The 72,089-nt window shown below is 38.0% G+C and overlaps 3 protein-coding genes across 3 annotated transcripts; 1 reads left to right on the plus strand and 2 right to left on the minus strand.

Annotated features, from left to right (window-relative positions):
- Positions 1–5,172: 5,172 nt before the first annotated feature.
- On the minus strand, positions 5,173–46,941 carry LOC117341979. The gene is made up of 4 exons (XM_033903896.1): positions 46,729–46,941; positions 10,734–11,105; positions 8,830–8,948; positions 5,173–6,726 (listed from the first exon to the last, which is right to left on the minus strand). Exons 1-4 carry the CDS (start codon positions 46,939–46,941, stop codon positions 5,238–5,240), a joined length of 2,193 nt encoding a protein of 730 aa, XP_033759787.1. The 3' UTR covers positions 5,173–5,237.
- Positions 46,942–47,222: 281 nt separating this feature from the next.
- On the plus strand, positions 47,223–51,336 carry LOC117341987. Its single transcript, XM_033903910.1, has 2 exons — positions 47,223–47,359; positions 49,695–51,336. Exons 1-2 carry the CDS (start codon positions 47,223–47,225, stop codon positions 51,307–51,309), a joined length of 1,752 nt encoding a protein of 583 aa, XP_033759801.1. The 3' UTR covers positions 51,310–51,336.
- Positions 51,337–51,692: 356 nt separating this feature from the next.
- On the minus strand, positions 51,693–60,241 carry LOC117321501. Its single transcript, XM_033875918.1, has 4 exons — positions 60,111–60,241; positions 56,711–57,058; positions 55,073–55,173; positions 51,693–53,311 (listed from the first exon to the last, which is right to left on the minus strand). Exons 1-4 carry the CDS (start codon positions 60,129–60,131, stop codon positions 51,838–51,840), a joined length of 1,944 nt encoding a protein of 647 aa, XP_033731809.1. The 5' UTR covers positions 60,132–60,241; the 3' UTR covers positions 51,693–51,837.
- Between the last annotated feature and the right edge of the window lie 11,848 nt (positions 60,242–72,089).

Below are 72,089 nucleotides of genomic sequence, written 5' to 3' on the forward strand. Positions count from 1 at the left end.
GTGGTAGTAATATCACAAATTAACAGTTACAAGGAGTGTGGTAGTAATATCACAAATTAACAGTTACAAGGAGTGTGGTAGTAATATCACAAATTAACAGTTACAAGGTGTGTGGTAGTAATATCACAAATTAACAGTTACAAGGTGTGTGGTAGTAATATCACAAATTAACAGATACAAGGAGTGTGGTAGTAATATCACAAATTAACAGTTACAAGGAGTGTGGTAGTAATATCACAAATTAACAGTTACAAGGTGTGTGGTAGTAATATCACAAATTAACAGTTACAAGGTGTGTGGTAGTAATATCACAAATTAACTGATACAATAAGTGTGATAGTGATATCACATACTAACAGTTACTGTTATTTCGTATAGTATATAATATTTTCTACCACAATACGCCGTGTTATTCAACTCTCAGACCATCAGTTAATCATCACAGCTGTTGATTAACAATCTGTTTATACCACACGTGATATAAACTCTGTACGCATTTCGATTGGCTAACACGGTGAACTTTGACCCAAGCTGCAATTGTTATTGACGTCATCAATAATCTAATGACGTCACATCACCGGATCCCGGACGTCACCGGTACACTTTATTTGCATACGCGAAATTATACTTGGCCACGTTTCCATTTGATTCAAGCCGACATTATTGTGGTAGAAACAGGTCACACGACTCGTGATTGTTGGATATAGAATTTATTTCACACGAGTAAGTTATTTTATTAAAAGTTGCAAAAAACACTCGCTAAAGCTCGTGTCTTTTGTAACTTTTAAAAAATAACTTACTCGTGTGAAATAAATTCCATATCCAACAACCACTCGTTGTGTAACCTCTATATATCTTATACAGGTGGTCTGTGGTAGTAAAACTTAACAAGTATGGCATTATATTTCATAACTGAGTTAACATTTTACATATTATATCTATAAAATTCAAAACAGTCCTAAACGTATCTATATAACTTAAAGAGTGATCACTTTCGGTAACAAATCAAAATTTGTGAAACATGTTAAATTTGTTGAAGTAAAGCTCCTACCTGTACTTTCCAATGGCATTCACTTTTATGATGATTGGTAATGTGGAGCTTCCCGATGACACTAAATCACATATGTTTACTGACTCTATACATGATGTCTGACTCACATGGAACCACAATGACCTAGCTAATACCTCCCGTCCACATATATGGGTGTTACCTTATACATCTTGATATGTAAAAGATGCAAATTATCTATAGTCAAAGTCATCTTTTTCAAAATTAATGAGCAAAACTATAAGCATATTAACAGCCTAAAAATGTTAAAGCAGCAAACCGCTACCTCAGCGCACCAAAGGAGACAGTTGTCGTCATACAAGAAAGGTATCAATTTGGTGGCTTAGAGGTACCCCCATGATCAGCCAGCGAAAGTGTCAATTTTGGTGGATTAGAGGTATACTCATGACTAGTCAACGACGGTTTCATCGTGATGTGTAAAGTACACATTGGAGACAAGTGGTAAGGTGTGTGGTTAGCTGTCCGGTGTCCCCACGTAGGTGTTACCTGGTAACTTGTTATACTTTGTCTCCCCAACTCGTCTCTCGTTAACCCACAACACGATCACCTGATAGACGCTTTGATTTAATTATTTTCTATTAGAATGCATTTCATATATGAATCTAAATGTAGACTTTCGTCGCTTTCTACACAACATAGCAATAACAGAGACTGCCAACACAACAATGGAAGGCATAGCAATGGTCACATTCTACAACGGAAGAGGAGTAATCGTTACCCAGGTTAGATATTTCCACCATTAGGGTGAGAAAGGAGTATTCAAAAGGCTTTCTGGGTGTTCAGAAGCTTCAGAACCCTGGGTTGTATCTAATACCCAGACAATTTCAATCGAAAACGTTGATATGACACGATTGAATTATCGACTTGCCATTAATGTATTGTTGACGTGACGTCATTGTACTGTTGCCGCGAAGTGATACAATTGTTAAGAACGTGCAAAGAGTACGTGTAGCTCGTCTCAACTGAAGGGAGGGATAATAAAATCACACACTTGTTAAATTGTGAATAAATATAATCTTTCAGCCCATTCAACCAGAGAGGGAGATTTTTAAGTTGCCCAACACTGGGCATGGCGAGTGTTGTCCTATTCTCTTTTGTCCTATCCTGTCTGTTGTATCGTGTTGTCCTATTCTCTTTTGTCCTATCCTGTCTGTTGTATCGTGTTGTCCTATTATGTTCTGTTTTTATGTGTCGTATTGTCCTATCCTCTTCTGTTGTGTCGTGTTGTCCTATCCTGTCTGTTTTGTCGTATTGTTCTATCTTGCTATGTTGCGTCGTATTGTCCTATTCTGATTTGATGTGTCGTGTTGTCCTATCATGTTCTGTTGTATCGTATTGTCCTATTCAGTTTTGTTGCGTCAATGTGTCCTATCCAGTTCTGATATGCCGTATAGTCCTACCTTGTTTTGGTATGTCGTATCCTGTTGGCCTGTCCTTACCTTTTCTGTTCTCTGCTTGTTGTCCGATCCTAAATAAGTGTCAGATTGTGGATCCTATGCATGTTTTTTGCGGACTAATTCTAGGATTGCCATTTCTATTTAGTCGTATAAGACAATCCTAAGTATGTGTCGCATTATGCTATTATACGATTGACAGTTTTATTGTGTCCCCATGGGCTATCCTAAGTATGTGTCGTATAATGTTATTATAAGATTGTCAGTTCTATTGTGTCCTGTGTGGCTATCCTTAGTATGTGTTCTATTGTTTCGTATTCGCTTGTGTCTTGAATAACAGTTATATTGTTTCGTGACGGGCTATCTAAAACATGGCTATTGTTTTGCCTCCTGTTACTCTTTCCTAAAATTGTCTATTGTATTGTTTCTTTTAGTCCATATTTAAGTTCGTCTGAGCTGACCTTTTCTTTCATTAAGTTTATCTGCCCTATTGTTAAGTGTGTATGTCATTTTGTTTAGTATGTCTGTGATATTGTTTAGTTTATCTGTTATATTGTTTGGTTTGTCCGTCATATTGTTTAGTTTATCCGGCCTGACCTATTATTACGTTTAATTTGTCTGTGATATTGTTAAGCTTGTCTCTCAAATTGTATGGTTTGCATGTAATATTATTTACTTTTTCTGTCCTATTGTTCAGTTTGTATGTCATATTGTAAAGTATGTATGCCATATTGTAAAGTTTGTATGTCATATTGTAAAGTTTGTATGTCATATTGTTTACTTTATATGTCATATTGCTTACTTTGTATGTCATATTGTTTACTTTGTATGTCTTATTTTTTACTTTGTATGTCTTATTGTTTACTTTGTAAAGCTTGTATGTCATATTGTAAAGTTTGTATGTCCTATTGTAAAGTTTGTATGTCATATTGCAAAGTTTGTATGTCATAAAGTTTAGTTTGTCTGTCCTATTGTTAAGTTTGTCCGTCAAATTGTTTAGCTTGTCTATCATATTGTTAAGTTTGTGTGTAATATAGCTTAGTTTTTCCGTCATACAGTTTAGTTTGTCTGACCTAACCTTTTGTTTCGTTTAGTTTGTTCGTCATATTGTAAAGCTTGTATGTCATATTGTTTAGTTTGTATGTCATATTGTTTAGTTTGTCTGACCTGACCTTTTGTTTCGTTTAGTTTGTTCGTCATATTGTAAAGCTTGTATGTCATATTGTTTAGTTTGTATGTCATATTGTTTAGTTTGTCTGACCTGACCTTTTGTTTCGTTTAGTTCTGTTCGTCATATTGTAAAGCTTGTATGTCATATTGTTTAGTTTGTATGTCATATTGTTTAGTTTGTCTGGACCTGACCTTTGTTTCGTTTAGTTTGTTCGTCATATTGTAAAGCTTGTATGTCATATTGTTTAGTTTGTATGTCATATTGTTTAGTTTGTCTGACCTGACCTTTTGTTTCGTTTAGTTTGTTCGTCATATTGTAAAGCTTGTATGTCATATTGTTTAGTTTGTATGTCATATTGTTTAGTTTGTCTGACCTGACCTTTTGTTTCGTTTAGTTTGTTCGTCATATTGTAAAGCTTGTATGTCATATTGTTTAGTTTGTATGTCATATTGTTAGTTTGTCTGACCTGACCTTTTGTTTCGTTTAGTTTGTTCGTCATATTGTAAAGCTTGTATGTCATATTGTTTAGTTTGTATGTCATATTGTTTAGTTTGTCTGACCTGACCTTTTGTTTCGTTTAGTTTGTTCGTCATATTGTAAAGCTTGTATGTCATATTGTTTAGTTTGTATATCATATTGTTTAGTTTGTCTGACCTGACCTTTTGTTTCGTTTAGTTTGTTCGTCATATTGTAAAGCTTGTATGTCATATTGTTTAGTTTGTATGTCATATTGTTTAGTTTGTCTGACCTGACCTTTTGTTTCGTTTAGTTTGTTCGTCATATTGTAAAGCTTGTATGTCATATTGTTTAGTTTGTATGTCATATTGTTTAGTTTGTCTGACCTGACCTTTTGTTTCGTTTAGTTTGTTCGTCATATTGTAAAGCTTGTATGTCATATTGTTTAGTTTGTATGTCATATTGTTTAGTTTGTCTGACCTGACCTTTTGTTTCGTTTAGTTTGTTCGTCATATTGTAAAGCTTGTATGTCATATTGTTTAGTTTGTATGTCATATTGTTTAGTTTGTCTGACCTGACCTTTTGTTTCGTTTAGTTTGTTCGTCATATTGTAAAGCGTGTATGTCATATTGTTTAGTTTGTATGTCATATTGTTTAGTTTGTCTGGCCTGACCTTTTGTTTCGTTTAGTTTGTTCGTCATATTGTAAAGCTTGTATGTCATATTGTTTAGTTTGTATATCATATTGTTTAGTTTGTCTGACCTGACCTTTTGTTTCGTTTAGTTTGTTCGTCATATTGTAAAGCTTGTATGTCATATTGTTTAGTTTGTATGTCATATTGTATAGTTTGTCTGACCTGACCTTTTGTTTCGTTTAGTTTGTTCGTCATATTGTAAAGCTTGTATGTCATATTGTTTAGTTTGTATATCATATTGCTTGTGTTGGTCTATCCTAAATGTCCTATTTAAACTATTGATTTAGAACGGTGTTTGATATAATAGACCACTGGTTTTTTTTTTTATAAAAGGCGAATTCCAGGTTAAAAATCTAAGTAAAGAATTACAACCAAAATATTGAGTACCAAAGAAGTATTTTACTGAATACATTTACTATATACCAGCACCATATAACACGATAGGCTTGTTGCCTAATCGCGATCCCCCATGCGTTGCCATGGGAATTTTGTTGATGAATCACAAACAAACTTCAGGAATATTTGACCTTGTTCTTTCTCTTCAGGACAGATGTATTCGTCATCATGGACATCGTGAAATGACCAGTACTCGGCCATCGCATCAGCAACAGTCTTCCCGTACCGTCTTGGATATTGGTTGTCGACTCGAATACATCCGCTGCACGGTACGTACACTGGAGGGTTGGACCCTTTGACGAGACAGGTTGGTAGACAAATCCTCCCACATTCGTCGTAAGCCATCAAGCAGACTTCGCTTGCCTCTTTGGCAGGATCTTTTACCGGAATGAAGGCTTTTTGTACCATGATAGGATATCTCTCGTCAACAATGGCATATTCCATTGAATTGCCGCTGTAACTGATACCGTCGGCCCTGACATACACTTTGGTTGCTCCTGTGCCGCTCACTCTACAAGAGTCATATGTTCTAGCTTGTCCAGTGTACAGATTTTTCTTCAGCTTATAACTGCGGGAAGGATCAAATATATCCATGATGTCGATTTTGTTTTCAAATGTATCGTATGTGTGGAATACTAGTCCTGATGACCTCTCGTATAAAACCTTCACCGGAATGTAGACCCATGAGGAAGGGTCGACCTTGTCATTTATAGCATATGTGTTCTGTACGCTAGCTTCCTGATATGGACAGGTATCTTTGTTACATAGTTGGACTTTGGTATGTGATGTTTTGCCCGTTTTATATGTTGAACGTCGTCTTCTTGCTCCATCCTGGTTGTTGCTTCTTGGTAGTGATACACATTGCCTCCCGAAGTCATCGGTCGTACGACATCCGATCCAGCGGTCTCTACGTGGCCCTTTCCTACAGTTCTTCGTACGGTCGCAATTAAACGAGGGCTTATATTGTGCAATTCTGTCGTTCCAGTCATTAAGATATCCTTCCCAGTTTTCCCAGTCCGGAAAGCCTTCCATTGTATTATCAGGGGCGTGTCGCGGATTATTAAATTGTGGGTATATCTCAGGATCAATACCTCGATCTATCAGACTTTGTCGAAATAGCTCCCACACGTAGTCAATGAAAGTATGTAAAAGGAAGAACAGCGGATCCCGGGGAGCAAGGCTTATGTCGAGTAGAAATCCACCTAGAAATACGTGTATACGGTTATGGTAAAACTCTAAGTTGTATCGCCGTTGAGCGAATGGAACGGATATCTCTTCATGACTGGTCCTTGACAAGACTAAGTCAATTTCGTCACGACCAAATAACAGACCTCCAAAGGCAATATTTCTCACCAGCCCCCACTCCCGGAAAGCACCCGTAACGACTGCACCATCCGCATTTCCAGCGAATTCATCAGAAAATATGACAGAGTTTGCACTGTCGCCCCTCCTGATCTGGTCGCTGTAGTACTCTGCTGTACAATCCCAGTAAGGCAGGGTTACTCTACGACATCTTCGGTCAACTGATCGCAATGCATTTTCCAACCTGAAATGTGAAATCGGAACTGTTACCCTTATTATGATATGCTTCATGTTTCACACTTTTTATAATTAAGTACTGATTATTAAACTCGGGATCAAACTTGAGAATAACATATAAAATTTGACTGTAACCAGGGTATAAAATAAAACACGAGACGCTGTTATTGTGAAATGCCGTGTCAGCGATGATTGTAACAAGAGACTTCTATAAAACACGAACTTATGTAGACATGACGAATAAAATATGTCTTTAAACTGGGAATGATACATTGAACTGGTTGTAACTATATAATGATATTAAACACTTTTTTAAACACATTTTACTAGGGACTCGTATATCTAGTTTGGCTTTAATGACTTTCAAGTTATGCAAAAAAAGTCTAGTTCATTAAAGGACGACCACCCCATGCACGCGAGGAGAATATGCGTGTTATGATATTGGCGCTTATATGTTTATTGGGAGGCTGTGGTATGTTTGTGTAAGCCTCCTTGTGATAAAGCGTGACCGTGGCCGACTTCACTCACTGAGGTACACTTTTAAAGGCCGCCTTAAGACGCCACATCCGCCATAATACTGACAACTGGAAAACCAGCCGCCCAATTCCACAAATGCTGAACGTTAATAGAGTTATAGATTCTGATACGTTCTGCTTAGAGGCATGGCCGAAAGCCTTCCTGACGTGGGCGAATGCTCCAGTAAAGGAGAAACAAGAAAATATCTCTAAGTCATTAATACCCCTGCTCCTTCGAAAGGAACTCGGTGTTGTGGAAATGAACAAATATGAACCACATCTGCTGATGGGTTCTCAAGGTTAAACAATGAAGTTAGGAAAAAGACAAAACGCATTGTGTCCATCCAGAAGGGTCAAACCTAACTTGGCCTTGACCGAGAACTACCAGAATATGATCAGATATAGGATTTGATATTATGATACAACGGAACAAATATCAAGCAATTATTTTTAATGGTATTTAGATATAAAATTGATTATGTATCAAAAATATTTTGTACGGCCGACCGTTTTGCTAAGTATAGCATTCGACTTGTTTCTTTTTTCGTTTGGCTATACTGACCGGACCTCATTTAACTAGAGCAGAGCAGTCAGCAGCATGTATTGGTATTAGTACTACGGTAAGTTTGTGGGGTTTTTTCACGCTGGTACGATATCCATACATTATAAAGGGTCTAGTAGATTTATGCACCCATACAAAACAACATAAAAGTGATACTGGTGCTTCCTGTCATCAGCAACGCAATCTCCAATGCTGTTGACATTTAATACAGGAACGATAACTCTAAGAGACAATGGTGCTGTATAGTGATGCGAGTCAAAATAGCCCCAACTGATAAACCATATACACCACTCCATATATAATAATTTCGTATTTATGTGTGCAATGTATTAGGCTTAGTCTTTTTTTATCATTTAGACATTGACAGTCGTGTAAATGACTGTAAAACACGACAATTCCTGTTAGTGAGATACATGTACAGATCAAACTCGTTACCATACGTCTTTTTGTTGATGTAAATTTAAAGTATGGGGTTTCCTCAAAACAAAAAAGAAAGAAACATTAATTCTCCATGTTTTTTGTCATTTGTTGGAAATTTCAGACATCACTGATGACTGAAGTCAACAAACAAAGTCATTAACTAACGTTTGTTTCAGCTCGAGGAGTAACCAGAACGACAAGCCTGTGTGCTTAATGTAAGATCGTCAGCTCCAACGTCCGCGGAAACTCAAATATGACGTTCACCATGCCCTCAATGAGGATTGAATCATGGCTAGATGTTTGGCAAGAATCTAAGATTGTTAAGTCAAAAGCTGTACTGTCAACCTAATTAATATTCCTTAAAGTTGAGCACATGTTATACAGAATTGGACAAAGGTACTCGACCTAACCTCGAATGTACGTGGGTGACAGATTTAGACGGTTGAAACGGTATTGCTATTATAACCAAATGTCAATTTTCAAATAACTACGGACGCAAATTTTGGACGAGAGAGCATCGGAGTTAGTCAACCTAGAATATCACCCCTTGTTATTGGATTTCTCTATCACACCCCCAAGGCAGGGGAAGATTCTATTAATCAAATTTACTCACGTGTAGATGTATACCCGATGCCAGCTAAGAAAATTGACACCACCATGCGCAGAGCCAGCCACTTGGGAATTGTGCATCGCTGCAATTGCGTCGTACCTGGATATACTACTACCTGGAACCTGAAGTAAACAATTAAAGTAAGATTAACTTTAATTCATTTATTGACTTGTATGTCTTCATAACAAAGACGCAATGAACACAATGGTATTCCTTTGTTACGTGAAGGATACGCTGAACAAGAGGATACCGACGTGTAATATATTCATGTTAACTCAAAATTGATAAGGCCGAGGCAAAATAAGAATAAGATGCATATTTTTACAGAAGAATGAGACGAGGTGTTTTCAAAAGAAGTAAGATACTTCTGCCTCTGGTCTGATCCACAAAGATCCGATAAAGAAAGATCATATATCTATGGCAAGATTTACTGATCGGCAACATCTTTGATGCGTTCCATGATCAGCTCGTCCAAGAGACTTTCGGCACAGATGGGCATAAACCGTATACATTTGTTGGTTGACTAATTTTAATACGAGTATATCGAAGAACTTATTTAATTAGGCAATAAAGACCTTGCAAAGTCATTCAACGCCTAAAGGTATACTAATGATGTATCATCTTTGAATAATTCAGTCTTTATTGACCAAGTGGATCGAATATACCCTGCAGAATTTGAAATCTTGGACGTCACAGAATCTTCAACATCAGCCATTCACCTCGATCTTTACTTACAACCTAACCAGCAAGGGCAGCTTGTAAATGAGCTGTACGACAAGCATGATGATTTCAATATTAATGTCGATTGCTGACAGAAAAAAATAACAACACAAAGTTTTGAGAGATGCAGGTTCATGAAGGCCGGATAAATGTTTTATGAAATCCACATCATGATATCGTTTAGGAATACTCCATTTTCTGGCGCGATATAAAGTTCGATCTGTTCGATACTTGTTTAAATGCCCACCGTATAATATAATATAGCACCGTTGTCATGATCTTAGTTCCCCTTTGGGTATGTGACGTAACCCTAATTTAACATGATTTGCATGACTTGTGTCGTCGATGAAGTTACTGTTCCGAAACACCTGGTCTTACTCTTCTGTTTTATCAATTTTGAGTAAGATTTAAGGTTTCGTTATTATGCCGTTTTCTCTGATGTTTTCAAACTTAAACTATAACCATGACGATAGAGTTACTGTTGTCGGTTTGAGCTGGATTTCACCATTATCCTGAGGATATTATTTTGGTTTGTCCTTGAATCCACTAGTTATGACGTTAATCTTTTTCCTGTGAAAGAGTAACAATTTTATGACGACGATATCATTTACGCCGTGAAATGGATTCAAGCCTCATTTATGACGTTTGATTTTAATTATTGGATTTTATGTGCAGGAGTGAATTATATATAACAGGTTAATTCGATTTGTTCGTGAATATAAATATTGTCATACCTTGTGTTATTGTGATAAGTTGTACAAACTGAATCTGAATCCGACCTGTGTAAGCTGGGATACAATATTATGACGAAGTTATTATCTACTACGAGTAATGCTATTCTTTATCATTTTAATCATTTTTGTTAATCTGGAAATAAAACGTTAATACCAATCAAGCTCAATTGCATAACAGTTATATCAAATTGGCTTTGTTTTTAAAGTGCAACGGGCAATCATACAAATTAAATCACATTATGTTTGTATTCACATGGGTGATAAGTAACTTCCATGCGTTTACTATATTTTAAAGTTATCCAGTGAATAATCTTTTAGTGCAAGTCCGTTTACACTATGCAAAGTGTTAGTTATACCTCGTTCGGACTGAAGGAGTTATATAGCATAGTCAATTCTAATATAAAATAAAGAAAAAAATTATTGAAATAAAAAAATAATATTGCAATTCCTTACCGGGGTATTTTTCAGAAGGTTTAGGCACATATGGAATCGGTCCCGAGCTTTGTTTGTAAGAAGCCTATATTCTTTACGTTGCCTTGGTTTCCCTCTCCTTGGAAAGGTTCCTCGTTTGACCCGTTCGTGTCTGGGATTACCTGACATCTGATGGATGTAGTCCTTCTCGGGTTTGGAAGGTAGGTACGGATGTACCTTGGCCTTGTTATTCCAGGCGTATGTTGACATACATGTACTAGCTATACTCTCCCCTGTACAAAGAGAGGCATCAAGGTTTTCCTCCGTCTTCAAACATTCCTTTACCTCCTTTGGATATGGGATGGGCGTGATTTCAGCGGCTATTACCGGAATCATCAACAGCAACACAAGTTCCTGATGAATGACAAAGATATACTGCACTGTTAAGGTGAGTAAGTAGACATCGTGCAATTATCTTTAAAAAGGGGGAATGAGGAACACTTCAAGTATCTGTTTAAATGAGGAATGATTAAAAGTACAAGCTTCAGTTAAAATTAGGATTCATAAACAACACATACTTATATGGAAATGAGGCAATTCACAATTTAAATCAAAGTGCTCCAAAAGAAGAAACTAATGTCAGTTATTACACAAGGGTAAATGTACTAGTTGAATAAGCTCTTGGGTTTCGAAGGTCGCATATCTATTTCCCCACTTTTCGTGTAATTGATTTTGCATTGTTTGTACGCAGAAGGCGGCTTTCTGATATGAAAACAAAATCCGAAAATGGCGCGAAAACTGTGACGCCACAATATGGCAACTGACGTTGCGTATTGTTATGAGAAAAAAGAATCCCTTATAAGTTAAATCGTACATAAAATATGTTTTGATTTTTAAATCAATTTCAAAAATCAATTATGAGTCAATTATTTTTCAGTTTCATAGCGGTATGAAAAAAAATGTGGTTGCAAACTTTTGTAAGAATCCGCTGATTCATTCAATTTGCAAACAAAACTTTTTTTCTTACCACAATGAAACTAAAAAAACAAATGTTTATCAATGCTTAAAAAAACGTATGAAGAGGAAGATTGTTAGAAGGATAATAGTATATTTCATACGAATTTATCTGTATTTACATTTTTTAACCTGTAGTTAGCTGTGCTACCTATGCAATCTCAGGTAATGACAAAATTACAAAAATGTGTTAAATGATATATATCTTAATGACGATATCACGTGATAACCAATACCAATAATTGTAATTGCTGGGGAACTACCCACGGTTAACTTGGAGGTCCCACTCTCTATATGTAAATAAGCCGCGAAAAAAATGACATGGACGCATAATTTGTTTTGAAGAATGGGAAACAACTGGAAACTAAAGCCACACACTAGAAGCCCAAAGTCGATCCGCGTACTGGATGCTGCCGCGAAGCCAAAGGAAAGGATTGGATTAACCCACATCATCATCTACGACTTACAGAGTCAACATGAGTAAGTCAGACTAGAAATAGATAGGTTAAACAAGAAAATCCATCATCAATTGATAGTGAAACTACTCGGCATTTGATCACCGAGGGATTTAACTCGGTGTGTACAGGGTTGAATCACGTCCTTTTTGTAGATGTTTATAACACACTTAACTTATGAATTGTGGACGTAACTGAGCAGATTTGAATCGAATTACATGAAGATAATTCCATAAGGGATTATGAAGTTGTCCTTGATTACGTTTTATATATATAAATAAAAATAAAGAGGGGCTTTTACAACCCAAGCTTAATGAACTTTTCTTATGTCTTATTTGTTTATACATTCATTTATTTCTTTTCTTTTCTTTTAGATATATGTAATACAAAAATATACATATATGCCGATACTTTTTTTGACATACATTTTTCATCAAACAGGAATAACATATCTCTATTTCCACGTGTTGTATAATTGCAGAAGTATCGAGAAAAAACCTGCATATGTATATTTGTCGGTCACTGAAATCACGTTAATAATTAATGAAAATCATCTCCAATATCATTCTGGTTGCGAAGGTTACAAATTCTGTTTTCTCCGGGGATGTTACTCCAGCTATCATATTAAATTGGTAATTTTATATTACAAAAGATGTATCAGCTGATTGTGAAGGGAAATGTTGTATATATTTCTCTAATATTGAATCCTGATTATGGATCATATAATTAATCCCTTTTGGGGAATTAAAAACATCACTTTTCTCACTGTATGTGTACACATTTTTGAGAGTATGGAAAATAATTCTTTTCGGCCATCGTGTAGTTGAAAATTGATTCAACAAAAAAATTATAATTTGTCAAGTATTTTTGATATAGTTTGGCCATGGCGAATTATAATTTCAAGATAGTTATATAATTTGTTTTTCAATTATTGTTTTTTGCTGATTCTATCATTTAGGCCCATATACCTACCTTTATATTTACACTCAATTGAAATCTCCAAATTCAACATATACCATAAAGCTTCGCGTAGATGATTTCAACTTTATACTTACAAAATGTTAGATAAAGACTTTATCAAAGTTTGGTGTAAACAAAACCTATAAATCACAGCCAATAGATATAATCGGATTGCTAGCTTTATCAAAGATATCTAATTCACAGTCGACAGAAAGATTATGATTTCTACATTTTGATGTAGCACTATACTTGACCTTAAGACCCTTTTTATATACTATTGATTGCCTGATACTTAATGAGCCAAATCATTATGGGTAAAATAAATCCCTAGATACAATGTCTATATCATAATCAATAACGGCGAAACTTATATTTTAAGAGACCGTCCCTATACCGAAAACTATCATCTTAGTTTTATCATTATTTACTTTAAGGTGCCATGAAATTGGATAAGTGTGAAATACATAAGTTTTGTCTGTAAATGTTATCACCGGCATATAACAATAACATACAACTCGAGGTAAACTTGTAAATCGGTTGAAGTTTTCTCGAGATAGGCCTCTAAAATCATGTGATATCAAACAATGTTCCAAATCATTTTAAAAGATTGAAAACAAAAATGAGGATAAATGTCCCCCTTGTCTAACCCCGGAGTTACAAATAATTGTATTAAAGCCTTAATTCCGTTGTACAAGCTAATGTATACTTTAAAACATTTCCAACCTAAATATTTGAAATAAATCTAATTTAACATTCCTTTTCTCCATATACTGTTGAACGCGTTCTCAAAATCGACGAAAGCGCAAAACATACGACTTTAAAACTGTTTAAAAATATATGTATATAACAATGGGCCATGTAACAGGTCCCACAGAAAAAGATTATCAGGTGAATGAACACAGGTGAAATAGTAAGGGGGAAGACGTTTATTGGTTGACCTTTGCCTTAAAAAACCAACACAGTTCTGCTTTTCCAAGAAGTGTGGAAATAGACTTAGGTGATTCTCAGGTTAAAATATTCTTGTAAAATCAATAAACTTGTAAAATACGTGTTCCTAAACACTACTTTATTAATGTTGGGTGTTTTAAAGAACAAATATTTGGTGATATATTCAACGATCTCGCATGTACTTCTAAAGGGCCTGTTTCCAGTAATGTTAATTCTCCATAGGAGCCTGCCTCCATATAATTTCTTATCTAGCTCAACTAGAGTTTTTTTCTCTGGTCAGCTGTCCAGGATACATTTAATTGTAACATAAGTCAAAATGTGTCCCAGGGATAAATTTACCACGCCTCATAGAGGACATGCGTCATGTTTACACTATAACTAGTGTAAACCCAAGTTGAGTTACGTATAATCACTACAAGTTGGGTATTCAAGGCACGTTAATCATAAAAATGTCGCTGGAAATGAAATAGTTCAAGGGTGACCTTGAAACATGTCGATAGTCTGTATCAACTGTCAACTGTCGAAACATTGAGTTATACGGTTATCCCTAAGCTGTCCACATGTGTCACATTGCGGACAAGCCTGTCAATATGCAGAAAAGATCTGGAAACAGAGAAAATCGAATCTGTCGGCTTATTATACAGTTTAGCCAGCGTTCTTGTAAGATGTATGTATCCAGGCCAGTTATTGACGTAAAAGAAACGCCAGTCCTGATTTATTGAGCAAAGAACAAGAAAACAAATAGCTTACCTTTTTGTTTAAACATGCAACGTTTTGCAGAATTAAAGAAATTTGATTGAAGACGCATTATAAATAAATTTAACAAAATGCTTTGCGCGTTTTTGCATGACACAAAATAGCTTTTTTACAAAATGTGCAAATATCTATCAAAGCATATCACAAAATCATAGAATTATGTTTTAACCGCAACAGAAAGTCATCTAGATATTGCCCATCGCGGATGTTAGACGTACCTATAACACACACAGTCGGACTAATCGTGAATGTTACACGTACCAGTATTAACACACAGTCAGACCCATTGAGGATGTTACACGTACCTATACTAACACACACAGCCAGACCCATCGTGGATGTTACACGTACATATACTAACACACAGTCAGACCCATCATGAATGTTACACGTACCTATACTAACACACAGTCAGACCCATCGTGGATGTTACACGTACCTATACTAACACACAGTCAGACCCATCGTGGATGTTACACGTATCTATACTAACACACAGTCAGATCCATCGTGGATGTTACACGTACCTATACTAACACACAGTCAGACCCATCGTGGATGTTACACGTACCAGTATCAACACACACAGTCAGACCCATCGTGGATGTTACACGTACTATACTAACACACAGTCAGACCCATCGTGAATGTTACACGTACCAGTATCAACACACACAGTCAGACCCATCATTGATGTTACACGTACCTATACTAACACACAGTCAGACACATCGTGAATGTTACACGTACCAGTATCAACACACAGTCAGACCCATCGTGGATGTTACACGTACCTATACTAACACACAGTCAGACCCATCGTGGATGTTACACGTACCAGTATCAACACACACAGTCAGACCCATCGTGAATGTTACACGTACCTATACTAACACACACAGTCAGACCCATCGTGGATGTTACACGTACCTATACTAACACACACAGTCAGACCCGTCATTGATGTTACACGTACCAGTATCAACACACAGTCAGACCCATCGTGGATGTTACACGTACCTATACTAACACACACAGTCAGACCCATCGTGGATGTTACACGTACCTATACTAACACACACAGTCAGACCCATCGTGGATGTTACACGTACCAGTATCAACACACAGTCAGACCCATCGTGGATGTTACACGTACCAGTATTAACACACAGTCAGACCCATCGTGAATGTTACACGTACCTATACTAACACACAGTCAGACCCATCGTGAATGTTACACGTACCTATACTAACACACACAGTCAGACCCATCGTGGATGTTACACGTACCAGTATTAACACACAGTCAGACCCATCGTGAATGTTACACGTACCTATACTAACACACACAGTCAGACCCATCGTGAATGTTACACGTACCGGTATTAACACACAGTCAGACCCATCGTGGATGTTACACGTACCTATACTAACACACACAGTCAGACCCATCGTGGATGTTACACGTACATATACTAACACACACAGTCAGACCCATCGTGAATGTTACACGTACCAGTATCAACACACACAGTCAGACCCATCGTGGATGTTACACGTACCTATACTAACACACACAGTCAGACCCATCGTGAATGTTACACGTACCGGTATTAACACACAGTCAGACCCATCGTGGATGTTACACGTACCTATACTAACACACACAGTCAGACCCATCGTGGATGTTACACGTACATATACTAACACACACAGTCAGACCCATCGTGAATGTTACACGTACCAGTATTAACACACAGTCAGACCCATCGTGGATGTTACACGTACCTATACTAACACACAGTCAGACCCATCGTGAATGTTACACGTACCTATATTAACACACAGTCAGACCCATCGTTGAATGTTACACGTACCAGTATTAACACACAGTCAGACACATCGTGAATGTTACACGTACCAGTATTAACACACAGTCAGACCCATCGTGAATGTTACACGTACCAGTATTAACACACAGTCAGACCCATCGTGGATGTTACACGTACCTATACTAACACACACAGTCAGACCCATTGTGAATGTTACATGTACCTACATAGACAGTTAATACAGTATTGAGTAAAGACAGCTAGCTATACATTTATTGTTGTGATAAGTGGTGTACATATGTACTTAAACATAATGTTAGGAACAAGATGCTGCTAAATAAGAATCGTTCTGAAATTTGTGTATGAAATGTCGATTGTCAATGTATTTATGTATATGTATAATTATAATTTTAACAAACAAATTACAAAGTTATTAGATCATAATTCTATATATATGAAGAACAATGATCGTCATGTCGTCACTTAATAAAGTCTTTTTGTCTGACCTCACAGTGTAAGATATATTTTTGAAGTCACAAATGTTCGTGCTACTTGATTAACACTCCGATTGATCAATGTATTGCAACAGCATTTTATGTAGTTAAGCGGTTAAAAGGTGTATATCCTCACGATGGCAAAAGCTGGTACTGTACAATGTTGTCATAAAATAAGGAACTAAGGGTAGCACAATTTTATTTGAGGACAATGGTACAGTATGTTACGATGAGTGAAGATATCGGAATAATTATGTGTTAACGGGATGCAATAGTTATGCATAAAACACAAAACATTACAGTTTACAGACGAACGAACGTGATATTATTAATTTTCAATTTGAAAAAATCAACTATACTATAAGAAAATATTAAATATAAATATTGAACAGCAATGATGTGAATATAAATACTTCAAAATATAATGAACGACTCATTACTGGGGAAAAGGGGCACATTGAAGTAAGAATATATTAGATTATTTATAAATTTAGGAAGAAAAATGGCTGTTGAGGAACCGGGAGTTTCAACAGCTGTAGGGATTCAATGATACAATACCGAATTTCACAATTTGTTGCCGTTATAGTGACGGATAATAGTCTTGATCAACAGGTAAATGATCACGTAAGGCGACTATGACTTACCTTCATTACAATGTTCCTCGCACGGAAGATATAACGGAATGCTATTTTCATTTCGCCTTATTCTTTCAGCATATTTTTTTGTGATGCTGGTTTTATATGTATAGAAAGGCTAGGTCGAAGTTCAAAAAGGTCGCTGGTAAGAAGTAAACCTTACTTCCCTTATTTATGGTGAGATAAACACTTTATATCACAACTGTGAACAATCTGATTGGCTAAAGATCAAGGTTGAAAAATTGTTATTTGTGGATATTTATAGTAAAAGTTGCTAGTAAACAACTTGCAAAAGGACTTCAAAAGACATTCCTTTTTCAAAGCTGTCATATGTTCTATATTTTTCCTGCTGAAGGACATTATCCTTTCCCTCACACCCAGCTTATCCTAGCAAATAATACATGTTTTTATCTCAAAAGAAAGTCTGTCGAAAATATCGCCGATTTAGGCTATAACGGGAAGAGATATCCTACGTCAGTCGACAAGTAATACATTTGTTATGCTGCATATGATTATAAATCTATGATATAGTGTTATGTCTTGCTAACGTATCTATTTGATGAATACTACTTATGTTGCTGGGTTTTTTACCACATTGCTCATTATTCATAGTGTTTGAAGTTTGCGCCTTAGGTAGGATATTTTTGTAATTCTCTCATAGCCAGAATAACAATCTAAAAAACAATCTCATTGTCATCATTTATTTGAATCATTTTCAAATTTATAATTCAATTTTTCATACTAAGCCGAGTTTAGTTGTTTGACTAGGTATATCGAATGGTTAAGCGTCTCTCAAGATTTTAAAGATTCCTTCTTTTTTGTCCATGGCAAATTTGACCCCCAACACGGACACCATAATACTTATTTATAAAGAAATGATTAGCTACCTGAGGACGGGAAAACTTTGAAGGATGAAGATAACCTACACACGAGTTAGCAAGATTAGCAAGGTGCCACAAGCTCTCTACCGATGCTGTACAATTCTTGGATATGTAAAGTTTAATCAAACGTTTAATCAATTAAACGCGCGTGACTACATTCTGGCATTTCTTACAATTCCTGTCATCTTTTGCGCGATAATGTATTGCTGGACACCTGGATTTATCTAGTAAATATGTTAAAACGTAAAAGAAATAATACGATTACTATGGGTAAATATACATAAATAAAGGCGATAATAGTAGTATGTTGCCCTGCTGAAATATCCGTTCGATAAGGAATACATGCATAAGAACACATTTATCAAATCTGACACCTTTGTCTATATTCTAATATCTCTGTAGTCCTTTATGATTTACTGAATTTCATGAAAAGGTGGATTATATACATTTGATAATGGATTTATTCTGATATTTGATCTCGGGTTCTGTAGTTCTTACATAGTGTTTTGGTAGTTGAATTGTATTTTACAATTAAGTTTTTACAATATCTATATACGAAATGATTTTTTTATCATTATTAAGGACGAGCGTTTAACTATTACCTTTGTTTCAGTCAGAACATTAGTACTGCCTTGTATACATTGGCAGGAAATACTGATACTTGAAATAGGAGGTTATGTCAAGCTAATTTTGTTCATAATCGAACAAATGAGAGTAGACTTCAGTGGAGATCCTTGAAACAATTTAATGAGAAGTTTTCCACTATGTATATCTATGTCTAAATTCAAAAGCTGTCTCGTTCTCACTCTCGGGACGGGTCATTAACAATGGAGCAAACAGTAACGTTAATCGATAAAGTCAATCTTATTTCACATTTCGCATATTGAAATACAATATTTCGCAATGAGATTATTATGTCAACGACATAATTTTTTCTCGTGATCAACCAGAATCTTTCTAAAGATTTGTTGCTAGATTTTCTGTGATCGCTCAATTTATCATGTTTATTCGGGTATTATGCCTTTGAATACAGATATTCGCTCAGTGACAATGGCGTCTTTTACTGCATTATACCATGTCGTCACGTAAAAATTATAAATAAGATTTATTGACAGCATGCTCTTGGAAAACAGCTTTCTATCAGTAGGCTTTTGATAGATGACAAAGTGAATACAGGGACTCAGTTTGCTTTCGATAGGTGTCAAAGCCAATACAGAAATTCATTGCTCGTGTTAACATCAACCATTTAAATCCAAACACAAGCTCCTCAGAATTTTAGGCAATATTATAGATAAGCAATTGGATGTAGCGGACATAAATAAAATTCTTATATAGGGATAATATTCGTATTTAAGGAGATACTCAAGGATTCTCTTTCTAAGTCCTACTATTCTCTGACTATAGGGTCGTGTACCTAAGGACTGGTCTCATTTGGTAAGTTAATATCGACAACGTAGCACTCTAACGTTAACAAGACAAACGGCTTTTGAAAAATGGAACAAAACTGGTGAAAGAGGAGTGATCCAATATTTGCATAAAAAAGGTTTAACACATAAGGATATCCATAAGGATATCCATAAGGATATGGTAGCAACACTAGAGAAAGAAGCCCCTTTATTTGCTACAGTGAAAAGGTGGGTGGCGGAATGTAAGCGCGGCCGACAGAGCCTTGAGGATGACCCCCGTCCTGTAAGGCCTGTCAATGCTGCAACCCCAGAAATGGTAAATAAAGTCCATGATATTGTTAGACTGACAGACGATTCACAGAAAGATATATAGCCATCAGAGTTGGCATGTCACAGGAACGAGTACATTCCATTCCGACCGATGATCTTGCAGTGAGAAAGCTTTCGGCTCGATGAGTACCAAGACTCCTGGCAACTTTCTTCATGGATTTGTCACTATGGATGAAACATGGGTCCATCATTTTACATTGGAGGCCAAACCACAATCGAAACAATGGAAGCACCCTGGCTCTCCCCCGCCAAAGAAGGCAAAGACTATTCCATCAGCTGGGAAGGTTTCCTGGGATGCAGATGGTATTCTGCTGATAGAGTATCTCCAAAAGGGGAAAACAATCAATAGTGCATACTATGCTTCACTTCTGAGGCAGTTACCGGAAAATATTAAACTTTAGCGCCGCGGAAAGCTCACTAAAAGTTACGACAATGCTCCTGATCACCAGTCTGTCATTGCCATGGCTGCCATTCTCAATTGTGGCTTTAAATTGATTGAGCATCCGCCTTATTCACCTTATCTCGCTTCATCAGACTTTCATCTATTTCCAAAACTGAAAACAGCTATTTCAGGCACCCACTTTCAGTCCGATGATGACGTCATACATGCAGCGGATGACTTTCTGAACAGCCAAGAAAAGGAGTTCTATAAAAGTGGCATTAATGCATTAAACACCGCTGGCAAAAGTGTATAGATACGGAAGGAAATGATGTTGAAAAATATTACAATATGACCGGCAAAATTACAATCCTACAATATATGAGGCTCACAACATATCAATCAGCCCTCGTAATTCCCGGGACAGACAATAACATCAAATTTTGACATTAGCCGAAAATCCCGAAAATCCCGACAATCCTCATTAGATTACTCCGATAGGCCAAAATGAGATATCGTTACAAACATGAAAAAAAATCAAGTAAATGCTTTGTTCTGAAATGTTTGCTATGGTGCAAGTCATTGACGTTGCGTTATTTCGCTGAACAATAACTCAAGTATCATTTTATCGCCCGCTGCGACAAGACGAAATAACGAAAATAAAACCGACGCAATTTAATTAAACACAAAATTCTGCTTCTGTCGGCAGATGGGTACGTTTATCACAAAATATTTACATTTTCACTTCGCTCCGCCACAATGAACATAGTAAACTCAAATCACTTCATTTCCCGTTGAAGATTTTGGGTCGCGTGCCTCTGTTCTGAGAAACGAATCACTTTCTTGCCGGCGTGTGAATACATTCACTGAGCTTACATGGCGATCGAGTTCTGTACCGCCTCAGACGTGAATGTACTTTCATTTTGTGAATCGTGTAACATTGTTATAAACATATATAAACACAAGTGGAATAGCCGCTTTATGTGCTAATAAAAATGCCAGTATAATGCAGAGAGTTTAGAAAACAGGATCTGACAGAACACTTTCACTCCCGATAGCACCGAGCTCATGACCTACGTAGCGAAGTTAGGTCTAACGTTAACTGTATATCGAATGCCATGCTTGATACCATTTTGGTAGTCACAGAAAATAAACCTCAATTTTAACACTATTTAACAACACAAAACAGACTGTACCAGCAGTATGCCATATCGAGCACAGGGACACATTATTATCGTAATTTGACTCGATCTAAACATGTGGAGGCCACAAGTTTCCGGCCGTCGAATACCGCGATTTTCAAATCAATGTTTCATTACTTACTATTATCAGAATTTACATCCCAAAACGCCAGTGTGACAATGAAATACAATATTTTAAGAACACCATGTACATCATCAGCTAACCTGCGACTAAAATCCACATTGTTATACTTTTTCTGGAGCTCTGCATATCCAGGCTATTAGACTGCATCACATACGGTCACAGGGGTTCGGCGCTAAATTTTGAGTAACATATGACATCTATAAATAATCGAAAGACTAAAAATCCAACATTCATTCAAATTATAAAACCTTACTGAATCCATTTTTTCAAGGCTTTAGAGAGTATATAAACTCTGTTTTTTAATGTTGTGATATTTCACTGAACATCTGTCATCTTGCTCATTTTTTTAACCGAGTCCCTGTGTCTCGAGTGACCAAATCACGCACATACTATACTTTCAACACTGCACTTTAAATTCGTATTATATGGGTATTGCTAACTTTTTATTATACAATATCATAAATATTTGTTATAAATGAATATTTTACCTTGAACATATCGTATTTATGTGTATCAACATCGTAATAATCAAAACGTGTATGGGACTATATTTTGTGTTGCCTTGGCGACGAGAATAGCTGACTGTCTGCTGTTCCACTACTGTGCACACATGTACGATAAGTATAACAATGTTACAAAGTGACGCACTTACGTCACACTGTTGCGACCGAATTTTGCAATCTGATGGCGAAGTTTTTAATTTGGTTAACGTAAATATAAGGATTGATTGTCAATTTTGTTGCTTGCATGGACTGATGAAGGGAAGTGAACCTCGTGCAGTTCACTTCATTTGCACGTGGTTCACTTCCCTTCATCAGTCCATGCAAGCTACAAAATTGACAATCAATCCTTAAATGGGTATTACTGCAAAATCATGTTAAAATCGTACAAACTTACATATCATCGTCAAAAATGCTTACTTATGGGCGGTTTATAACACTAAAATTCTATCACCTTGGTTATCAGCTGTTGGCATGCATATTTTCATACAACCAAACCAAAAGAATATCTAAGATTAAAAGAGTTTTTTTTTCGAATTGAAATACATGTTGCGAGTTAAAGTGAGATTAATCTTAGTCCAACACTGCGATATTTATCTCCAACTTTGTTCCTCTTTTAATAAAAGTACGTTAAAGATGGTCAACGCTGATGCAAAAGACTATTTTCCGATAACATTGATCAAAGTACACATTTTTTAAATTACAAAATAAAAGAAAACATTTCTGTAAACCAAAATACCCCACGTTACTAAACAATTATGACAATACTCTGGTCGATTAAGACAGGTTGGCAGCTTAAATTGCAAAAGAGTCACCCATATTTGCTCCGGAATCCCATACAACAATGCGAAAAAGTGTTATAAATGTAAACAGAATGGCCTAATATAAAGGTGATCGACGATGCAATTAATGCTTCCTTTGAAAAAAAAGAGAAACAATTTATGAAGAGATACATGTAATATCAGAAAATATGTTTTGGGAAAGAATTCACTCGTTGCAATGGGGACAATGAAGAGACGGAAGCAACTACGCTTGCCAAACTAGCTCTCACCACGCGCATTGTTGATGTCGCTCCGCTTTCGATGTACATCGTCACTCTGTAAAATAAAGCTTAACGACCGGGTTGTTTAAACAATATCACCACAAGGAATACATGTCTAGTTCTACTTAATATTAGAGAAGATATGAAGACTGCCTTTTGCTGCCAGAGTTTCCTTCCATTTGGTCTCTTCCTTCGTCTGCATTGCTCGTTTTACAAAGTTTTCCATGGAACTTTAAAATCTAAACTTTAAATGAATTTTTGTCGTCAGAGTTATGTATTTAAAGACTGTTTCGTATTATGCTTTTTCATAATCGCATGCACGTTCAGTATGAATCCCAAAAATCCGTAGTTTTTGGTCAAATATTGCTTCGGATTTTTTCTTCACCGAAATGGAGCTTTACAGTGCTTATTCAATAGAAGCCGTTTGAATTGATGGAACTCTTATATAACCTCACGTAATCCTAATGAAGAGATTGTTACGGCGTTCGGAGGGCATTTAACAAAACTTGGTATTCGTCGCACTGCTTTAGTTGGAAAGACCAGAACAATACAGATAAGTGTAACTTTCCTTGCACGTGTGTTTGAATTTCATTATTATCAAAATATGGCGTAGTTATCCCAAGATTACCACAGCTCTTACTTGGTGGTATATAATACACGGAAGTGAGCTGATTAGAATAACTTTATACGTTTTACTGCAAAAGACACATAGGTAAATCACACCTTTAAATGAATAAATTTATGCCAAGCAATGGTATAAAACCGTATCATGCAACTGTTCTTGTTTTCGTTTTTTTAAATATCAACGCAACAATAAGACATTTATCAAATTTATGCGTGTATGGATTTGTTATCTTTTAGCTCTTTGGTCCGATGGAAAGGGATCTGATGTAGCGCCCATTTGTCTTCATTGTTGTCCCTTCTGCTCAAAATCAAAACCCAAACAGCTTAGATTCATGCTATTTGGCTAATAGGCTCCTGGGATCGATTCCGACAAAAGTCTTGTAAAAAGAAATTACATTTTACTAAAAATGTCACAGGGGTCAAACACTTATTTTGATAAGCTTTAAATCTCAGACAAGCAATGCGGGTCCAGTGGGCCTTTCGTAACATTTGTTCAGGCCTATATTTATATCGTCTGACAACCCTTCTGCATATCGATACATTCGGACGACATGGACATTTGTCTTACGATTTCATTCCCATTATTAATATATATCATTAAAAACTTCACTTTTTGTGAAATAAACGTGTTCTGACGCTTTTTCAACATGAAAGGAAATATCTCAAAACAAGAGGACAAAGACTACTTTCTTTCAGCTGGGCATAATGTATGTACAATAAATTGTAAAAAAAAAAAAATAACAAAAAACAAAAACATCTACTTGAAGTTATTCGGGGTTGTTTAAAATTCATATATTTTATAGATACACATAGTAGTTCTGAATAGATTACACAAACACAATGGGATACGGAAAAACAAAGAATTTTCAGGAAGTACGACTAGTATACAAAGATTCAACCATTTGTAGTTTAACCTTGAAAAATAGTAGTATTTGGTTTAGAGGAATTGAGAGCTTTGGGGATTGATGGATATCATATTATAATTAACAATAAAAAGATATTTGAAACCCATCCGGTAAGAAAACTTTTCTATAGCTTACCTTCATACTCATCTTATGTTCTTCTTGCGTAATTAATAACAAAATGTTATTCCAGTTTCATGTTAATCTTTGTGTAACAAAGTTTCTTTGATGTTAGTTATATGGTACGGCTCGGTCGAAGAGACAATGTTTACTAGGAAATTATAAACGTTACTTCTTGAATTTATGTTGAAATAAACGATTTATATCACAATTGTGATTGGCTGGAGATTGGTTTTACACTATTCTTATATATGCTTATCTGAAAGTAGTTGGTAAACATCTGGCATCTAGACAACAAAAGACAACCGTTTTCCAAAGCTGTCATATCGGCTCTGTTTTTTATTGTCGAGCGACAGCTATCCCTCTTTTTCAAATCCCAGCTTAACGTATCGGATAGCATGTACGTTAAACAAAAGTCGATATTGTCGCCGATTTAGAATATAAAGAGATGAAACAATCTACCTTAATCGGCAAGGAATTCATTTTTAATATACTTGTTTAGACCGCAAATCGATGGGAGTAGTATGAGGTATACCATATTGAGGATTATAAAGAATACTTATTTACCATATAGAACATTTCAATTACCTTAGAAGTGTGCGTCCACAGAAGTAGCTTTATAATTTTATAGATGGAATAATGATTTAAGAATCAATATGAACCTTTATGTGAAACAAGTTCAAATTCATGATATGATTTTACCTATGTCGTACGTGGTTGAGCTTGGCTTGTCTAGTACAACAGATGTCATTTATTATTATGCAACCGTTGTGAAAGGACATTTCACCAGGGATTTATATAGTTAACATATCAACATTATCTGTGACCTTTGGATTTCGCGATCAAAGGTAGAAATCGAAAACATAAGTATAAGTAAAGGGGCTCACTGATTAGATTTCGCTCTTCTTCCCCAAGCATTTGAAACTAGATTATTGACACAATTTTTCCACTTTTCGTTAACATTCGAAGAGATTGTCAGTTTTAAATTTCGGCTGATATTTTACTTTTCTAATTAGAGATAACAGAGCAATCACGTGAATTTCGCGGATCCTCGTTTTAACCAACCGAAAATGGAGCTAGAGGAAAGGTGTCGTCAGTACCCATGTGATCTGTCTTTGTTATCTACAATCGAACCCCTTTGGGCAGTCACAAAGGAAAAGTATCGAATTCAATAATTATACATGATCCAAATAAAGTAATCTGATTAGTTCCGATGAAAATATTTTGGAAAATCTGTCCAATCAGGAACGTCGTTTTATGTGCTGATACACAACCCATGCCGACACATGGCCGATATCTTCTTGATATGTCGTTTCTTTTTCCCAGGCTCTGAAGAGTTACGTTAAACAGGAAGCATTTGCTGGGTCGACAACGAATGAAACCGACGGTTTTCAAGGAATTACCAATACGGTTGAAACGAGTGAAACAAAATGAAGACTCGATGGGGGCCGAGGATTGAGGAAAGTGGAAACATTTGTCAAGTGCAGTCAGCGTGCAACAACTGTTGATATCATAGCTACATAGATGTAAATTGGGGCACACTTGAAATATATAAATCAAGTTATAATTAGCCCATCTAGTATAAGAACACAATAAAAGTCCTATTCTCTTTTCATATCAACCAAATTTCAACTGCCTCGACAACAGGTAATACCCCGACCAAATGCAATTAAGCGTTTCCATTTGTACATGGTGTGATTTAATGTGATCGTAATTACTAGCAACAATATCGGGTTTGAGTGAGGTACAATCTAATGAATATGTACCTTGTCAGGTGGGATGAAACCTTGTGATGAACATGTACCTTGTCAGGTGGGGTGACATCTTCGGTTGAACATGTACCCTGTCATGTGAGATGACACCTTGTGATGAACATGTACCCTGTCATGTGAGATAACACTTTCTGATGAACATGTACTCTGTCAGGTGGGATGACATCTTCGGTTGAACATGTACCCTGTCATGTGAGATAACTCTTTCTGATGAACATGTACCTTATCAGGTGGGATGACACCTTGTGATGAACATGTACCCTGTCATGTGAGATAACACTTTCTGATGAACATGTACCTTATCAGGTGGGATGACACCTTGTGATGAACATGTACCCTGTCATGTGAGATAACTCTTTCTGATGAACATGTACCTTATCAGGTGGGATGACACCTTGTGATGAACATATACTCTGTCGGGTGGGATGACACCTTGTGATGAACATGTACTCTGTCGGGTGGGATGACATCTTCGGTTGAACATGTACCCTGTCATGTGAGATAACACTTTCTGATGAACATGTACCTTATCAGGTGGGATGACACCTTGTGATTAACATATACTCGGTCGGGTGGGATGACACCTTGTGATGAACATGTACCCTGTCATGTGAGATAGCACTTTCTGATGAACATTTACCTTGTCAGGTGTGGTGACACTTTCTGATGAACATGTACTCTGTCATGTGAGATAACTCTTTCTGATGAACATGTACCTTATCAGGTGGGATGACACCTTGTGATGAACATATACTCTGTCAGGTGGGATGACACCTTGTGATGAACATGTACCTTGTCAGGTGGGATGACACCTTGTGATGAACATTTACCCTGTCATGTGAGATAACTCTTTCTGATGAACATGTACCTTATCAGGTGGGATGACACCTTGTGATGAACATTTACCCTGCCATGTGAGATAACTCTTTCTGATGAACATGTACCTTATCAGGTGGGATGACACCTTGTGATGAACATGTACCCTGTCATGTGAGATAACACTTTCTGATGAACATGTACCTTGTCAGGTGGGGTGACACCTTTTGATGAACTTTCGTTCCCTTTATGTCTTTTTCCATCATGCATGATTTCTTTTTACGGATACAGTTCTTTCAGAAAAAATTCTGATGAAACTGTTTTTCTATGTATGATGGACTGAAAAAAACAATAGTCAAAATTCTACGAAATATTATTTTACCCCCTTTTTGTAATGGCAGTTACTGACGCCCTTTCTCGTGCGGCACTAATTGATGCCTTTTCTTGTTTAAGCCGTAAGTGATGTCTTTTGTTGTGCGGACAGTAAGTGACGTCCTCTTGACTAGATGCAGTAGTCTATGCTATTAAATTTGCATTTGTTGTTTTATTTATTAGTGTTCTCTTAACATGACATATGGCAAGAATAAACCCCCAAAACGTCTGGAAATAATATATACATACAAGGATAGGTCCGTGTTCACTGTAACAAATTAGCATATACCTGTGATTCTCCTATTTTATAGTATTATTTTAAGGTAAAGGATTATTTTTATTCTATAATCAACAATCATACGTTACTGGATATTTGACCATGGGTTCCGACCTTAGAGTTTCCTCCCTTGTCACATTCACTTCAGCCTTAGCTTGATTAGGTCATATAGAGTTGAGAATCATGCATTATGTGAATGTTATTGAATATAAAAACAACTTTTCCATAGAAAGCATTGATAAACTTAATGAAAGCTTCTTAAATTAAAATGCATCCATACGGGTTTGTATTAATTTAAAGACTTTCCTCAAGGTAGAAAATATTGGTCTGGTTGAATATATTAATTGGACATGTTTAGAAGGAGAGATGACAAAGTGATTGTTGATTTTTAACTGTGTGACAAATCATCGTCGGCGTCCCATGGTCCTGACACTCACAGACAGAAACCCTGGAACGATAGCAACAGATAATCTCCTGTCGGCTCTGAAAATAGCAACCTTTCAAATTCTACCCTACATTTAAACTTTGCAGGTCAATGGATTCAAGTAGTTACCTGTTCTTTCATTATCACAAGAAGGGATGACGCCACGATAATGTTGCATGTCTCCGCATAGACCTCGCTTTAAATTAGCGACACTAAATTTTACCATCTCTAGTTTAAACGAACAATACAAATTTGTTGTTACATAGTAGCGTCGATGTCTGATTTTTTAAAGTCTTTTACAATTATGAATTTGAAACAGTTCGTTCACTATCGAAAGGTAATTCGTGGAGGCCGGCGTTATTTTATATAGTCGAACCGAAATCCCCAAGAAAGCGATGTTCTGATTTGTCAAAATTCCCCAAGAAATGATTTTCGGCAAATGTTGCGATGTGTACCAATCGTCCCTAGGTCTCAGTCCGTGAGCGTGAAGTCAGTGGGGAACCGACGAGACTCGCCCACTTAAGACTTAATTCCAAGTTTGTACTGTATTTTCTACGAGCAACAGACTATGTGACGCCATGATATTGTATTGCATTGTAGCATTAATAATGAGATTTAACAAACTAATATTTTTAAGTTTACAAGTATACTACAATGAGCTATCGCGAAACTAAACATAAATATATTCACTCTGTGATAATTACTTTGTGCTCTTGTTATATCGGGGAAATCTACTGCACACAGTACAAAACAACAAATGCAAGAGGACAACGTAATTGTTATATCGTATATACATGTACCATGTTTAAATGTCCTGTTTGAGGCGTGTCTACTTCATGTGGTCTTTTTGGGTCAACATTCTAAAAAAATGGTTATTGAAATTCATTGTCTTGAGTAAAACGGACGGCATCAAGTACAATGCTTCCTAAAAATATTTCAATGGGGTGATATGCTAGAACTGAAGGTTAACACAAAGCATTTAGTCCTTAAACAAAAATAATGTATCACTACAAACCTATGTCGGGTAGCGTTATTTCATGTTAATCAATTAGTAAAGGGTAGGTTAGATATCTTTTTACTCATCAATGCGTTAAGGTCTCTCATCACACGTTTGCTTGGACATTCTGATGGCTGGTGTTAATGTGGATGTATAGGTAGATGATTTTGGTGCGGGCGTGAAGAAAAGGGCTGGCTTTACATCAGAACTGCAGATGACTGACAGAATGTCATCTCAGAGTGGGAAATGACTATATTATTTGATCCGAACATAATGGAGGATAGATAATCTATTGAGAACGAATTTCCTATTGGTATTTCAAAGTAGCTGGATACAAAGATAATTACATCTTCATTTATTCTATTTAATTTTTCATTAGTAAATATTCTAATATCTGTATGTTTTGTTCAGTTTAATTAGGTTTACATAATAGCTTTGTATTTTGGGATGGAGATTATATACTTTGATCGGCTGATTGTATGTAGTTGTAACGGTATATAGACATTACGTCTTTGATGTACGTACATTATTAGAAAATAAATCAGATTACAATGAATTACTTAAGGTTACTTTACCTCATTTGAAATATGTAGGTACCATTGTCATCGATCTGTTGAACAGAGTTGTGCTGTTGCGTCTATACGTATCTGTGATGTGTGAAAGCTTTTTCTATTATATTCTAATCTTCCTATGCGCATTTCACAAATACGTCTCTGAAAAAAAACACGTGAACGGTTTTGTTATCGTGTGCACATGTTACTTGTATTTGTTAATTCAATTTGCATCCACCTGATACCTGATAAAGAGACATGGAACACAAGTAACACCTACTACCAGACATGGAACCGTCGTCGATAAAGGTAGGCTACACTAATTTTACAGTGATTAAGAAACGTTTAAACTCTTTTCATTCTTATATATGTCTGGAACGATATCTGTTTATCTATTTCATAAAGAATGAATTTTGCGTCTTAGATATTAGTGAACACCCTAATAAAGTAAGCGAGAGTGCCAATATTATCGCTATGAATAGACAATTTAACATAAAACTGTTTGTTGTTTAAAGCTGTGTGCAATATTCTCACTATTAACAGTGGGTTATAGATCGGCATAACCATGTATCAGAAGAGCCTTACTTTTTTTCTTAAGCATGGGGAAATTGATTGAAGAATGGTTTTGGAAATATAAATGATTAGCATTTATAGCCCACATAGTTTTCAACGTGGCTTTTGTAATATTTACTAAAACAATAGATAATACTGACAGACAAAAGAAAGCATAAGGGCAACATACCACCAACAAATAGCTTTGAAACAAAGCAACGCGTATTTTGAACGTTTATCTTTATCTCTGAATTCCTGTGTACAGTGGAACTGATTCAGAATACCCTCCTGTATGTTGTATTCTATAAAATCATACAAAACTAAGAATTGATAAAATCATTATTAATGCCCCACTTTTTATTATTTGAACATGTTTAGCCCCATTGCACTAACTTCCCTTCTTGATTCATCACTGACGAGTTCCTGAAGGACGAACAATCTACAAATGTTTATGGTGCAGTTACATATTTTTACATTATTTAGCATATACTTTATCGATTTCTTAATGCATGTTCACTACGTCAAATGTTTCACAACCCAAAACCAGATATATTCAGTGGATAGTGCGTTATATTTAAAATCAAACTGTTTAAAAACAAGAGCATGCTGAAATTTAAAAAAATCAAACAAAACAAAAACAAACAAACAAAATAGCTAAAATGCATAACTTTAGCGTATTTTCATTATCAATTATTTTCTGTAGATAACCTCATGGTTTAGGAATTTAGGTATGATTTAAAGAAGAGCCTTTGAAGTAAAAAAAACTATAATCTTATGCAGACGGAAAAACAAAACGCACCATTTGATATATTTTGTACTAACATTATTGTTATCTTGAGATTTTACAACAGATAAATGATTATGGATTATTATTTCGGACAATACCACGTCCCCTGTATGAGGTAAGTTCCAATGCACTAGGTATATATCGCATTAAAACATAATGTTAGTTATACCCTGGTCGGATACCACACAGCGCCAAACTTCTTCCCGCCAACAACTAACGACGAATGCTAAGAACTGTTCTTCAAAGCAATCAATGGTTGTTTTACGAGGCTGTCTAATCACAGTGGCTTGTCTTCTTGACCTTTTTGTGGATACGCGAAGAAGGCGAGCCTATTTGTGAGTTGGTAGTTTGGTACATAGAGTACATATTGTAAGTGTACATGTGGAACAATTGTAATTATATAAGCTTGGATACGGACTGTTCAATTCGATGTTACATAATGTTTTCAAATTATTCACAGCGTAAAGGGAAATCCCTTTTTAAAGAACAATTGCAATGAATCAATGTTATTTATACAGTTACACTAATTGAGCCTGGTCTGTGTCACATGCTGAATGTGCCTATACAAAAAGGTGTGTTAAACACATAAAGGGTAAAGTCGTTGCAGTGTAAAAGTAAAATATGTACGTTAATTTTTTAATTTTTAAGATTCATAAAACGTAATGTTCCCGGTCGTTAGGGTATCTCGTTGAGCGTTGTCTGATTTGTCTTTAGTCGAGTTATCCAAGTTCCCAACAGTGATGACGGCGATAATTGAATGCAAAATTGAAAACAAAAACAGGGGAAGAACGATGAATTTCTAAATAAATTAAGATATAAAGGATAACCCCTTCAGGATTCGAAACCGTTACATTATCACATGTAGAGCATTGACGTATCTTGTCATCAATATCCTATATCAAAGTTCGACACAACAGCTGATTCTTGTCGGACTATACAAAGGGTGATTTTATTGGGACCACAGAAGGTTAAATAGGTAGGATAATGCATCGTGGCCTACTGATTGCGTATTCAGGTGAGTTTCCTAAGTGTTTTTTGGGCTTGACAATACATGTAGATGTAAAATATATTTTAAAATATTCCAGTCTCTTTTTGTCAGGGAGAGTTAATTTAATTTGCGGTGCTGAATTCAATACAAGATGGTGGAACCCATATAAATAAAAGTTCAAACTGGTAAAAAAAAGTTTAAACTAGGGTTAGTGGACCAGTGTTGAAAACTCTAATTAAGCAAGATATTGGTAAAGGTTAACATTATCATCTGAGGGAATTTGTTGGTTCCTTCGTTCCTAAAGCTGTTAAAGAAGTAGGTTTTTAACAACAGGTGATTCTGGTCGGTCTATCAAATGGATGGTTCTATAGAAAAAGCGGGTAGCGGAGAATACTAGTCATTGCATATCAATATATCCCAACAAAAATGAAACTGATTTGATGACAATTGGAAAACTAATAAAACTTACAGACAAAGATTAGGACTATCAAACATAAAATTAAAAACGTGAATTCACATGAGACAAATAACTAGTTAACAACCCATGGACTCGGTTTCGAGATTTTGAGTGACATATCACAATTTTTCATGCATGTTTTTAATATAGCATGGCTATTAAAATGATTCTCTTGCAACTATACCTTAGCCTTAAATCCTCACATTTGTTTTAGCACAGAATAGGTTTTGATATTTTGTAGTCTAAAAGTAGTTAAAAAGAACTTAGAACAGCAAATATTTTACACATGATGTACATTTTTACCCAAGATGAACATTTTTACACAGGAAGAACATTCTTTAAACAGGTTGTACAATTTGTTTTTTCATAGGATGTACTTTTTTAACACATGCTGTCCATTTTTTACACATGATGTACATTTTATTTACAGAACGTTTTTTTTTGTTTTTTTTTTTACACAGGATGAACACTTTTTGCACATGATAAACATTCTTTAAACAGGATGTACAATTTTTTTTACACATTATGAATTTTTTTACACAGGATGTCCATATTTTACACAGGATGTATATATTTTTAAAGGATGTATAACTTTTTTTACACAGGAGGTCCATTTTTTTACACGTGATGTACAATTTTTTCACAGGACGTACATTTTTTTTTTCACAGGATGATTTTTTTTTAACACACAGGTTGTACATTTTTCCTTCCATGCCTTCTTGTGCAAAGTTCTATCATCTCAACAGGATACCTTTGAACTACTTAACGATATTGTCTGGTATCTTACCGACAATAGTGAATATTTACTTTTTTATGGTATCGACGTCTCACAGCACTCCACAAACGAATTGAGGAATGTAGAGAATCAAACATGTGCCAAAATTCCTCATCCTCTAAATCCTTATGAGCACGTATAATAAAACAATTGAGAAACATTTACCAATTTGAGGATTTCCATTTTTGAAACATTAAATGTAGGCATTCCAATATAGGGCACTTAAGGAGTCATTGTTGTGCTTTTGATCTGTCGAAAATATTCGCTGTTGAATTTACTACGATGAGAAACAATGTGAAATACGTGAAATATAATGGTACCACTACAACGGGAATCGACCAGTTATCTCTTTGTTCAACCAATACTTGATACCCAGAATAGGTAGCAAAAAAATTATACTAACTTCAACAAAGTAAATAACTTGTACTAATTGATACTCAAAACATAGGTACAAACTTCAAATCAAATCCATACAAATTTTGCACTTCAATAAACATGTTTTGAAATGTATAAACTGACAAACATTTGGGGAACTTGAGGTAGACCATTCAAAGAGCTAGACTGAATGAAATACAAGATCACCTTCCCCTTACTATGAGGCATACGTTACATATTCCAATCAAACAATTGATAGTTTTACAGGTTTCTGTATCGAAATCGTCACCGGCCCTGGTATGAAATTCAACAACATGTTACGCAGACATTAAGAATAGAAATATACAGCATTTTGTTTATATATGTACTGCGTGATAGACTGTGCCCTGAACTTATGACATAAATGAGTTCTGTACGCATCATTATATGATATATGAGGATGGATTATATATCTAACAAGCGAAGTGCCGTCGTGTCCGATAACTAGGAAGATAAGTCTCGACATTTAAGAAGACGTCGCGATTTATCGCCCCAGTGATCGAACACAGATAAGTACAATGGGGTAAATTACCATCTTTGATACTAATCCATTCTCGTATATCATGCACATATAGATAATTAACTATTTTCTATTTTCAGCTGTTGCCGGGTCAAGAGATATATACCTTGACTTCAGTATACTTACTTGTTGACAAGCTATATGTTTTCTCCGTATGGTATTGATTTGATATATTCAGACTTTGTACTTTCCTTGATATTGTCTTCAATATGCATGACTTGCTCAGAACAGTTAGCCTCGCATTTGACAAATTACTGTACCTATTACTACACCGGTCAATTCTAGTAATACGTATCAGCATCGGTGTGTTCAGGTGTAGAACCTGTTATAGACCTAACCTTTTCACTGTAAGTTATCACTTGTAAGACCAAATATATGAACCTAAAGAACCAAACAAAGGTTGAAAGCAAGTTATTAATAATAATTAATGACTATCTAATGAATGTTAGTAGTCGCGGATACTTCTTTGGTGCCGTAGTTCGCAACAGCTTGTCTTTATTTCATCCGGTAAATCTATATTTGATTGGTGTTTTTGTCATCCTTTTGTCAAAATAAAGTTACAATTTTCTATTAAATGGCGTTAATATATTTTTTTCTTTGTCAAGGCTAATATATATAAGACATATTAAGTATCACAAATATTATAATGATATATAAGAGGTGTAACAGGTGTATACACAATGAACCGTTCACTTACAATGCAATAGTTACAAGTATGATATGTCATGTATTTTTTTTCAAATTTTCCAATACAAATTTTTGTTTAAATTAGGTTGCTTGTCCACGGACTTTATATATTAAGATATTCAGTACAAACCAAAACGACATGAGAAGAATGTCGTCTGTATCGATTGCTTCACACCTGTAATACCTACGTCGTTTGGTCTACATTACAGGAAGTGGCAGCAGATGTCAGATCAGTCTTCAGTTCACATCAGCAAGCAATAAACGAAAGACGTGTCTTGTAAAGCGCTTTACATATCATGGGTTGTCTTCCCCAGAAAACATATAAACTTTGATATAGTCGCTTTGATTACATTATGATGAGTTTTATTGACAATTCACTGGTTTTTGGTCCTTGTTATAGTCAATCTGCCGAGTACTTACACGACATATGTCACAGGTGTTTTCGTTACACTTTCTCGCATAACTTCGGTTTCTCTTGCCCTTATCAATATGCCGTATAACTCAGACGGTTATGTCGGTTAGTTTGTCCGCTGTCGTTTTACTTACCCTACTTCTGTTTAGATAAGGACATTGCGTTCACCATCACCTTACCGTTGTTCAACGAAAGAAAAAAACTGATTTTTACGCATATCGTCTTCATATGTATATTAAGAAAGAGCTTAATAGAACGCATCTACTACCAACTTGATCTTTATCTACAGAAATGGCATCTACCAACTCATTCCTTATCTACAGACATGGCATCTACCAACTCAATCCTTATCCACAGACATGGCATCTACCGTCTTGACTCTTATCTACAGACATGGCATCTACAAACGCAACCCTGATATACAAACCAGGCATCTACCATCTCAATCCTTATCTAAAGACATGGCATCTAACAACTCAATCATTATCTACAGACATGGCATCTACCAACTCAATCATTATCTACAGACATGGCATCTACCAACTCAATCCTGATCTACAGACATGGCATCTACCAACTCAATCCTTATCTACAGACATGGCATCTACCAACTTGATCCACATCCACAAACCAGGCATCTACCGCCTTGATCCTTATCTACAGAAATGCCATCTACGAACTCAATCCTTATCTACGTACATGGCATCTTCCAATTTGAATCCTTATATACAGACATGACATCTTCCAATTCAATCCTTATCTACAGACATGCCATCTACCATCTTCATCCTGATCTACAGACATGGCATCTACCATCTTCATCCTGATCTACAGACATGGCATCTACCATCTTCATCCTTATCTACAGACATGGCATCTAAAAACTCAATCCTGATCTAAAGACATGGCATCTACCAACTCAACTATTATCTACAGACATGGCATCTTCCAATTTGAATCCTTATATACAGACATGGCATCTACCAGCTCAATCCTTATCTACAGACATGGCATCTACCATCTTCATCCTTATCTACAGACATGACATCTACCAACTCAATCCTTATCTACAGACATGGCATCTAAAAACTCAATCCTGATCTAAAGACATGGCATCTACCGCCTTGATCCTTATCTACAGACATGTCATCTTCCAATTTGAATCCTTATATACAGACATGGCATCTACCAACTCAATCCTTATCTACAGACATGGCATCTACCATCTTCATCCTTATCTACAGACATGACATCTACCGCCTTGATCCTTATCTACAGACATGGCATCTACCAACTCAATCATTATCTACAGACATGGCATCTACCAACTCAATCCTTATCTACAGACATGGCATCTACCAACTCAATCCTGATCTACAGACATGGCATCTACCATCTTCATCCTTATCTACAGACATGCCACCTACCATCTTCATCCTTATCTACAGACATGACATCTACCAACTCAATCCTTATCTACAGACATGCCATCTACCATCTTCATCCTTATCTACAGACGAGGCGTCCAATATTTGATTCTGCTAAAATATCAATTTTTCCTATTGTAAGAAATAAGAAATAACTCCATTGATCCCTAAGCTCCGCGAGACTTCTTAAGTTTGTGTAGTAGCTGATTAGTTAGTTGTTATACAAAGCATTTACCTTAACGTCCTACCACCATTCTTTGCAATCTTATAGTAACAGATAAGCGGATTACTTAGTAATGGCATACATATCGTGCAGAATAAGAAAGATTTTTTATCAATCTGGCTTCTCAAATAGTCAGTCCATTTTATGATATTATCTGCTTTACTCCATACCAACCATAGTTCATTAAAAGCATGTTTGTTCTCTTTTTATATTAGATTTCGCTTTCAAAATAGCGAGCGATGAAATAAGTACATTGTTGTGAATGATAATATTATTAACATGGGATACCTCGTTGATAATCTACGTTGATTTTGCTTCACTATTTGCAAACCCATAAATTAGTACCCTCTATCTACCGATGTATTATTTTCTTTTTCATATGGCGTCGAATCAATCATAGAGCTTACCCAAACAAGTGATAAGAGTTATATGTATGGATAAAAAAGATATCCACTCGCCATTCATGAATATGACATAATTGATACTACAGACTCCAACACACCAACCGCTTAATCCTAGATTTATTAAGAATGTAATCAGTGGGATGTTTCACCACGAAATTGCGTGTGATTTGATTTTTTATTATACTGTATTCTCTATTTCTCGATAACTCCATCAACGTTACCCTATTTGTGATACCTAATGCCCTATTCCCAATATTACGACCTCCGTGATATTTTTCAACAGCTGTCAGTAATTCGTTTATAACACGCGACTTCTAGAGATCCAGTTTGATGAAGTCAGTTTAAACGTCAATATAGCCCCGTAACACTGCCTTAATGTCCTTGATCTAAAGTTTCATTTAATTTTTAATACTTTGGTTTGACCTAAATGTAAATGGCGGATGTCGTCGTTGAACAAAAGACGCTTATCTTAAGTGTCGATGTTTGCATTTATGGCAATCTAGAGATATGTCTATGTTTACGTCGATCTAGAAATATGTTAATGTTTACGTATTTCAAGACGTATGTTAATGTTTGCGTCTATCAAGATGTATGTTAATGTTTACGTCTATCTAGACGTATGTTAATGTTTACGTCTATCAAGATGTATGTTAATGTTTACGTCTATCTAAACGTATGTTAATGTTTACGTCTATCTAGACGTATGTTAATGTTTACGTCTATCTAAACGTATGTTAATGTTTACGTCTATCAAGACGCATGTTAATATTTACGTCTATCTAAACGTATGCTAATGTTTACGTCTATCAAGACGTATGTTAATGTTTACGTCTATCTAAACGTATGTTAATGCTACGTCTATCTAAACGTATGTTAATGTTTACGTCTATCTAAACGTATGTTAATGTTTACGTCTATCTAGACGTATGTTAATGTTTACGTCTATCTAGACGTATGTTAATGTTTACGTCTATCAAGACGTATGTTAATGTTTACGTCTATCTAAACGTATGTTAATGTTTACGTCTATCTAAACGTATGTTAATGTTTACGTCTATCTAAACGTATGTTAATGTTTACGTCTATCAAGACGTATGTTAATGTTACGTCTATCTAGACGTATGTTAATATTTACGTCTATCAAGACGTATGTTAATATTTACGTCTATCAAGACGTATGTTAATATTTACGTCTATCAAGACGTATGTAAATGTTACGTCTATCTAGACGTATGTTAATATTTACGTCTGTATAAACGGTTGCTTTTCTTAGCATCTGCTCTTGTCTTACTCTGTGCAAACTTTCCATATCCCCGCAAAGACGTAAGTGGGTATAATGGAATCAGGCTGTCCGTCCGTCTGTGTACATTATGTTAGGGGGTATAATGGAATCAGGCTGTCTGTCCGTATGTTCGTCCTATTGTAAAACCAAGTGAATGCATCTCCATGTACCTGGGCTTTTATGCTTCTATGCCAACCTTGTCCATCCAAACTGTGTACCCATCTGGATAGAAGTTTATTCCTTTATAACTTCTAGAATTTCGTAAAAATCTTTCTTTAGTCATATTGGTTGTGTTTCGTCTTAGTTTCATATATCTTAAAATTTGAATTTTTTGCGCTTTTTACATGTTTTTTTATAATAGAGATAGATTCAGCACGTGAAAGGTTGACACAGGAGAACATTGATCACGCATCAAAACCTTTATAGACGATTAAGTACAGGTTTGGTAAGTGGTTTGATAAACACATGAATGATTCATCAGCTATATATGAAATCCGATTATTATTTATGTTGTCTGATATTACGTAAATGTTTCAACATCTTGGCTTTATATGTATGGTATCACGATGTTAATCTCTAAACTCGAAAGAAAAACAACATCCCGGTTATTCATCTCAGTGCAATGTTTAATCGTTCTGTGTAATATAAATCCGTATTACAACACGTATAGGTATTGAGGAAATATTAGTGTGATATTGCAAATAAAATCATGTTGAACGAAATATCGCGATAAATGAAATGACCTGAATGTACCAGCTGTGTTGTCAATCAAGAAGGGGCGTTACGTATTTAGGATTTATCCAGTTTGTCAGCTTCAGTTGATCGACAGATTTCTGGATCATTTTCCATTGTCCCTAATATATTTGCTTTCTTTGACTCCTACGTATTTGTTGTAGGATTTCTTTAAAAAATCCCAAAGTAAAGAACAGGTGAATACGACTTTTAATGTTGATATATCAATATATATTACATCTTACATATATCCTCTCGTACAACAGTCTGACAGAATATTGATACTATTACCAGTATTGGTATACTCATACGAGGAAAACATGCATCGTATTAAATCAAAACTGTTTTATTTTCAATTTATTTAATTTTGAAGACGAATAAATTTGATTGAATTCAAAAAGACAGATATAACATATTCTCCGAGTCAAAAAAGCTCAGAATCAATATCATCATCTTCGCTCCGTATTATCACGTCATTCCTGGCAATAATACACTGCCATTTTGAATTGACAAGAAAAGTCAGTTTTCTTTGAGTACCTGACTGTGATTTACTGAGAGACGTGTTATCAAATGAGTGATGATGAATTGTAATACAAATTGTAGACAATAAATAATCACTTTTCTACACTCACTTTATTTGGATCTCAAGCATTAGAAAATAGATAAAATTAAAAACAAAAAAATAAATAAATACATCTGTAAATAAAAAACTTGTGATGATATCATTTTTTATCAAGTTGATAATTTCTAATTTATCACCAACAAATGAGTGACCATGGAAAACATTTAAAGAAATTGAAAAAGATCCGTCCTATGCTATTCAAGAAATAGTGATAACTTTAACTATCTAAATCCAAGATGGCCGCCTATCAGCAAATATATTTTGTATTTCCCCCATTAGGTTCAAATTTAATCATGCAAATCTAGATATTATGAATTATCATGGACAATCTACGTAGGGAATTTGAGAAAGATCCGTAAAGATAGTCTCTGGAGTAGTGATAGTGGGGGTGGTCATCAGAGCCATGGGGTATATTAACAGTAGAGACAGCTTAAAGTTCTGAGTGTATACTTTTAGCTGTGAGTTGCGAAGAGAGTGAATTGTGACACGGTGGTCAACTGACGTTGAACATGGTAATGTAAAGTATGTCATCTTCTAGTCTTATCGTGAAAAAACCTAGCAACGCATGTTTTATCATGAACATGGAAGGCGGATGTTTTACCTTCTTATTTTGATGTTTATGATATTATTTTTATTACTTTATATTTATGACATTATATTTTTGACTATGATGTTTAATTATTTTGAAGAATAATCGTCCTCTTATTCGTAAAAACCCACTATTAAAATCTGATGACACAAGCGAAGTTTCAAATTTAGATATATCTTGTTTTTTATAAACATTACAAATCATCACTCGTGCGTTCATACATGTCGTATAGTTTTATTCCGAATAGAACAGACACATCATATACATTTTAATGGAATAAATCAACGTTTATATGCGTACACATAGCATTGGGACCTGTACAATTAGCTGAAAACAGTTTATACGATCATTTTTATCAAACGGTAAACAATTTTGTACAGCCAGCTGTAATCCTGTTTTTTGTTCACTAAACGTTTAATTTTTTACCAGCAGGTATAGTTTATGTCATCCTTTTTAGAGTTCATTATCTTTGAGTTTTTTACCAGCAGGTATAGTTTATGTCATCCTTTTTAGAGTTCATTATCTTTGAGGTTTTTACCAGCAGGTATAGTTTATGTCGTCCTTTTTAGAGTTCATTATCTTTGAGTTTTTTAGTAGCAGGTATAGTTTATGCCGTCCTTTTTAGAGTTCATTATCTTTGAGGTTTTTACCAGCAGTTATAGTTTTTGTCATCCTTTTTAGAGTTCATTATCTTTGAGTTTTTTACCAGCAGGTATAGTTTATGCCGTCCTTTTTAGAGTTCATTAACTTTGAGTTTTTTACCAGCAGGTATAGTTTTTGTCGTCCTTTTTAGAGTTCATTAACTTTGAGTTTTTTACCAGCAGGTATAGTTTATGCCGTCCTTTTTGGAGTTCATTATCTTTGAGGTTTTTACCAGCAGGTGTAGTTTATGCCGTCCTTTTTAGAGTTCATTATCTTTGAGGTTTTTACCAGCAAGTATAGTTTATGTCATCCGAAGGATAAGGCGACATTATTTGCTTGTTTTTATTCCTCAGATCATTCCAACGTCCTTACTGAAATACCACGATATTATCAAACATTGGAAATCCCTACTTATAATAAAAGTTAAACATCAGTATGAAAATAAAATGATAGAAAACAAAAAGAATTTCTAAATATATCAGGCAGATTTGGACAACAAAGCTAGAGATCCGAATAGTTAGTAATTACGAATTAAGATATCGATGCGATCCGCATCCCCTCACTTTGATAAACGCTGAAAAGGACGTGCTAGTAGATGCTTAAGAAATGCGATTGAGATTTTGTCGTGTGGCGTGTTATACAGTTCACACTCCTTTGGTTAATATTTCTATCGGCGGGTCAGTGGCAGAAACGTCAGAGATACGCTTCGGTAGGACAATTTAGCACTGAAATAACATCATTGTTGATAAAAAAAAGTCCTGCCAATGTAAAAATCGGGTTGAACATGTTCAAAGGGGAATGTTTGAGATTTATCTCGGACCTGAAGAAAGGACAACACAACATATAAATACAGATTTAGATGTAGCAACATCGACCCAACGCAGTTTGGAATTCTCTTCACCGTGTTTAAAACATTAATATCTGACCACATTGTAACCCATCTTACTTGTGTATAATAATACATATTAATGTTGTTTCAACATCGACCTAGTTGAAATTGTCATCTCTTTATTGAATCGTCAATTTCTGAACGAATAAATGCAGGAAATAAAGAAGTACATTTCTATACAAACATACACTGGTCAGTTGACCTTACAAAGTAGGCATTTATCACAAAAGGAAATATTGTTAGTGACATCCAAGGAAGGTATACCAGCACTTATAGACTGACTGTTCAGATCACCAGATTCGACAAATTTTCATAAATAAACTCATTGACATGGTAATTACATGTCCAACGTTATTTTCTCTGAAATGCCCTTTGTGCATTATTGTGAGGATAACGATTTGCACTTTCAACAAGTATTCATAATCTGTCAAAAGTGTAACTATACATTAATTTAAAGCATACGAGGTGATTGAGAACTCTCTGGAAGACAACCTGCATGGCCGACATGTGAGTAGAATAGGTGGAAACTATGATAAACATACCGGGACATTTGACGATCGATTCTGATGTTACCGTTTCGTAACTCACAGCTGAACGTAAAAAAGCTCCGATTTCCAAGCTCACTGTTCAATTATACACTAAGAACGGCCTTTCTTGGTGGTCATGATGTCACAATCACACTTAATTATCGGCATATCATTAATGCATCAAATATTTTGATCGTTGTCTTCAAAAACTATGACCACTCCTGTTTCACAAAAGAGACAATTTGCATGATAGATCAAATTTTGCAAAGAAGAAATACTAGCTAAGCATATTTATGTATCGTAATATGTCAGAGAATCGATTAATAAAAAGATATGCGTCTTCCCGATTTATGCACCCGTGGGGAACTATCACAAAAAGCCTCGTATTTATGATTTTTTTCTTGAAACAAATCAAGAAACCTGATTGGTTCCGTAGAAAATGACTATTCAGAAACATAATTCTATATTTCTGGATTTGTTTCCCAAGATGTCAGATAACAAAACATATCAACAAATGGGCACAGCCATCTTGTTTTACTATTTTATTTTCCAGACGAAGAAGAGCTTCGTTTATATGAAGAATAATTCATGTCAAACTAAAGGTTTTCACGCCAGTGATCCCACGGGTCAAAATAGCGAAAGGTAGAGAAGATTCCGTGGGGCCGACAATGCCATTTATGATGCATTCCCGATCTTCACAAACTCTTTTTAAACAAAGGTTTAGTAGCTCGGAACGTTGGTCAGCCAAGCTTTATTAGGACTTCTTATCGCTACTATCAGTACTTCTTAGTCATAGTTGCAGCCGTTTTCAGATACTACATACCACAGGGGCTACATACTCCAGGTGTGGTATAGATTGAATACTTTAGAAGACTTCCAAAAAGCGTTTTGATCAGTCTTGAAGAACTTTTTTTTTATCAAATCATTTGTTTTTAAATATTTTTAAACGTATTATATCCGTTGACATGGCGATCCAGTGTCATCGCCCTGGTCTCGTGTTTAAGACCTGATAGGGACTGGTTTTACCTTGATTGACCTAGATTTACATCACCGTTATCATCGATAAAACAGAAACAAATTACTTTTTGTCTCTAGATCTTTAGTTTGTAGTAGTTTGCCCTCGTTTTGATTGGTCAAAGACATCGGTGTTTTTTGTTGTTTTTTTTTTTGTTGTTTTTTTTTTGTTTTTTTGTTGTTTTTTTTTTTTTTATTGTTTATATTTGTTATAAAACCGGTTGTTCCCTGATGAAATATTTTAAATTGTTCGCTTTTTTATTTTTGCAGATAATCGCCGTCATTATCGTTTCCATTTTCCCCGTTGCCTTAGCGGAATGTACGTCTATTCCGTATCCCAGTCTTCTCAGAGAATGTTATGATGATATTTCCAAGAAATTTTCCGCCAAAGCCTATCCTGGCGAACTGCCAAACATCATATGTATTAACAAATTTCGATGGTGGACAGACACGGAATCATGTCACCCCTCCTTACATCCGGCCACTCTGCGCTACGTCCAAGACATGTCTGGTCATCATAGAAGGTACAAGAGAGGGGCAGTTCGTCAGAAAAGGAAAAGGAAGGAAATCCGAATGATGACTAAACAGGAGTTAAAGAAGTTCTTCAAGGCGTTAAAAAAACTCAAGCAAAAGAAGTTAAGTATTCATCATGTATATAGGATACACATTTACACCACTAACCATTCAAATGTATATCCAGTTACAATACAAATTCAGTACTAGATATTGTATCTCGTTACGATACAAATTCAGTACTAGATATTATATCTCGTTACGATACAAATTCAGTACTAGATATTATATCTCGTTACAATACAAATTCAGTACTAGATATTATATCCAGTTACAATACAAATTCAGTACTAGATATTATATCTCGTTACGATACCAATTCAGTACTAGATATTATATCCCGTTACAATACAAATTCAGTACTAGATATTATATCTCGTTACAATACTGTGGTTTGGTTTGTTTTTGTTTAACGTCCTATTAACAGCCAGGGTCATTTAAGGACGGGCCAGGTTTTGGAGGTGGAGGAAAGCCGGAGTACCCGGAGAAAAACCACCGGCCTACGGTCAGTACCTGGCAACTGCCCCACGTAGGTTTCGAACTCGCAACCCAGAGGTGGAGGGCTAGTGTTAAAGTGTCGGGACACATTAACCACTCGGCCACCGCGGCCCCTTCACAATACAATACAAATACGTTACAATACAAATTCAGTACTAGATATTATATCTCGTTACGATACAAATTCAGTAGTAGATATTATATACAGTCTGACGTCGTTACCTCGAGCACTGATAGTTCGAAAGCCCTTCAGAACCAATAAAGCTTATACATAGTATTTCAGTTTTCTTAAACGGAACTCGGAACTACGACCAAAACCAATACAACTAATACATAGTATTTCAGTTTTTCTTAAACGGAACTCGGAACTCGGATATAAATATGTTACATTATCATTTATCATTTCGTAATTTTGCATATTGGATAACTTCTGAGGAACATGTAATAGATATGATATTATGGTTCCTGTTCCTAGGGATGATTCATCAAGTAACACACGCTGATAGTATCTATAGTAGATATACTAATGTGATGATACCCTGGTAGGACATTATGTCGACAGCTTGGTGGAAATGATAGGGTTTCATGAGATAAAATCACGGGAACAGTTTTAAGGCTGATCTCATTTGGAAATATTCTGATTTTTTGTGTGATATGGAGTCAGACTTGTTAAACACTCGTTAACATGTACAATGGCTATGTCACCGTCACCCTCAATCCGTCTTTCATTTAGAGGAGGGGTCATAACTTTGGATATGTCACTAAGGTCGGGCACATTAAACACCACAAAAGAGCACGGAGTAATAACCAAAATAGATGCAACAAAGAAACATGTATTGTCTTTTTCAACATTAATTTATCTTAGGAAAAACTTGTAGCAGCAAATATTTCCTTCAACATTCCCCATTTGTAACGGAATGACCTGGAGGATACCCAGGTTATCAGTAAGAATACACAACATAGCTGTTAACTGATCACAATAACCCCTGATAACGTCGCTAAATACACGTGTGTCTTGGCCGTAGCTATTGCAAGAAGCTTAATCCCTGGTAACAACAAAAACTATCCCATATCATAGAGATAGCTTTGTTACGTGGAAATGTGGCACCGTGGTCAAACATATGGATGTATGATAAATATTATATTGTATCTACAGTGTCAAATACAGTTTTTTTTGTCTGTAAACACTATTGTCACATGTACTTCTTACAAAAGGAAACCGGTTATAACCTTGATAACCGAGCTGCGTACACTTGGGTGGTCGGATGACACAGTGGTAACCCACACTGGCCTTTGATCTAGGCGGCTGGGGTTCGATTCCCCGACCGGACGTGAAAAAGTATCGGGTCACCTGCCCGGTCACTTGGGTTTTCTCCAGGTTTTCCGGTTTCATTCCACTGTAGGGCCCCTTGCGCGCTTCCATCTGTGCCAGCGGGAGTAATAAATATAAGTTGATTTTGTTAGGCAATTTCTGTAAATATTTTTTAACATTTAAATAGGTAACGACAGAAAGCTTACCTATAAATCTTCCTCCAGAAAACTGACTTCAGCATCAAAGGCCTTTAGGTAGTACACTTATGACAATGCTTCCTAAACGCTGGGTTCTATCATTCTCAGTACTGTTAAACCAGAATTACTGTGGTGTTGTACAATGTTATGATACTCTCCTGAAATCGTGTTTTCTGTTAGAACCTTTCAACTTTAATGTTTAAACAGGTGGCTGGTTCTGACGGAACTCTGTCTATGTATGACGCCATTGCCGGGATACATAACGGGAACATCGCCAGGACCGCTCACATTGGACCGAACTTCTTGCCCTGGCACCGCCTTTACCTTTACACGTTAGTATAGAATGAATTCCTGTAGGTATTAATGTCATCGTTTTCTTACATTTTCTTTACTAAGAATTCATAACACACCATGTCATCTAAATATGGCAATTGGGATGTTCTAGCCTGTCCCTTATATTGTTTCTGTGTGTACGCTTCACTGTAACTTTATTCTGTCCTCACTGTTACAATATTTTGTCCTCGGTGTTACTATATTATTTCCTCACTGTTGGTATATTCTCTGTCCTCACTGTTACTATATTCTGTCCTCACTGTTACTATATTCTGTCCTCGGTGTTACTATATTATTTCCTTACTGTTGCTATATTCTCTGCCCTCGACGTTACTTTATTCTGTCCTCACTGTAACTATATTCTGTCCTCACTGTTACTATATTCTGACCTCACTGTTACTATATTCTCTGTCCTCACTGTTAATATATTATTTCCTCACTGTTACTATATTCCCTGCCCTCGGTGTTACTATATTCTGTCCTCAATGTTCCTATATTTTGTCCTCAATGTTACTATATTATGTCCTTATTGTTACTATATTCTGTCCTCACTGTTACTACGTTCTGACCTCATTGTAACTATATTCTGTCCTCACTGAAACTTTATTCTGTCCTCACTGTTACTATATTCTGTCCTCACTGTTACTACATTCTGTCCTCACTGTAACTTTATTCTGTCCTCACTGTAACTATATTCTGCCCTTAAAGTCACTATATTCTGTCCTCACTGTTACTACATTATATCCTCACTGTTACTGTATTCTCTGTCCTCACTGTAACTTTATTCTGTCCTCACTGTAACTTTATTCCGTCCTCACTGTTACTGTATTCTCTGTCCTCACTGTTACTATATTCTGTCCTCAGTGTTACTGTATTGTCCGCAATGTAACTATATGCTGTCCTCACTGTTACTATATTCTGTCTTCACTGTTACTATATTCTGTCATCACTGTTACTATGTTCTGTCCTCACTGTAACTGTATTCTGTCCTCACTGTAACTTTATTCTGTCCTCATTGTTACTATATTCTGTCCTCATTGTTACTATATTCTGTCCTCACTGTTACCATATTCTGTCATCACTGTTACTATATTTTGTCCTCACTGTTACTTTATTCTGTCCTCATTGTAACTATGTTCTGTCTTCACTGTTACTATGTTCTGTCTTCAATGTTACTATATTCTGTCCTCACTGTTACTATATTCTGTCTTCACTGTAACTGTATTCTCTGTCCTCACTGTAACTTTATTCTGTCCTCACTGTTACTGTATTCTGTCCTCACTGTAACTATATTTTGTCCTCACTGTTACTGTATTCTGTTCTCACTGTTACTATATTCTGTCCTCGGTGTTACTATATTCGGTCCTCACTGTTACTAAGTTCTGTCCGCAATGTAACTATATGCTGTCCTCACTGTTACTATATTCTGTCTTCACTGTTACTATATTCTGTCATCACTGTTACTATGTTCTGTCCTCACTGTAACTGTATTCTGTCCTCACTGTAACTTTATTCTGTCCTCATTGTTACTATATTCTGTCCTCATTGTTACTATATTCTGTCCTCACTGTTACCATATTCTGTCATCACTGTTACTATATTTTGTCCTCACTGTTACTTTATTCTGTCCTCATTGTTACTATGTTTTTTCTTCACTGTTACTATGTTCTGTCTTCACTGTTACTATATTCTGTCCTCACTGTTACTATATTCTGTCTTCACTGTAACTGTATTCTCTGTCCTCACTGTAACTGTATTCTGTCCTCACTGTTACTGTATTCTGTCCTCACTGTAACTATATTTTGTCCTCACTGTTACTGTATTCTGTCCTCACTGTTACTATATTCTGTCCTCACTGTAACTTTATTCTGTCCTCATTGTTACTATATTCTGTCTTCACTGTTACCATATTCTGTCCTCGCTGTTACTATATTCTGTCCTCGCTGTTACAATATTCTATTCTCACTGTTACTGTATTCTGTCCTCACTGTAACTTTATTCTGTCTTTACTGTTACTATATTCTGTCCTCAATGTTACTATATTCTGTCCTCAATGTTGCTATATTCTGTCCTCAATGTTACTATATTCTGTCCTCAGTGTTACTATATTCTGTCCTGCCTTATACTGTGTACTATCATGACTAATAATAATTATCTTTTACCGTTCGTTCTTTGTGTTCCCAGAGTAACGCCGAACTCATTTGGTTGTCGTTAAGATATATTTCGTATTATTGAATTGTAGTAGTGCACGGCATATGTCATTCCGTGTATAATAAATATGTATAATGTATATATGTACAAAAATCACAGCTACAGTGTTATCTATGTTTCCAGTTTTGAAAATGCCTTACATGAAGTTATGCCTGGAGTTATACTACCATATTGGGATTGCACGCTCGATCAAGGTCTAGAAACACCAAAACTGTCTACATTTTTCACAAAAACCTTTCTTGGAAAAGCTAAGGGGAAATTGAAGAAAGCAAAATATGGGGACGGTTCCCTGTGGAATATTGTGAGAAACATTGAGACGGGCGGACCTCTGCCAAGTCGTTTGGATATTGCGAAAATTTTAACTAGAAATAGAACTAGGGATATTGTAGTCCCATTCGCAAACGCCCCGTACAACCTGGAGTACCTCCACAATGGAATCCACACCTATATTGGCGGCCATTTATCCACACTCGAGAAGGCAACCATGGATCCAATATTTTTCCTTTTACATTGTTTCATTGACTACATATTCGAGAAATTCAGACAGCGACAGAAAAGTCTTGGTATCGATCCAACAATCGACCTCCCAGACCCTGGGGATCAATATTTGGGAGGGCTGCATCGGCCTACCCTTAATATGTTAGTTTTCGAAAACTACACGAACGCGGATGGGTATTCGGATTACTGGACAGATGAGGTCTATGAGTATGAGGATAGTCCTAGCACGTGCGAGAAGGACTGTGGCTGTGAGTATCTAGTTTGCATCAAAGGACTTTGCTATCCGAAAACTGGAAATGGGATGCCGATTCCAAGAAAATTGACAGGAGAAGAATGGGAATATTTTAGAGGAAGCCAGCCGACGACCGATGATAATCAGGACAATGTAACTGAGGACATATCTGGCAACGTTATAGAAAATGGAACCGGTACAAATGACAATGATGAGAACACGATCTCTCACAACCAACACGATACCTCCAACAATGCATCCACTACAAACACACGTAGACGGCGTAGTGTTCCTGTTGAGGACGGTAATCAGGTGTGTAACGGACCTCACTGTCCCGGCTCGGACTCACCAATACAGAACATCTTCACCATCAATGGGGGTTACAGTGATATCGATGAATGGGTGTTTTTACCCGTGAAGGTAACATTCCTTAGGCCATGGAATTTGCATTTCCACGCTTTTCAAATCCATAACGATTCAATAACCGACAATCTTGATATATTTGATCCTTCTTATTCAAGCAATTTACAGTCGTCTATGTACGTCGGCCACCAGGGAACCTATCACAATTTCTGTAGCGTCAATGGTATAGGGGCAGGAAAAGTGTTTGTCCGATCGGACGGAATAAATTATAATGGCTACGCTATGGAATACGCACTTGTTGATGAGCGCCATCCAGTTTCCAATGGAGTAGCATACATTCCTATCAAAAATCCGGCTGATACTCCAACTGAAGTGTCACTTATTGCCTACGATGAATGCGGAAGAACGTGCCTACCAACATGTCTAATCAGGGGTTCAAGTCCGCCAAAATACAGCCCATGTACTGGTTGCTTACGAGTGGATAACTCGACCCCGACTTGTTACGGGGAAACCGTGGCGGACCTTATCTACAACATGTGGGATTTTGGAACCCAGACTGGAGGATGTCCGTCGGCAGAAAAGGCGGAGATTCCTGTCAATTTCCTCTGTGATTCGTCGGACGCTTACCCCTGGGACCGCGTTTAGTGGCGATACCGATGGGATTAACATTGTATACAGTCTGTTCAATGTGTACACAACAATTTGATTAATTAAATTGTCGTGAAAGTTAAGCATTAGTATTTTATTATTTTCATTATTCTGCATTTTGCAAAATAAAATTTAAATATAGTTATTTTAATCACGCGTAATGGTGGTCCTCAAAGAAACAGAATGTTATGGTCTGTTTAATTTCGAGTGTAGCTACCAGATATAATCATAATACAAGTTAAATATTTGTAAATGTTTCGTGATTTTAACAGGGATTCTAACTACCTTAAATGGTTTTGTAGTTTTGATATACGTATCTTTTAACACACTGATAAGATTTTCAGCAGACTAGATGTAATATACATTGAAAAATAAGACACTTGTAACTTTTTATTGAGTTTATTTTTATCCTCTACAGCATAACTGTGGGTGTTTTGTAGTATACATACTCTTGTACTCTAATTCCTTTACAAGGAATGCAAGAAAAGACCCATAAAGCAACAGTTTGTGGCCTGGCGATGAATGCTAAATAAACCTATTAAAATAGTACTCAGTGGACGCATCGCAATCAAATATGAGGAACACATTGTCATCGCTTAGGTTCGGCAAACCGTTTTTGTCATACAGCTGTTTGGCTATCACTTCAGAAGGATTAGCACCATACCCTTGGTATGCTTCGTCCATGTGGACAAGTCCGGTACATCGGGTGAATGTATTGTTCTCCTGTCGACAATAAGGTGTACATAAACGACCGCATTGGTCATAGGCAATAAAGGAAACATTGACTGGTCTATGTTGAGGGTTTACTACTGCTAGGTATGCGTACTCTGTATCGAAGGCGTACTTTCCCGAGAATGGACAGTTTTCTATCTGGGGCGTACTAACCACAGACAAACTGTCCGACCGAATGACTGCATATGAATGGACAGACTGGACGCGACAATGGTCGTATGTTCCGGGGTCATGGGTGTCCAACTCCTGTTCTAATGGTGGATACATGGCAGGGTCGAATAGGTCGCTCGTGGTGTTAATGTGACTGTCATGTACAGGATATGTATTGTATTTCTGGTTTTGAGGCCGTCTGTACAGCACCTTTACTGGAACCCATTTAAAGAGATTGGTTTCATCCTTCCCATTGCACATAAAGTCGCTTTGTAAAGACGGTTCTGCATTATCACACACACCTCCATGACAATCATCTCCCAAGCTGGCCTCTCGCCGAACTCTGGATGTTGGTGGATGAAACCCAGTAGCAAAATCTTCAAAGAATGTAGGAACTAACAGTTTTGGAGTGCATTTTCCGTTCCGACACTTAAGATTTTCCCCACATATGTGTATGCAATGTTTACGGACGTCGTTATTGCTGCACTCTGAACAGTCCTTATCCATCGGGCTGGTCTCATAGTTGTAGACATCCCGTGTCCACCGATTCGAATAGCCATCTAATAATGTCAACGGCTCAAATCCTGGCAAGAAACCACTCTTATTGTGATATTGTTTGGCTGTAGATGAAAAAGAGGAGATATTCGGAAAGTTCAACTCTGGATCCACGCCATATTTGCCTTTGTAATGAACACGCATTTGCTCCCATATATAATCTATGAAACAATGGAGCAGAAAAAAAATCGGGTCTTTCGGCGCAATTGTTACAAATATCATATCTCCGCCTATCCACATGTGTATTGAATTATGTGCGCGTTCAAGAGCTCCAAAAGGCGTGCTCCAGTATTGAAATTTAGTTACTTCATCAAATGAGGCATTGAAAAGCTTTTCTATTCGTTCTCTATTCGGTAGTCCTCCATCTCCGAAATGCCGTCTTATATTCCAGTCTTTGAATGGTCCTGTTGTTACAAATTCGTCTCCAAAGCCTGCATATTTTTTGTTCCAAAGCTTTGACCAGTGTGGTCCTAAACCCTCCTCGTACAGATCGGCTTCTATTCGACAATCCCAATACGGAAAAGCAAGGTCAGGTTCATATTTGCGAAGTTCATCTTCCAGTCTGAAATAATAAATTTCTTTCATCAGACAAACACGTTGGACGATATTTGATCAAATAACAATCGTTGACGTCGGTTTTTGATATGTAAATGATAAAGCTGAAACTGGTTTTGCTCCATTACTAAATTCGTTGGGATTTACTTTTAGAGACAGTAGGCAAAACTTAAGCATTAAAATACATCGGACACGTGCTGACAATAACCATACGTCATGTCTAAGACCGAAAACATATTCTCAAGTGCTCCAAATCATTGCGATAAAAGGCGAAGATGTCATCAAATTAGGATCGACAATATAATACATAAACACAGCTTCATGTTATGATGAAGAAAACAGTACATCTATATACAAAATCCTGGAAATATTAGTTATAGTTATAAAAGCTATGTGAATGTTTTTATTTTAGATACAATGGACGCCGATTAATCAACCTAAAACTGCAGTCAGTGGTGCTAGGGGCATTATATAGCTGTTTTGTCCATCTATGACTCGTCAGTGAAGCTATGGACACCAAACAACTGTTTTGTCCATCTAGGACGCGTCAGTGATGCTAGGGGCATCATATAGCTGTTCTGTCCATCTACGACTCGTCAGTGATGCTAGGGGCATCATATAGCTGTTCTGTCCATCTACGACTCGTCAGTGATGATAGGGGCATCATATAGCTGTTCTGTCCATCTACGACTCGTCAGTGATGCTAGGGGCATCATATAGCTGTTCTGTCCATCTACGACTCGTCAGTGATGCTAGGGGCATCATATAGCTGTTCTGTCCATCTACGACTCGTCAGTGATGCTAGGGGCATCATATAGCTGTTCTGTCCATCTACGACTCGTCAGTGATGCTAGGGGCATCATATAGCTGTTCTGTCCATCTACGACTCGTCAGTGATGATAGGGGCATCATATAGCTGTTCTGTCCATCTACGACTCGTCAGTGATGATAGGGGCATTGTATAGCTGTTCTGTCCATCTACGACTCGTCAGTGATGCTAGGGGCATTATATAGCTGTTCTGTCCATCTAGGACGCGTCCGTGAAGCCAGTAGCCAAACCGAGTCAAAACAAAATTGATGGCTAAATACAGAAAGAGATGATTATTAACCGGACAATTTATCAAATCGTAATTTTCAGATTTTGATAATTTTATAAGTGCATGAAATACGTCTTGATATTCTGAACCGGCCACTTTTCTTATGAATGTAAAGGCATAAATGTTAACAGCGAACAGTGGGAAATGAAATACACTGAAAGGGCTTACCACCCAACAATCTCTAAGGATTGTACAAAAGATATACAAAAGAAAAACATCGCCAGATATCCATATGAGTAATAAAGCAAACACCCCTGTGGGGAAATTCCATCCTCTCCCTTCTTGACCAATATTTATTTTCCATTTTTGGACACCGATCTTTGATTATGTAGAGTTAAATGATATATACATAGCACTGATCTCCACTTGAAATATCAGATGTTATAGTCGATATTTATGTGATGTAGCAAAAAAGATGTCATCCCTGATAGTTTGAGGTTGAGTGAGCCAACCTGGGGCTTGATATCAAGATAGCCTGTTTCTTCCAAAACCAATCATCATTTATAAAAACAGATATGTAATAACTATCAGGAGAAAATGCTAGTAAAGAAGTGGTATTGGAACAGATTGTAAAAATTCTTACACAGATTTAATGTGCAATTAACTACAAAATTCCTATAAAAGATTATCACCACAAAATATCAGAGGATAATGGTTATAATATCATTTACCTCATGAGATAAATTCGGTGCCAGGGTGTGAAGCCAGGTCCTGAATGGGCTGTAGGTATTGCTGCAGAGTCGGCGTGAAATTCTACTATACGATCGTACGTCTACAAGTAAAAATAATACATATAACATTTACCATTCCTATAGATCTAATGATGATCCATTGGTCTCATCAATCGAGCAGTTATAGAATCGTAGAGAACGTATATAGCTAGACATTTAGGATGTCCATGATAGTTAACGTTGTGGGGGTTAACACACAACAAAGAGGTAAAGCAGAGAGAGTGCCCATGTTTTGTATGGTGGTCCTTTATGTAACAAGTTTTTTTTCATAATTTAACCACCATATGCTTTACTTAATTTATCTTAATTTTCTTATAAATTGACATGTTTTTATCGGAAGATATGAAAAATACTTCTAAGATCTTCTAGATAATCACAAACGAAGTAACAAACAGCGACGTCATTTGTTAAAGTTTAAAAAGGATGATTTTAGTCAATAGAAATGCTTGTTTCGAAGCACAATAATGGTACAGAGATAGCACATTAATATGATTGTAATCATTACAGAACAATATCAACAACTTAAATGTTTTATACAGATATATCATTAAGATACCAATTTTTGTTTGTTTGTTTTTGTTTAACGTCCTATTAACAGCCAGGGTCATTTAAGGACGTGCCGGGTTTTGGAGGTGGAGGAAAGCCGGAGTACCCGGAGAAAAGCCACCGGCCTACGGTCAGTACCTGGCAACTGCTCCACGTAGGTTTCGAACTCGCAACCCAGTGGTGGAGGGCTAGTGATAAAGTGTCGGTACACCTTAACCACTCGGCCACTGCGGCCCCTAACATACCAATATAAGCATGCTTATGATGGAAACTACGTTTATCTTACCTATCAATTTTCAATTTCAATTTCAATTTGAAATTTGAAATTGAATCTTACCTATCAAAATAATTATAAATATTATAGAAAATCTAATATATGACAATCATCATCTTGACTTTAATCATCATTATTAAAGTAATTGTATTTACTATATCCATGAATATAATGATAAATCATATAAAAAATTGGAGCAGTTACTAATTCTATAGATTCTTAATTATTATAAAACGAACAAATAGCTAACAAATAATTAGTTATATGTGTTATAGCAGTGACATATAGATGATAGTCCAACGTTACATGTACCTGTATACGGAATAGTTATACATTACTTTCGTTTGAGTAATCTACTATTCCCAAATATCATGCTTTGAATTTATCATTAGATTTTTAATCTTTTCCTTTGCCTTAATACTGACAAATTCATTGCCGGAAACAAGTGAATGCCTCGATTGATATGGGTCGTTATTGTATGTTTTATTCACATTCATGAAAACATGCTAATACTTTGTAATTCTTGTATATATGTATGCATTCTCTGATGAAGAGTTTTTCAGGATGGAACACAGGGGCTTGGCACGATTTTCCAAATGATGGTCCATATATATATATATATGGACCCTTGGCACGATTTGTCAAGGAAACTATAATACATATATATATATGGACCATCATTTGGAAAATCGTGCCAAGCCCCTGTGGGATGGAAGTTGAGGAATATGTATTCATACTTTATATACGGGAGTACTTACACCGTTCTCCCATAGTTTATTCAAAGCGTTGTGAAACCTCTTCTTCTCGTCTTCTGACATGGAACGGTATTCCTTTCGTATTCTTATTTTCTCACCTTCTGGAGGAGGCTCAACATGGCAGAATTCTTCTTTGAAAGACTCGTATTCTGGAGTTGGTTCTTGGTGCCACGTCTCATATGAGTGCCTGAACAAGTATTCATCAAGACAAGCGGTGACCGTCTGCGCTCCGCATTCTTTATCTACAGGGACTTCAGAACTGATCCTTTTTAAACACTCCTTCCACTCATCTGGGTAGTCAATGTAATGAAGACCTTCTGATGGTATGACAAGGTAAAGAAGGATAACCAGCTGTAATATAGAACGCAGTGAATTGTGAGGACACGTGATGGTTTATATTGTTGTTGAATGTGTTCTGGAATGGGTCATCACTCCGTTATAGTGGCGCGTATTGGCGACTATAACTGCTAGATTAATTAGACTACATGTATATCAAATACCGATATTAAAATAAACATAAAAGAAAGACAACAAATTAATAGCAAAAACCAATACCTTGCATTTGTATTTTACAACGTTCCACATTTCAAATATCGTTTTGAGTTTTCTCTAAACTCCAATTATCTGATTTATTTCTGTATAATTCTCCAAACAACAATACCTACAGAATTTAACGCCTATACATGAGTCCGCCTGTTGATAGGAGTGTTAGTTACTGGTCTTTCGCCTAAATGACTCTGCCAATTACTTGTAAAGTAAAAGGTACTGTTTTTTCGCCTACATGAATCTATTGATATTACTAGTATTTTTTTACTGATCTACCGCCTACTTGACTCCGCCTATTATGGCAGGCCAAGTTGTCATTTATTCACGGAGCATCGTTGATCCAGGATTTTACCATATTATGTAAGATATCTTAAAAACTGAACTTAATAAGATACCTTATATAATAAATGAGATATAATATATACTTTTCTTTATAAAATATAAAAGATATTAGATATCTTATATAACATATAAGATTGTTATATAAGATATCTCATAAAAGATATAAAATATCTTATAAAGAAAATTAAATAACATATCTTATATATTATATGAAGTATCTTATATTTTAAATAAGATGTCTTATCAATGAAATTATAAAAGATATCTTATATAATTCGATTATAAGATATCTTATAAAGAACGAGATTTGAATTTGAGATAATGAACTCTCCTACCCTCGATGATGGAGCCGAGATGAAGCTGAAACTACATATAATAGTTTGAAACAGATTTATAATTAATTGCCATATCTGCTCCGTGCCTATAGCCGATCGTGGTCGCGAAAGAGGGTCGATTGTGTATGTTCCGCGTGCCTTCCAACAAAACGTTAGTTACCTTACATAGGGAATCATTCTCGAACTTTTAGTCTCACGAGAGTCTCGTTCTTTATCAGATATACTTTTACCATTTAAGCATTGATGTCATTTTTTTTTTAGTTTCATCGGCGTATGAAAAAAAAATGTTTGCAAACTGTATGAATCCGCGTAACGAATTCTTACAGAAGTTCGCAAACAGATTTTTTTTCATACCCCTATGAAACTAAAATATAATTGACATCAACGCTTATAATCAATTTTTGAAAATAATTTCTAATTTAAAACATGTTTTATGTACAATTTTACATGGGATTATTTTTCTCAAATCAATACGCAACGTCAATTGTCGTATTGTGACGTCACATTTTTCGCGCCATTCTCGGAATTTCTTTCATAGAAGAATGAAAAGAATTTTTCGACCAATCACATTTGAGTATTTACCATGAAAACAAAGAAAAATTAATTATAGTGGTATGAAAAAAAATCCCAACCAATCAGAAAGCCGCATTCTGCGTACAAGCTATGGAAAATCAATTATATGATAGTTATTATATGTTATATAAAATAGCTTATATCTTTTATGATATATCTTATATACTTTATAAGATATGTCATAAAGAAAAGTTAATAATATATCTTATATATTATAAAAGTTATGTTTAAAAAAAAGTTTATCAGATATCTTATAAAAGATATATCTTATATCGATATATCTTATATCTTTTATGAGATATCTTATATATTATATAAGATATCTTATAAACTTTAAATAAGTTATCTCATAAACATATAAGATATCTTATATAATTTTTATTGCTCCGGGAATAAATAACAACTTGGCTTGCCATATGTTTAACTCATAAATGACTCCGCCATACGCTAGTTTCGCCGGCTTTAGCCAGTGCAATTATTTTGCTACAACGAGCAATATATCTTGCTATGAGAACTCCCTTACCTTAACTAAGTCACGAGACAGATTGCCAAAAATTAAGCTTTGGAAGGTTTACTGTTTTGTTTATCCTAAAACATTACAACGGAGCATATCAACATAATAACAACAACAAAATCAAACAAGGGCAACTCATTGGACAAAAACATTAGATACACATGGACATTCTTCCAGTAGAAGAGTAGGACCAAGTGTTCCAGGAGGTTAGCGTCTCCTGCTTCATCAACCAATTACAGAAGTTGGGTGATTTACTGCAAATGTCACTGACTTAATTAACATAAACTTACCAATTACAGTAGTTGGGTGATTTACTGCAAATGTCACTGACTACATTAACATAAACTTACCAATTACAGTAGATGACTAATTTACTGCAAATGTCACTGATTTAATCAATATAAACTTACTAATTACAGTAGATGACTAATTTACTGCAAATGTCACTGACTTAATTAACATCAACTTACCACATTACAGTAGATGACTAATTTACTGCAAATGTCACTGACTTAATTAACATAAACTTACCAATTACAGTAGTTGGGTGATTTACTGCAAATGTCACTGACTACATTAACATAAACTTACCAATTACAGTAGATGACTAATTTACTGCAAATGTCACTGATTTAATCAATATAAACTTACTAATTACAGTAGATGGGTAATTTACTGCAAATATCACAGACTTAACTAAAATCAACTTACCTATATCAGTACTTCAGTAGATGGGGAATTTACTACAAATGTCACAGACTTAATTAACAAACTTTCCAATTACAGCAAGAAACGTCATGCTAAGAAATCTCCTGACAACATTATGCAAATCGTCCTTTGTCGTATCAGCTAATGGCAAAAATATTTTCAAACATTGATATTGTCATCCTGGTTTGTATCAGAAAACGGCAAAACACTTACCAACATAGTAATGATCGACCTTGTTATACAGACCGATTGCAAAAATACTTACGAACATACACTTGTAGTAGAATTAGTACTGGTTTGATTAATTAAATGGCAAAATATTAAATAACATTAGGGACGTCGTCCTGGTTTGTATCAACCAATGGCGAAATATTAGTATACTTACCAACATAGTAGAAATCGCCATGTTGTGGTTTTGGGGTTTGAAGCCCGGCGCAATGTTATATACCCCAACCGTTTCTATACAAGAGTAGCACGTGTATAGCACTTTGTTGGATGGTATACCGAGAAGTTACTGTTAGAACGTATCTTTATAAATGACAGAAGCCTCGATTTATTTACGTCATTTAGTCTATAGTTTTTATATCGAGTTCGTGTCAATTCTTTGTATACAGTTGATTTGGTAATCGTTATGTCGAATGTAAGTACAGCGATTGTCTTACTAAACAACCTTGTGTACCGGCTGTGCACCATACATACCACGCATGCGCCCTATAAGAAATGTTTGCATTGTACAACACAATAAAAGATAATGAGATAAACATTTCAATAGTAGTCAGCACATATAACAAGGCCGATCATTATGAAGGTGAAAAAGTTGACTGTCCAGCTAATTGATAAATTATATCTGATTCTATCGGTGTTCAACGTTTAGTCATCAAATTAGAATAGTACAAATCAAGAACCTTTAACGGGAGATATCTGGGCCTTAACGGCCATCTGACTATAAAGACCGTGATACCACCGGGAGACATCTGGGCCTTAACGGCCATCTGACTATAAAGACCGTGATACCACCGGGAGACCTCTTGGCCTTAATGACCATCTGACTATAAAGACCATGATACCACCGGGAGACCTCTGGGTCTTAATGGTCATCTGATTATAAAGACTATGATACCTTACCGGGAGACCTCGGGGCCTTAATGGCTATCTGACTATTTAGACCATGATACCACCGGGAGACCTCGGGCCTTAATGGCCATCTGACTATAAAGACCATGATACCACCGGGAGACCTCTGGGTCTTAATGGTCATCTGACTATAAAGACCATGATACCACCGGGAGACCTCTGGGCCTTAACGGCCATCTGACTATAAAGACTATGATACCACCGGGAGACCTCTGGGTCTTAACGGCCATCTGACTATAAAGACTATGATACCAACAGGAGACCTCGGGGCCTTAACGGCCATCTGACTATAAAGACCATGATACCTTACCGGGAGACCTCTGGGCCTTAATGGCCATCTGACTATAAAGACCAGGATACCTTACCGGGAGACCTCTGGGCCTTAATGGCAATCTGACTATTTAGACCGTGATACCACCGGGAGACATCGGGGCCTTAACGGCCATCTGACTATAAAGACCATGATACCTTAACGGGAGATATCTGGGCCTTAACGGTCATCTGACTATAAAGACCATGATACCTTACCGGGAGACCTCTGGGTCTTAATGGCCATCTGACTATTTAGACCATGATACCACCGGGAGACCTCTGGGCCTTAATGGCCATCTGACTATAAAGACCGTGATACCTTACCGGGAGACCTCGGGGCCTTAATGGCCATCTGACTATAAAGACCATGATACCACCGGGAGACCTCTGGGCCTTAATGGCCATCTGACTATAAAGACCATGATACCACCGGGAGACCTCTAGGCCTTAATGGTCATCTGACTATAAAGACCATGATACCACCGGGAGACCTCGGGGCCTTAATGGCCATCTGACTATAAAGACCGTGATACCACCGGGAGACCTCGGGGCCTTAACGGCCATCTGACTATAAAGACCATGATACCACCGGGAGACCTCTGGGCCTTAATGGCCATCTGACTATAAATACCATGATACCAACGGGAGACCTCTGGGCCTTAACGCCCATCTGACTATAAAGACTATGATACCACCGGGAGACCTCGGGGCCTTAATGGCCATCTGACTATAAAGACCATGATACCTTATAGGGAGACCTCTTGGCCTTAATGGCCATCTGACTATAAAGACCATGATACCAACGGGGGACCTCGGGGCCTTAATGGCCATCTGACTATAAAGACCATGATACCACCGGGAGACCTCTGGGCCTTAACGGCCATCTGACTATAAAGACCATGATACCACCGGGAGACCTCTGGGCCTTAACGGCCATCTGACTATAAAGACCGTGATACCTTACCGGGAGACCTAGGGGCCTTAACGGCCATCTGACTATAAAGACCATGATACCACCGGGAGACCTCGGGGCCTTAATGGCCATCTGACTATAAAGACCATGATACCACCGGGAGACCTCTGGGTCTTAACGGCCATCTGACTATAAAGACTATGATACCAACGGGGGACCTCTGGGCCTTAATGGCACGACTATAAAGACCATGATACCACCGGGAGACCTCTGGGTCTTAACGGCCATCTGACTATAAAGACCATGATACCAACGGGGGACCTCTGGGCCTTAATGGCACGACTATAAAGACCATGATACCACCGGGAGACCTCTGGGTCTTAACGGCCATCTGACTATAAAGACCGTGATACCACCGGGAGACCTCTGGGTCTTAACGGCCATCTGTCTATAAAGACCATGATACCACCGGGAGACCTCTGGGTCTTAACGGCCATCTGACTATAAAGACCATGATACCACCGGGAGACCTCTGGGTCTTAACGGCCATCTGACTATAAAGACCATGATACCACCGGGAGACCTCTGGGTCTTAACGGCCATCTGACTATAAAGACCATGATACCACCGGGAGACCTCTGGGCCTTAATGGCCATCTGACTATAAAGACTATGATACCACCGGGAGACCTCGGGGCCATAATGGCCATCTGACTATAAAGACCGTGATACCTTACCGGGAGACCTCTTGGCCTTAATGGCCGTCTGACTATAAAGACTATGATACCAACGGGAGACCTCTGGGTCTTAACGGCCATCTGACTATAAAGACCATGATACCAACGGGAGACCTCTGGGTCTTAATGGTCATCTGATTATAAAGACCGTGATACCAACGGGGGACCTCTGGGCCTTAATGGCCATCTGACTATAAAGACCGTGATACCTTACCGGGAGACCTCTGGGTCTTAACGACCATCTGACTATAAAGACCATGATACCACCGGGAGACCTCTGGGTCTTAATGGTCATCTGACTATTTAGACCATGATACCTTAACGGGAGACCTCTTGGCCTTAATGGTCATCTGACTGTAAAGACTATGATACCACCGGGAGACCTCTGGGCCTTAATGGTCATCTGACTGTAAAGACTACGATACCACCGGGAGACCTCTGGGCCTTAATGACCATCTGACTATAAAGACTATGATACCACCGGGAGACCTCTGGGTCTTAATGGCTATCTGACTATAAAGACCATGATACCACCGGGAGACCTCTGGGCCTTAATGACCATCTGACTATAAAGACTATGATACCACCGGGAGACCTCTGGGTCTTAATGGCCATCTGACTATAAAGACCATGATACCTTACCGGGAGACCTCTGGGTCTTAATGGCCATCTGACTATTAAGACCATGAAACCACCGGGAGACCTCTGGGCCTTAATGGTCATCTGACTATAAAGACTATGATACCACCGGGAGACCTCTTAGCCTTAATGGCCATCTGACTATAAAGACCATGATACCTTACCGGGAGACCTCTGGGTCTTAATGGCCATCTGACTATTTAGACCATGATACCACCGGGAGACCTCTGGGCCTTAATGGCCATCTGACTATAAAGACTATGATACCACCGGGAGACCTCTTGGCCTTAATGGCCATCTGACTATAAAGACTATGATACCACCGGGAGACCTCTGGGTCTTAACGGCCATCTGACTATAAAGACTATATTACCAACGGGAGACCTCGGGGCCTTAACGGCCATCTGACTATAAAGACTACGATACCACCGGGAGACCTCTGGGCCTTAATGGTCATCTGACTATAAAGACCATGATACCACCGGGAGACCTCTGGGCCTTAATGGTCATCTGACTATAAAGACCGTGATACCACCGGGAGACCTCGGGGCCTTAACGGCCATCTGACTATAAAGACTATGATACCACCGGGAGACCTCTGGGCCTTAATGGTCATCTGACTATAAAGACCATGATACCATTGGGAGACCTCGGGGCCTTAATGGTCATCTGACTATAAAGACTATGATACCACCGGGAGACCTCGGGGCCTTAATGGCCATCTGACTATAAAGACCATGATACCACCGGGAGACCTCGGGGCCTTAATGGCCATCTGACTATAAAGACCATGATACCTTACCGGGAGACCTCTTGGCCTTAATGGCCATCTGACTATAAAGACCATGATACCAACGGGGGACCTCGGGGCCTTAATGGCCATCTGACTATAAAGACCATGATACCACCGGGAGACCTCTGGGCCTTAACGGCCATCTGACTATAAAGACCATGATACCACCGGGAGACCTCGGGGCCTTAATGGCCATCTGACTATAAAGACTATGATACCAACGGGAGACCTCGGGGCCTTAATGGCCATCTGACTATAAAGACCATGATACCACCTGGAGACCTCTGGGCCTTAATGGCCATCTGACTATAAAGACCATGATACCAACGGGAGACCTCTGGGTCTTAATGGTCATCTGATTATAAAGACCATGATACCACCGGGAGACCTCGGGGCCTTAATGGCCATCTGACTATAAAGACTATGATACCACCGGGAGACCTCGGGGCCTTAATGGCCATCTGACTATAAAGACCATGATACCACCGGGAGACCTCTGGGCCTTAATGGCACGACTATAAAGACCATGATACCACCGGGAGACCTCTGGGTCTTAACGGCCATCTGACTATAAAGACTATGATACCACCGGGAGACCTCTGGGTCTTAACGGCCATCTGACTATAAAGACTATGATACCAACGGGGGACCTCTGGGCCTTAATGGCACGACTATAAAGACCATGATACCACCGGGAGACCTCTGGGTCTTAACGGCCATCTGACTATAAAGACCATGATACCACCGGGAGACCTCGGGGCCTTAACGGCCATCTGACTATAAAGACCGTGATACCACCGGGAGACCTCTGGGTCTTAACGGCCATCTGACTATAAAGACCATGATACCACCGGGAGACCTCTGGGTCTTAACGGCCATCTGACTATGAAGACCATGATACCACCGGAAGACCTCTGGGCCTTAATGGCCATCTGACTATAAAGACTATGATACCAACGGGAGACCTCGGGGTCTTAACGGCCATCTGACTATAAAGACTATGATACCACCGGGAGACCTCGGGGTCTAAATGGCCGTCTGACTATAAAGACTATGATACCAACGGGAGACCTCTGGGTCTTAACGGCCATCTGACTATAAAGACCATGATACCAACGGGAGACCTCTGGGTCTTAATGGTCATCTGATTATAAAGACCGTGATACCAACGGGGGACCTCTGGGCCTTAATGGCCATCTGACTATAAAGACCGTGATACCTTACCGGGAGACCTCTGGGTCTTAACGACCATCTGACTATAAAGACCATGATACCACCGGGAGACCTCTGGGTTTTAATGGTCATCTGACTATTTAGACCATGATACCTTACCGGGAGACCTCTTGGCCTTAATGGTCATCTGACTGTAAAGACTATGATACCACCGGGAGACCTCTGGGCCTTAATGGCCATCTGACTATAAAGACCATGATACCACCGGGAGACCTCTGGGCCTTAATGGTCATCTGACTATAAAGACCATGATACCACCGGGAGACCTCGGGGCCTTAATGGCCATCTGACTATAAAGACCGTGATACCACCGGGAGACCTCGGGGCCTTAACGGCCATCTGACTATAAAGACCATGATACCACCGGGAGACCTCTGGGCCTTAATGGCCATCTGACTATAAAGACCATGATACCAACGGGAGACCTCTGGGCCTTAACGCCCATCTGACTATAAAGACTATGATACCACCGGGAGACCTCGGGGCCTTAATGGCCATCTGACTATAAAGACCATGATACCTTACCGGGAGACCTCTTGGCCTTAATGGCCATCTGACTATAAAGACCATGATACCAACGGGGGACCTCGGGGCCTTAATGGCCATCTGACTATAAAGACCATGATACCACCGGGAGACCTCTGGGCCTTAACGGCCATCCGACTATAAAGACCATGATACCACCGGGAGACCTCTGGGCCTTAACGGCCATCTGACTATAAAGACCGTGATACCTTACCGGGAGACCTCTGGGCCTTAACGGCCATCTGACTATAAAGACCATGATACCACCGGGAGACCTCGGGGCCTTAATGGCCATCTGACTATAAAGACTATGATACCTTACCGGGAGACCTCTGGGTCTTAATGGTCATCTGACTATTTAGACCATGATACCTTACCGGGAGACCTCGTGGCCTTAATGGTCATCTGACTGTAAAGACTATGATACCACCGGGAGACCTCTTGGCCTTAATGGTCATCTGACTGTAAAGACTATGATACCACCGGGAGACCTCTGGGTCTTAATGGCTATCTGACTATAAAGACCATGATACCACCGGGAGACCTCTGGGCCTTAATGACCATCTGACTATAAAGACTATGATACCACCGGGAGACCTCTGGGTCTTAATGGCCATCTGACTATAAAGACCATGATACCTTACCGGGAGACCTCTGGGTCTTAATGGCCATCTGACTATTAAGACCATGATACCACCGGGAGACCTCTGGGCCTTAATGGTCATCTGACTATAAAGACCGTGATACCACCGGGAGACCTCGGGGCCTTAACGGCCATCTGACTATAAAGACTATGATACCACCGGGAGACCTCTGGGCCTTAATGGTCATCTGACTATAAAGACCATGATACCATTGGGAGACCTCGGGGCCTTAATGGTCATCTGACTATAAAGACTATGATACCACCGGGAGACCTCGGGGCCTTAATGGCCATCTGACTATAAAGACCATGATACCACCGGGAGACCTCGGGGCCTTAATGGCCATCTGACTATAAAGACCATGATACCTTACTCGGAGACCTCGGGGCCTTAATGGCCATCTGACTATAAAGACCATGATACCAACGGGGAACCTCGGGGCCTTAATGGCCATCTGACTATAAAGACCATGATACCACCGGGAGACCTCTGGGCCTTAACGGCCATCTGACTATAAAGACCATGATACCACCGGGAGACCTCGGGGCCTTAATGGCCATCTGACTATAAAGACTATGATACCAACGGGAGACCTCGGGGCCTTAATGGCCATCTGACTATAAAGACCATGATACCACCGGGAGACCTCTGGGCCTTAATGGCCATCTGACTATAAAGACCATGATACCAACGGGAGACCTCTGGGTCTTAATGGTCATCTGACTATAAAGACCATGATACCAACGGGAGACCTCTGGGTCTTAATGGTCATCTGATTATAAAGACCGTGATACCAACGGGGGACCTCTGGGCCTTAATGGCCATCTGACTATAAAGACCGTGATACCTTACCGGGAGACCTCTGGGTCTTAACGACCATCTGACTATAAAGACCATGATACCACCGGGAGACCTCTGGGTCTTAATGGTCATCTGACTATTTAGACCATGATACCTTACCGGGAGACCTCTTGGCCTTAATGGTCATCTGACTGTAAAGACTATGATACCACCGGGAGACCTCTGGGCCTTAATGGTCATCTGACTGTAAAGACTATGATACCACCGGGAGACCTCTGGGCCTTAATGACCATCTGACTATAAAGACCATGATACCACCGGGAGACCTCTGGGTCTTAATGGTCATCTGACTATTTAGACCATGATACCTTACCGGGAGACCTCTTGGCCTTAATGGTCATCTGACTGTAAAGACTATGATACCACCGGGAGACCTCTGGGTCTTAATGGCTATCTGACTATAAAGACCATGATACCACCGGGAGACCTCTGGGCCTTAATGACCATCTGACTATAAAGACTATGATACCACCGGGAGACCTCTGGGTCTTAATGGCCATCTGACTATAAAGACCATGATACCTTACCGGGAGACCTCTGGGTCTTAATGGCCATCTGACTATTAAGACCATGAAACCACCGGGAGACCTCTGGGCCTTAATGGTCATCTGACTATAAAGACTATGATACCACCGGGAGACCTCTTAGCCTTAATGGCCATCTGACTATAAAGACCATGATACCTTACCGGGAGACCTCTGGGTCTTAATGGTCATCTGACTATAAAGACTATGATACCACCGGGAGACCTCTTAGCCTTAATGGCCATCTGACTATAAAGACCATGATACCTTACCGGGAGACCTCTGGGTCTTAATGGCCATCTGACTATTTAGACCATGATACCACCGGGAGACCTCTGGGCCTTAATGGCCATCTGACTATAAAGACTATGATACCACCGGGAGACCTCTTGGCCTTAATGGCCATCTGACTATAAAGACTATGATACCACCGGGAGACCTCTGGGTCTTAACGGCCATCTGACTATAAAGACTATATTACCAACGGGAGACCTCGGGGCCTTAACGGCCATCTGACTATAAAGACTATGATACCACCGGGAGACCTCTGGGCCTTAATGGTCATCTGACTATAAAGACCATGATACCACCGGGAGACCTCTGGGCCTTAATGGTCATCTGACTATAAAGACCGTGATACCACCGGGAGACCTCGGGGCCTTAACGGCCATCTGACTATAAAGACTATGATACCACCGGGAGACCTCTGGGCCTTAATGGTCATCTGACTATAAAGACCATGATACCATTGGGAGACCTCGGGGCCTTAATGGTCATCTGACTATAAAGACTATGATACCACCGGGAGACCTCGGGGCCTTAATGGCCATCTGACTATAAAGACCATGATACCACCGGGAGACCTCGGGGCCTTAATGGCCATCTGACTATAAAGACCATGATACCTTACCGGGAGACCTCTTGGCCTTAATGGCCATCTGACTATAAAGACCATGATACCAACGGGGGACCTCGGGGCCTTAATGGCCATCTGACTATAAAGACCATGATACCACCGGGAGACCTCTGGGCCTTAACGGCCATCTGACTATAAAGACCATGATACCACCGGGAGACCTCGGGGCCTTAATGGCCATCTGACTATAAAGACTATGATACCAACGGGAGACCTCGGGGCCTTAATGGCACGACTATAAAGACCATGATACCACCGGGAGACCTCTGGGTCTTAATGGTCATCTGATTATAAAGACCATGATACCACCGGGAGACCTCGGGGTCTTAATGGCCGTCTGACTATAAAGACTATGATACCAACGGGAGACCTCTGGGTCTTAACGGCCATCTGACTATAAAGACCATGATACCAACGGGAGACCTCTGGGTCTTAATGGTCATCTGATTATAAAGACCGTGATACCAACGGGGGACCTCTGGGCCTTAATGGCCATCTGACTATAAAGACCGTGATACCTTACCGGGAGACCTCTGGGTCTTAACGACCATCTGACTATAAAGACCATGATACCACCGGGAGACCTCTGGGTCTTAATGGTCATCTGACTATTTAGACCATGATACCTTACCGGGAGACCTCTTGGCCTTAATGGTCATCTGACTGTAAAGACTATGATACCACCGGGAGACCTCTTGGCCTTAATGGTCATCTGATTATAAAGACCGTGATACCACCGGGAGACCTCTGGGCCTTAATGACCATCTGACTATAAAGACTATGATACCACCGGGAGACCTCTGGGTCTTAATGGCCATCTGACTATAAAGACCATGATACCTTACCGGGAGACCTCTGGGTCTTAATGGCCATCTGACTATTTAGACCATGATACCACCGGGAGACCTCTGGGTCTTAACGGCCATCTGACTATAAAGACCATGATACCACCGGGAGACCTCTGGGCCTTAATGGCCATCTGACTATAAAGACCATGATACCACCGGGAGACCTCGGGGCCTTAATGGCTATCTGACTATAAAGACCATGATACCACCGGGAGACCTCGGGGTCTTAACGGCCATCTGACTATAAAGACTATGATACCACCGGGAGACCTCGGGGTCTTAATGGCCGTCTGACTATAAAGACTATGATACCAACGGGAGACCTCTGGGTCTTAACGGCCATCTGACTATAAAGACCATGATACCAACGGGAGACCTCTGGGTCTTAATGGTCATCTGATTATAAAGACCGTGATACCAACGGGGGACCTCTGGGCCTTAATGGCCATCTGACTATAAAGACCGTGATACCTTACCGGGAGACCTCTGGGTCTTAACGACCATCTGACTATAAAGACCATGATACCACCGGGAGACCTCTGTGTCTTAATGGTCATCTGACTATTTAGACCATGATACCTTACCGGGAGACCTCTTGGCCTTAATGGTCATCTGACTGTAAAGACTATGATACCACCGGGAGACCTCTTGGCCTTAATGGTCATCTGACTGTAAAGACTATGAAACCACCGGGAGACCTCTGGGCCTTAATGGCCATCTGACTATAAAGACTATGATACCACCGGGAGACCTCTGGGCCTTAATGGCCATCTGACTATAAAGACCGTGATACCACCGGGAGACCTCTGGGCCTTAATGGCCATCTGACTATAAAGACTATGATACCACCGGGAGACCTCTGGGCCTTAACGGCCATCTGACTGTAAAGACTATGATACCACCGGGAGACCTCTGGGTCTTAATGGCCATCTGACTATAAAGACCGTGATACCACCGGGAGACCTCTGGGCCTTAATGGCCATCTGACTATAAAGACTATGATACCACCGGGAGACCTCTGGGTCTTAATGGCCATCTGACTATAAAGACCATGATACCTTACCGGGAGACCTCTGGGTCTTAATGGCCATCTGACTATTTAGACCATGATACCACCGGGAGACCTCTGGGCCTTAATGGCCATCTGACTATAAAGACTATGATACCACCGGGAGACCTCTTGGCCTTAATGGCCATCTGACTATAAAGACCATGATACCTTACCGGGAGACCTCTGGGTCTTAATGGCCATCTGACTATTTAGACCATGATACCACCGGGAGACCTCTGGGCCTTAATGGCCATCTGACTATAAAGACTATGATACCACCGGGAGACCTCTTGGCCTTAATGGCCATCTGACTATAAAGACTATGATACCACCGGGAGACCTCTGGGTCTTAATGGCCATCTGACTATTTAGACCATGATACCAACGGGAGACCTCTGGGTCTTAACGGCCATCTGACTATAAAGACTATATTACCAACGGGAGACCTCGGGGCCTTAACGGCCATCTGACTATAAAGACCATGATACCACCGGGAGACCTCTGGGTCTTAATGGTCATCTGACTATAAAGACCATGATACCTTACCGGGAGACCTCTGGGTCTTAATGGTCATCTGACTATAAAGACTATGATACCACCGGGAGACCTCGGGGCCTTAATGGTCATCTGACTATAAAGACCATGATACCACCGGGAGACCTCGGGGCCTTAATGGCCATCTGACTATAAAGACCGTGATACCACCGGGAGACCTCGGGGTCTTAATGGCCATCTGACTATTTAGACCATGATACCAACGGGGAACCTCTGGGCCTTAATGGCCATCTGACTATCTGACTATAAAGACTATGATCTGGTTTCACATGTCTCGACCAGTCCACATTATTGTAAAGACTGTATTGCCTCTGTGCCCGGATAGTATGCCAAAACATCTATCCCGTCGACACGACTTGATGGAGCAATGTCATTGCTCCTGCTCGTGCGCGCTCATCTACCCCTAAGGAACATCCGTTACACCATAAAACCCTTGAAAGTTAAGAGAATTAGACCAGGCATTCCGTGGGGATATGAAGAGTTAGAGAATTAGACCAGGCATTCCGTGGGGATATGAAAAGTTAAGAGATTTAGACCAGGCATTCCGTGGGGATATGAAAAGTTAGAGATTTAGACCAGGCATTCCGTGGGGATATGAAAAGTTAAGAGATTTAGACCAGGCATTCCGTGGGGATATGAAAAGTTAAGAGAATATTAGACCAGGCATTCCGTGGGGATAT

Source organism: Pecten maximus, chromosome 2 (genome assembly GCF_902652985.1).
Source record: "Pecten maximus chromosome 2, xPecMax1.1, whole genome shotgun sequence".
Taxonomy (NCBI): Eukaryota; Metazoa; Mollusca; class Bivalvia; order Pectinida; family Pectinidae; genus Pecten; species Pecten maximus.

Excerpts from the sequence above, each read along its gene's own strand:
- LOC117341979 (XM_033903896.1), bottom strand. The coding sequence starts at position 46,941 with ATGGAAGCGCGCAAGGGGCCCTACAGTGGAATGAAACCGGAAAACCTG. Across the intron at positions 11,106-46,728 it reads GTTATAACCGGTTTCCTTTT|GAACTTGTGTTGCTGTTGAT; the intron begins GTAAGAAGTACA and ends GTCATTCATCAG. Across the intron at positions 6,727-8,829 it reads CATCGGGTATACATCTACAC|GTTGGAAAATGCATTGCGAT; the intron begins GTGAGTAAATTT and ends TTCACATTTCAG.
- LOC117341987 (XM_033903910.1), top strand. The coding sequence starts at position 47,223 with ATGTTTAAACAGGTGGCTGGTTCTGACGGAACTCTGTCTATGTATGAC. Across the intron at positions 47,360-49,694 it reads CACCGCCTTTACCTTTACAC|TTTTGAAAATGCCTTACATG; the intron begins GTTAGTATAGAA and ends CTATGTTTCCAG.
- LOC117321501 (XM_033875918.1), bottom strand. The coding sequence starts at position 60,131 with ATGGCGATTTCTACTATGTTG. Across the intron at positions 57,059-60,110 it reads TGGCGATTTCTACTATGTTG|CTGGTTATCCTTCTTTACCT; the intron begins GTAAGTATACTA and ends TCTATATTACAG. Across the intron at positions 53,312-55,072 it reads CACCGAATTTATCTCATGAG|ACTGGAAGATGAACTTCGCA; the intron begins GTAAATGATATT and ends TTATTATTTCAG.